The sequence below is a fragment of the Culex pipiens genome, chromosome 2 (assembly GCF_016801865.2).
Source record: "Culex pipiens pallens isolate TS chromosome 2, TS_CPP_V2, whole genome shotgun sequence".
Classification (NCBI taxonomy): Eukaryota; Metazoa; Arthropoda; class Insecta; order Diptera; family Culicidae; genus Culex; species Culex pipiens.
In genome coordinates, this window is record NC_068938.1 from 186,707,615 (window position 1) to 186,779,703 (window position 72,089).

The window sequence follows — 72,089 nt, forward strand, 5'->3', positions numbered from 1 at the left end:
CTTGATAGTATCAACAGCTTTGCCAAATTTGAGCAGGATCGGAGAGGGTAATTTTCAAATTTGCACTTTTTCGTGCACAGTTGAGATGGAATGACCCATAAATTAACTCAGAAATCTGAAACAGTTCAAAAGATTAACAAATATTTATAGTTAGGAGCGAGTGCTTATCCTGTCATACATATGAAATTTCCCCTGCCTCAAAAACGAAATAGTGAGATTAGAGTCCTTTAAAAATGTTTGGTCAACAATGTGAAACAAAAAAAAATTGAAATTTGTAGAGAGTTTTCTCGGCCATTTATTCATAAAAATTCCACAAAAGTGTTTTTCGATTGCAAATTTAATTTAACATCCAAAAATGTTGTTTTTGTTTAAATTTCATGTTTTTGATCGTAAAATTTTCAAAAGTGACTTTCTTTCAAAGAAGTCATAACTTGACTGAGATTTAAAAAAGTCCGTTATGCACTTAATTTGTAAAGTTGGCACTTTTGGCATTCTTAAAAATATTAAAATAAGCATAATTTAAACAAAATGTTTGAAAGTTTGTATATAAGAGTTTTTGTGATAAAAAGTTTACTAAATAAAAGTAAGGAATTTATTTTCCGTATTCAATTTTTTTTTAACGAAAGGGGTACTTAAATATTCGAAAGTCTGTATCTCTTGAAGGAATTTTCTGATCGGATTGGTGTCTTCGACAAAGTCGTAGGTATTGATGAGGACTATGTATTTAGAAAATAAAATGGTTTCACACAAATCCAATCCTTCCTTAAAAATCTATGTTTTTTTTCTTTAAATTTTTGGATATGTTTTAGAGCACAAAAACTGCAATTTTAGAGCCATAGAAAAATAAAGACAAAATTATTCCACCAAGTTATGTGATTTTTTTTCATTTGAAAAAAGAGCGGTACCGTCATCAGATGTGACATTTTGTCTGTGGGTGAGATTGGGTCATACAAAACGCTGAAATTTGTATGACCTAATCTCACCCGCCAGACCCAATGTCACCCCTAATGAAGGTATTTGGAAAAAAAAAACTAAATTCTGCTCGAAACATTTTTTTGACTTCAGATTTAATTTCAAATTTAATTTTCAGAACAAATTTTGATACAGTGCACCGTTTTCAACATATAGACACATAAAGTTTAATTTTAATTGAAAAAAAGTCAGCTATTTGATTATTTTGAATAGTTTTTGATTGTCCATCCCTGAAAATGTATTTTACGAAAAGTTCAGGAACGTCCAACATAAATGGACTTCTGGTTGTTAAAATACAGCAAATAAAAGAAAAAGAAAATTTAAGTTTTTAAAGTCTCACCCAAACAGCCTTTTTTTTCTCGTTATATTTTCAAAACATCAATCAATTAGTTCTTACCAAAAATATTGTAATTTTCCATGCAAATAAATCTTTTATCATAAATCAATTGTTTTTGAAAGTTAAAAAAATCATCTATTTCCGTATATTACGTGATTTATGAAAATTTCCTTAAACCAAACCCGTCATTAAAAAAATCATGGTAATATTTCATCTGGAAAGGAGTATATCTTTTATGTCAGAAAAAATGTGTAATTTTACCTCCGAAAATGCGTATTTTTACCACTTTTCTGATGTAATGTCACTTTTTCAGTCTAAATTGAGGTAAAATTACATCATAAAAGAGGTAATATTCAACCTTCCAAAATTAAATCTTCCAAATTTACGAAAAAAAATCTGTGTAACATTGGTTATTGATGGTTCTTACACAAATATTAGTATTTTTTTCTTAAAATTACATTTTTCAAGATCGTGTTGACAAAATGGGATGGCACTGTATCAATATCTCAGAAACCAAGGGTCTTATTTTCAATGTGAAAAAATGAAAAATAAGTTAAAATTTTCTGATCTTCTCGAATTTTTGCCTTCCTCACCTTACTGAGGAAAGTCTATAAAATCACTCGAAAAATGAACTTCTTAATTTGCCAACCTAAACCCACCTTCACGTATACATATCGACTCAGAATCATGTTCTGAGCAAATGTCTGTGTGGATTTTTGTAGGTGGGTGGACAAAAAATTGTCACTCGATTATCTCCGGATTGACTTCACGGATATTGACTGTTTTGGTCTCATTCGATCCGTCTTGGGGTCCCATATGTCTTTATTTAAAATCAGAGAGTTTAGTTAAGTACTTTAAAAGTTATGCTTAATAATCGATCTTGACTACATTTCAGAAGATTGTAAAAAGGGTGGTTTTTGTAAGAAAACCTTTCTTGATTCTGGGACTATAGTTTTAAACCATATAAAATGACAGTTTCATTATATTTCAAATTATGGTAATCTGTTTTCTTTTGGGCTTTGCAATAAAAGAATCTGTGCTTCGAAAATCATGTATCTGAACTCAATAATTCGTGATCAATAAAACTACTTGTTTGGTAAAATTGTTAAATTCCAAATACAATTTTGAATTTATTTGATAATAATTTTGGTAGATAAATGTACAACAACTACTAAAAACATCAACCACCCCGCTGCAGTTTTCCAATCAGCTTGCAGTCCCGACCCACACCTGCCCTGCTCCAATCTTCCAGCTCGTTCACCTGACCCCGCGCCGCCGCGTTGATACTCGTACTCGCTGATTGAGACCCCACGAATCAATTCACTTGCACACTTCCTAAGGCAAGAGGAGGGAAAGGTGAGGTGGGACGAGGTGGTTCAGCTCGAAGAGTGCGCGCGCGAATGCGCATAATTTTCCATTTCGTTTCGCGTGATTATCATAATTTCACAATTATCATGTTGTTTGATTGCGTTTAATGAATGCGCGAAGAATCGTGAGCTTTGGCGGGGTGGGGCCGGTGTTAGCGAGGGAGGGGGGGGACTGACAGTTGAGTGTGGGGCGATATCCGTCGGCTTGATGCCGCAGATAATTTGCAATGTTGGCGGGGTGCAGGCGAATCATGCGATCATCGCGTCACCGTTCACTGTTGAAGTCATGATCTTGCCTTTAGTAAGTTAGGGATTTTTGTAAAATTTATATATAAATATATTTTATTGAAATAAAATAACATTTTTAAAAACTTCAAAAAGATTTTCAAAACCTCCGCAACTGCTTCTGTGATACAAAACCCACGTCACCATGTGCCAATCGCAATGACAGAGACCAGTGTATCTGGCACACCACCAGGGATGGAATAATCGCAAAAAAATCATTTTCGCTTGCGAACTTTCTTCACCCGCGAAAGAGAGAGGAGGCAAATCACGCAAAAGAAAATCGCTCCCGAACTTCTCCAAGAAAATCAATCTGCTGATGATTTTTTGTGGATTTCCTTGCCAGCACCACTTAAAAATATTTATTTCATTTTGTTTACACACATTGCCCATCTACAAAATGTGACAGGTCATTTTTCGACGTGTGACGTTACACTTGCAAGTGTAGTAGTGAAAAAGATCTTCCGCCGAATAATCAAGATGATGATTTTTTTAGATTCCTTTTACCGATCTTTCGTGCGCGAGAGTGGAGTGGATGCTCTCTTCGGATTTTTTCTCTTGATGAACGTCCAATGATTTTCTTTTGATGATGATTATTCCATCGCTGCACACCACACGTCAAAACCCGTTGGCAGCTGTCCACCAGACCAGCAGTGTGTGTCTCTGTCCAGTCGTCACCGTGCCCTCTAGGCCCCCAGCAAAGGCCAAAACCAGGCCGCCGGGGCTTCGTGGAGAAGAACCCACACTAACGTCGTCACAAATCAACTCTATCTCATCAACGTCAAATCGCGCTGGACGCCCCAACATCCGCCGCCGACCCAGGACCCTGACGTCCCGCGATCTCCGTGAATTGAATCACAAGCAATTTTGCTCTCATGCTCTCATCATGTGCTGCTGTTTTTCATCATGATGCTGCTGGCATTCTGACGGTTATAATGATGAGACTGCTGCCGTTTTTGCCTATTAATATGCCGACGACGGTTTGTTTATTGTTGCCATTTTTTCACGTCATTTTTTTCGTATCGCTTATACACACTCTTCCTATCCATATCTTCTAATGGATCTGTATGAGATAGTATGTGAGTAGAATGATGATCGAAAATAATCTTCAATCGGATTTTTAAAGCATGCTTGACTGTTTCAAATAATTACATTGTATATCGTATCAGGAAAATCAAATAATATTAAAGGCAATAATAATTTTGTGTCTAAATCATTCAGAACTATCCGAGAAAATCTTTTTTTTTTTTGGGTTTGACGATAAATATTTTCAAAACTATTCTATTTTTTCACAAATCGACTTTTATTTATATTTTATTTCTTATTTGAATGAACTTTTGTTCATGCATTCCCTATGGCATAATCATTGGTATACAATATTCAATACATTGTGAATATTCGAAAATCCATGATCTCTGTAATCTGTAATCGATATAATGTTTGCAGTAACGTTGTATATTATGATTAGGACTCTTAAAAGAAATAGGTACGCGGAAAATAATCATTATTTTTAAATTGACTTTTTATCACTTATAGTTGAATTCCTAAAACACATATTTTTCGATTTTTGTTTAACAGTAAAAAAATATATGGTATTATAACATCTGGGAATGATGACATATTTGTTGTTAGAAAAAGTGTAGAATTTTAACCCCTGTAATGTTGAAATTTTCCTCTGGCACGCGCAAGATAGAACAAAAGTTTCATCCCAAAATAATATTAAACCGGCAATATTCATATTCAGCTTACTATACCCGCGCCCCAACCCCCACGGCTGATTCGCCGCTTTGTATAGTGGACGATTTACGCCGATGTAAATCAGTATTTTTCTGACAAATTGATTATTTTTAAACTTTATGAAGGAAAAGCAACCCTGCAAAAAATAAATAAGAGAGCTGAGAAAACTTCCTGCAATTTTCTTTTTTAACAGTGGTAACTGTTGACATTGTTTAAATTCTGTGAAAAATAATTTTCATCAGTGTCATCTAATTAGCCCTAGTTATTCAAATCACAATATCTCTGAAACCATTTGTTCGAATCTAAATTATTCAAAATGATTTTTTTTTAAATCAATCACAATATTTGAAAAAGTCCGAAAAATGTGCGACAACGAAAAATGAAAATTTTGGAAAATCTTCGAAGATACCTCTGGCTAAATTTCTAAGGTAAAATCAAGCATCTGTGCTTATTTTGGGCCAAATCAGTTAAGGTTTGGAGTCGCTTTACAACGTTGAAGTTTGCATGGAAATTTGAAATAAAATAAAAGCAAAAAATTAGTTTTTTCCCCGAAAGGTGAGGTGAGTTTCTAATTTAAAATTTATCGCACTACAATTTTGTCGAAGCGTGCAAAGCGATCTGAGTTGATCCTGAAAAGTCATTAGCAATTTAAAGAAGTTGTTTTTGAGGAAACGATTTTTTCACAAACTTTAACGATCTATAGCGACCCATAAAACTTAACTGATTTTGATCGGCACAGATGCTTAATTTTGCCTAAGGATTCGAATCAAGGGTATCACATAAAACTCAAGAGTATTTTTTGAATAGGTCCAATAAACATGTTTGGCCAGAGATGGAATAATTACAAAAAAAAACATTTTCGCTTGCGGACTTTCTTCACCCGCGAAACGTGCAAATGCTTCCGAACCTCTCAAATAAAATCAGTTGAAGATTTTTTGTGTTTTTCCTTGTAAGCACCACTTTAAGTTATCCATTTTGTTTTTTTTACACACATTGCCCATCTACAAAAAGTGAATGGTCATTTTTCGACGTGTGACGTTACACCTGCTAGAGATGTTCCGCTGAATAATCAAAATGATGATTTTTCGAGATGCGTGCGGGAGAGACGAGAGCCATGTTCCCTTTCGATTTGTTCTCTTAATGAGCGTCAAAAGATTTTCTTTTGGTGATGATTCTTCAATCGCTTGTAGAGGCAATGTTTTAAAAATAATTGCGCCATCCTAAATTGATTTATTTAAGCCTAAATCTTGCTATAACTTAAAAACGGTTTTGCATTTTGAGAAAAAAAAAATACGATTGCGTTTAAAATTTTATTTTGCAACATGTTCTTGCAAATTTTCATTGAGCATATTTTACACAGTCCAGACTCGAATATTAGAAAAAATCACTTCGGATAATCAAATCACGATGAAAAAACCCGTTCGTTGCTCGTGATTTTTTTGATTGTGGATGACCACTTATCAAAAACTAGATTGTTTTCCAAAATCACCTCAATTTTCAACCAAAAGATCAACGAATCGTTCTGAAATTTTGAATGTATTTTTTAAAAGTTTTTGATATAAGTTAAATACAGTCTAGACTCAATTATTCTAAGTTTCGATTATCTGATGTTTGATTATCCCAAGGTTTCTAGGAAATTTCAGATAATCGAATGACTGAAAAAAATCTCGCGTTTTATTAATTTTAATATTTTTGACACTAAATTATAGTTTTAGGACCCCATATTAGTCAAATTTGAATGGTTGAATGCCTATTACACTTACAACAGCATTTTCTTAATATTTCATTCTCGCGGCCATCTTGAACAAAAAAAACTCTATATCTCTTTAAAGCATTTCTTGAGGTCATATTTGAGCAAAACTCAAAACAAAACTTCATTTTGTTTCATGATCCAATTATCCGAACTGGCTTTTCCAAGGACTTTGAATAATCGAATCTGAATGTGAGTGAATTTTTTTCGAAAAACCCAATTACTAAATAAGGAAAGGAGGCAAAATTCCTAGAATATAGGAATCTGTATTTTTTTATTTATTTCAGTGAGCAATTCAGACTCGATTATCCATAGTCCTTGCAAAAATCTCAATATTGGATAATCGAATAACGATAAAAAGTATTTTTTTAGGTAGTTGAGCTCAAATATAAACACCAAAATATTTGAGGTGAAGCCGTCAATCACTTTGATAGAAATTAAGTTAGGTATATTGAGGATATTTATTAGTTTGGAAAAAAACAGGCATCAACCACTAAAATAATTGAGTGATTTGGGGTCGGAAACACGTAACAAATATTTTATTTCTTGATTTGAACATCAAAAGTTTCTAAGTAGAGCTTCGGATAATCCACCCTCGGATAATCGTTACTTTTAATAATCGAGGGCTTCTGATGGTAGAGTCTAGACTGCAGTATTTTCGAAAAAGTTTATTTTAAATGTCACATCGTCCAACCAACGGTACTTTCTTAATTAAACCCTAGCCTGCCCCGAGAACAATCATTGTTACATTTCATTAACTTGCTCGCGCCAATTTCATTTCAAGCTGCACTGTTTTTTTCCTTCGTTTCTGCTCCTTTCCCATTCACTTGGCGCCAACTTTGCGCACATTCAATTAGTGGCCGCGGTGGTGGGGGGAATCCATCATTCCCGCGCGGGGAGACCCCATTTGGCGCGCACATCTGGCGCACAAACCCCTGGCTGCCCCTCCGCCGGCCAACGTCCGGTTTCGCGCCCCGTACTCTCTTCCCACGTACCCATCATCATCATCATCAGCGCAATCCAGATCGAATCCGGCCATTTCACGCCACCCCTTTTTGGATTTCCCAGGGAGAATTGGAGAGGGGGTTCTGGGGGCGAAGCACCCACTTTAATTTAAAACCATAAGTGTAAATTATTCCAAGATAACACTTAAATACTCATCTAATATTCGATTCAAACCCGTACAACGAGTCTAGAGAGGTTGGGGAGGGGAGTCATGGGTAAAAAGCGAAGAGAAGAGGAAAAATGATAATTTATTATTAGAACCATTAAAAAAACGAGGAGATGGGCGCTCCAACCAAAAACTCGGGGCCTCACGAAACCAACGAACGGACACATTCCTCACCCGAAACGAAAAAGAACGCGCGCTGGTGCTGCCACCACAAGAAGACATAAAACAGCCAAAGTTGAAGAGCAGCAAGAAGAAAACGACGACACCGGGAAGAGGAGTGCCAAGAGCCACCACCACCAAGAAGAAGCAGCAGCGAAAAATACCCCGGTCGGCCCCTTGAGCGCATCGCAGCAAGCGGCGAACAGAACCCCAAACCTCGACGACGACGACCAAGAAGAAGAGCCACACACAATAACCCAACCGACCGAGCACCGACAACGACGACGACGGGCAAGGCAACGAACAGGCAGTCAAAGCAGGCCGAGAGCAAACGACGACGGGCAAGGCAACGAGCAGGGAGAGGTAACAAAAAATTTCAACCTCTTTACTCCACGTGGAGTCGGTTCGGTTCGGGCACGGCACGGACCAATCGGTGCGCCCCGTTCCGTCCAACGTATTATGGCGTGTAGATACAGCTGTATCGAGCCATGCATACACAGAGTGTACACGGGAGACATGATGGGTAAAACACAAAGAGGGTTTTTACGAACGACTACGGCAACGACTAAGAAGAGGAAGTCGGGTAGGGAAGGGCAGGCAACGCAGCAGGGCGGAATGGAAAATGAAAATGGAACCCCCTTAAGGGATGTGGTGCCGGGGACGGAACGGAGGATGGTGAGGAGCCCCTCCTCAACCCGCACCACGCTGCTAACAGCAATAACAACGTCGACGGCGGCGGCACCACCGAAGCATTTCGGTTGATAGAATCAGAGGAGGAGAACGTTGAGGGTATGGACGGTAGGAAAGCGGGAACGGTTCAGCGCAGTATAGAGTATATTAGCACGAGAGGATGAAGCAGAAGCAGAAGGGAGCAAAAAGAAGCAAACCGAAAGAGAACGAAAACCAGCGCGCTAGGGAATGACGACGACGACGACTACGGCAAGCAGACGGATGGAACACAGGGCAGTGGAACTGGGAAGACCAGGCTAGGGGGTATTATGAAAATACGAGCTGGGGTTCCGGGGAGGTTCGGGGAAGGCTAGGGGAACGAGACGTGCAGAAGGAAAAATTATATATGAGTTTGGCCCGAGTTGTGAGTGGCGAGAGAGAGGGACTGACGGAGAGATACAGACACCACACAAAAACTGGAAGTGGAGGGAATCAGAAGTAGAAGAAGGGGACAGGAATGCATATTTACGTGAAACCGCAAGGTTTTAGAATGATGATGACAGTGGAATTTGAGGCGAAAGATAGTCTTATCTGCACGCGCGCCTGCTTCGACGAACCGTGCACGGTGGTTGACGACGTTCGAAATTTGGCAGGGCTTCACCAGTTTTTAAAGGCAGCGTGTGTGAGTGTGAGATTGTTTGGTTATCGAAAAGGCAATGCACTGGCAATCGGGGGCTTAATAGGGTGCAATTTAGGGAGATTGCAAAATTGACGGTTTTTTTTAAGGTTGACAGATAAGATCGATTCGATACGTTGGGGAATAATAAACCAATAAAGTATTTCGGTTTATTTGCTTACTTTATAAAACGTTAATTGAATTTCGCCCCCTCCATGAAGAATGGCTGTGGAACAATATTTTTCAAAAATACCAGCATGATTAGGCATGGTTTTATCTCATTCCCAAGAATACTACTTACACGGAGAAAAAAGAGTTCCCAAAATCGTGAACAAGCGTTCATGAAAATGAACAAAGTGTTCAAATTTCATGGTACGTTTTTCAAGATCGTACCATGGGATTTGAACACTTTGTTCGAGGTTCCCATTTTCATGAACGCTTGTTCACGATTTTGGGAACTCTTTTTTCTCCGTGTACATTATCAGACTGCACGTAAATATGCATTCCTCAGACTGTCATCTGCCGTTACCCACAAATACATTCGCCAGAATGACCCATTCTCCACAATGAACCATTCTTTTGTTGTTTCACCAAAAGAAGATATATTTTCATGAGAATAATGAAATTCATAGAGACTTATGCTTATTTCTGATTTAAATTCTTCAAATCAACGCCGTCGTGCTAACTTGTCATACGTCGTCCCGAGTTATAACTGAAAATGTTAACGGTAGTCGAGCTCGTTCCTGTGTCAAACGCGTTCTGATCTGAAATCCCTTTGGCCAATTTATAGCACGACAAGATTGAAATTCTTTCATATGAAAAGTGACAAAAATGCACGAGGATTTTTCGGTTTTTATTGAATATCCCAGGATTGAAATCGAATTTTGGGGATCTGTGAAGGTCGAAAGGTGAGGCATTGTGAGCTACAAAGAATGGCGTTCTTACCTAAATTTGGCCCAAAATTGACATACGACATAGCACGACAGCGACGAAATCCTACATAAAAGAAAAATGAATTTCATGATTTTGGGATGGGATCGAATCACATCACATTGTAAGCCATTTGTGAATGTTTGTATTGAATTTGATATAGCTTATCAAAAAGGTAAAATATTATTTACTCATATTTATTTTTCGAAATGGAAATAACATGAATAATTATTGAGATATCCAGGACTGCGGAGTCGGGCGTACCCGAGTAGACGGAAATAACTTGGGAATAACATTTTTTGATATTTGAAAATACTAGGCCAATAACATTTTATGTTATTTATAACAATATTTGTTATTTGTCGTTATGATTTTTTGTTATTGAATTGTTATTGTAATAACAGACTAATAACACTATTAGTTATTCTTCGAACAGATCTCTGTTATTATTTTTTTGTTATTTTAACAACTAATCCGATCATCCCAATAACAGTTGGAGGTATTCTTCCTTAACAAAAAATGTTATTCCAAAGTTGTTTTGGCTTTCAACCAATATCAGACTAATTACAAATTTTGTTATGATGATGATAACATAAACTGTTATTAAACTCTTATGTTAAAATGGATTCATCAAGAAGATTCCAAAACACTTTCTGTTATTTTAACAATATTTGTTATTGAAATGGCATGAATTTTGTTATTACCGTCTGCCCGGGTAGCTTTTGTAGTGACTCTGCAAGGAGAAAAATAAATTCCCAAAATCGTGAACAAGCGTTCATGAAAATGAGAAACACGAAGGAAAAGTGAAATGTTTCCAAAATTTACAACATTTTTCAACGTTTCCGTTGTAAATGTTTGCAAAATTGACAACATTGTTCCCAAAGTCGGAAAAAATGTTGGCTATTTCCAAAAAATATCAATGTTGACAAATTCGACAACAAAAAGTAACTAGATTGGCTTACGGAATTTCTACCCGTTTAGTCGTTTATCCGTGTGTAGATTATTGAATCAGGTTAAACTGATAATTAAGTTTACAAAAAAAAACATCAAAAGTTTTTAATTTCTTATATAAATATTTATAAATATTTGCAAGGGCCTTATGTGATGCATTACTTAAATTTTCAAAAGGTCATATCTTGACTCACAGGTTGTTTTGAAAAATTACTCTAGACTTGTGATCTATTTTTATAAACAATATTGTTTTTTTTTATCTCGATCTTTTAGTTTGTCTATAATCGAGAGACTAACTTAGGCACATTCTGTGATTTTTTTCATTATTTGATTCTGTCATAATTTTTGGATCGAAGATATCGTAAATCCCTTTTATTCAATTGTTGTACACATCTTGGAAAATGTTTAGTGAAAATATGTACTCTTTTGGGGTCATACCTCTTTAATGTTGTAATTTTACCTCAATTTAGACTGAAAAAGTGACAAAGTGGTGAAATTATTTTTTTGTTTAGAAACTAGATAATACTTTAAAATTGAACTTACAAAAGTTACCTAAAATAAATTAAAAATTAATTATTTTGTTTGGTTTGCGGTTTAAATCTTTTTTCATTAAGTCAGAAAAAAAAATTTACTTAAATTTGTTTAACTTTGCTGAACAATTTTTGCTAAATGATAGTTAGTCGGTGAAACAGAAATTTTTTTTTTTCAAGAATTTAATCCATACTCGAAGTTAATGCAAATTTACAGTAAAATGGCCTACACTGGTCCGCGTTGATAATTTGCTTGACGATTTGTTGTTGTAATTCTTTTGCTTCTATTTTGGAAATGATCTTAATAGAAGGACAATCAATTAAGACAAAAATATGATCCAATTTTTAATTCACAAAATTTTATAAAGGAAAATTTATCGCTTTCTAACTTTCATAACATTCAATTGTTTACAAATTATTTATTTACAGAAATATGTAACTGATTTTGTAACAGATTGTTGAAAATTGTTGTTTTTAAGATGCCATTTGGCGCAACTACAGTCCAGACTAGATTATCCGAAGTTTTGATTATCCGAAGTTCGATTATCCGCACTTCGAATAATCCAATCATGAACAAAAAATTATTTTTTCCGCATTTTTTTATTTTCTTACTTTTATGATCAAATTCGAGTTCTTCGACCCCATTTTAGTCAAATTTGAACGAATGATCGCCTATAAAATTAAAAAATGCATTTTTTTTTTCAATATTTCATTACCGCCATTTTGGCTGCCATCTTGGATTTAAAAATTCTAAATAACTTTAGATTAGTTTTGAGGTCCGAAGTGAAATTTTGCCAAGGCCTTCGGATAATCGAGTCTGAAATGTATTGCTTTATTTTTTGTGTACTCTGCTTTCTTATTTATTTGTATTATGAATTAACATGTTCAGTTATTTTGTACCTTGTCCTAGTAAGATTATTCTAGAATCTTCGAGAATTGGAAATGGAAAACAAATTAAACCAATGAACCCATAATTTAAATTTAATGAGTTTTTTCCTAAATGTTTCAAATTTAAAAATAAGTTGAACGATTTATTATTTCATTGTTTCAACTTCGTTTGACGAGGTAGAGTTTGAGAGGGTTAAACGGTATTGATTCCGTTATATTTGAAAAATTCATATCGTTAACTAGAATATAACTACTCTTGATACTTTTCCTTTGATGATATCGTAACAACCTGTGTGTGAAAAAAATGAACTTTTTCATATCAGCATTTTAAATGTTTAATTACAACAACTTCCACACTGCTGGGAATTTCACAGTTTATGATTGAACTTCTGCCAAGCAAAGCTTCGAGAGTTTTTACAGGTCACGCCACAGAGTGTGTGTTCAGCAGAATTTGCCTGTGTTACATAATTAATCAATTACCTGACCAAATTATACCGGTCGATTCTCGTACCCTGCGGGATGACCCGACAAGAGCCGCAGTCAAACCACAACCCTCGAAGGGGTTGTATCAACGTGGTAAAGGCCAAGTCATGTGAAAACATCCGACAAACAAACGGAAAGTGGGAATTTCTCAAAAAGTTTTTTTTTTAAATTCTTGCAAAGTTCTAGAAAGAACACATCATTTCAATTTTGCAAAAAATGTAAAAATGTTCGATTTTTCTTTTCAGTGCCCTAAAATTCATTACAACTTTGTGGTTTCACCCCGGCACCGGTAGTGGTCAACCGATTAAGGTTTCCCTATCGAGGTGCCTACCATCAGTTACCCTCTCCTCCGCTTGGTTGACCAATCTGGAGCCCCTTTCCTCACTCCCCAAAGGGTGGCCTCCGTTTTTTCCTCGCTGAAAACTTTATGCCAGCGTAATTATGATAATTACTCACGCCCCCGCCCTCCATCCGGCTTGCGCCCTTTCCCGACTTGCGAACACGATTTTACGAAATCAGTTAAAATCTCCCCGCGAGACCCCCGCAAGGGCTAAGTAAGACATGGATTTCGGGGTTCCCCCTTGAAGACTCTTTTTTATTTCACTTCTCCACCCTTTTAGCAACTTTCCAAGTCCCAAAAGTCGTCGTCGGCCAAAACCGCCCCCCGTCCAGACTCCAAGCTGCGAGTGAGAATATTCAAATTATCTTGATTTCATTCTTCGCCGACGACGACGACGTCGGTCTTGGTCTTGGCCTCGACGACCCCCCGCAACTCCCCCTCCTCCTTTGGTTGATGTTAAGGGGAGAACCCCTGTGTGAATTTTACCCCGCACTTCCAACTTCTCCACCCATCCTGCCCGGGAGCGCTGACGATGGTTTGCTTTTGAAATTTTAATTTATGAAATTAAAAATTAAATAAGACGAGCGTTTTGCTGGAACAGGCAGCGAGGCAGAAAAAAAGAAAACTATGACGAACGCTTGTTTGAGAAGAAAACACTATGAGAAGCCGAAAAAAGAAGAAGCAAATTCGGAGAAGAAGAAGAAAGAGTGAAAAACTTATAAAATTACTAAACGAGGAGCGGAAAGGTTGAAAGATGAGCTGAAACTGAAAGAGAAAATTAATGGAAGAAGAAGTGGTCTGCACCTCACCCCACCCGTCTTTTAAGGGAGCCCCCGTTTTCTGGAGCAGCAGAGCGCCCCCAATCAACTTCACTGCTCATGGGTTTTTATTCACGTTTGAACGTGGTAGCGGTGGCGGCGGCGGTTGGAAATTTTCGCTTTATTATTTTTCTTCAAAAACTCAAAAAAAAAACAATTTAGGCTCAGCAAAGTTTTACATCTTGTTTTTGTTTTTTCAGCTTCTTGTTGTTGGTTTTCAGTTTTGATGTTGTTGCTGCTGTTGTTTTTTTGATTCTTGTTCTACAAAGACCAACGTGCCACCCAATTGACCCTCTTTTCCCCACCTTGTCATCAAAGGTTGTGGTTTATTTTCTCAGAAAGAGTTTAGAGCTTAACACATGTGTTCTGGTTTATGCTTGGGGAAAAAATGTGGTGAATTTCCGGATGAAATTTAGGGGAGATTGAAGTTGAATATTTTTAGAGTAGAGTTTTATATTGGGTTTAATTTATTTATTGATAAACAAATTTGAGTTTGTGTGTTTTTATTCTCCTTGTTAATTTTTTTTAATGTACCGTCATCAGGGGTGACAATGGGTCTGGGGGGTGAGATTGGGTCATAAAAAATGCAGAAAATTGTATGACCCAAGGATTAATTTAAAATTTTTTCTTCATTTTATTCATTTTATTCATTTTATTCATTTTATTCATTTTATTCATTTTATTCATTTTATTCATTTTATTCATTTTAATCATATTATTGATTTTATTCATTTTATTCATTTTATTCATTTTATTCATTTTATTCATTTTATTCATTTTATTCATTATATTCATTTTATTCATTTTATTCATTTTATTCATTTTATTCATTTTATTCATTTTATTCATTTTATTCATTTTATTCATTTTATTCATTTTATTCATTTTATTCATTTTATTCATTTTATTCATTTTATTCATTTTATTCATTTTATTCATTTTATTCATTTTATTCATTTTATTCATTTTATTCATTTTATTCATTTTATTCATTTTATTCATTTTATTCATTTTATTCATTTTATTCATTTTATTCATTTTATTCATTTTATTCATTTTATTCATTTTATTCATTTTATTCATTTTATTCATTTTATTCATTTTATTCATTTTATTCATTTTATTCATTTTATTCATTTTATTCATTTTATTCATTTTATTCATTTTATTCATTTTATTCATTTTATTCATTTTAGGCCGTTGCAAATATTTTTTGAAGTTTATGTCTCTCGGCTCTGACCAAAGTCGAGGGGGGGGGGGGGGCAAAAAAATAAAAAAATAGAAATTTAAATAACGAGCCATGGATTCAACATTTCAATTAAAAAAGTGTTTAAAAATGCATTATATACACCTGTCCAGTTGTTTTGTCATCATTAGTTTCCAAAAAATCTAAGTATTGACGAAAATTTTATTTTTTGCGAAAAATAAAATTTTTGCGGTGCTGTACATTGGAATTTCATAAAAATTCAAAACATTTTCAAACGAGTCCAAACATGTTAAATATGATTATCAATGCAGAAAAAGGCATTTTAGACTGTTCTCAGTTGATCAGACTTCTATTTCCATTGAAATTTTGATATTTTTTTGAAAAAATATTTTTTTGCCCCCTGATTTTTCGGACCAATTTTGAAGGGGTGGGCGACATAAACTTTGAAAAATATTTGCAACGGCCTTATTCATTTTATTAATTTTATTAATTTTATTAATTTTATTCCTTTTATTCATTTTATTCATTTTATTCATTTTATTCATTTTATTCATTTTATTAATTTTATTAATTTTATTCATTTTATTCATTTTATTCATTTTATTCATTTTATTCATTTTATTCATTTTATTCATTTTATTCATTTTATTCATTTTATTCATTTTATTCATTTTATTCATTTTATTCATTTTATTCATTTTATTCATTTTATTCATTTTATTCATTTTATTCATTTTATTCATTTTATTCATTTTATTCATTTTATTCATTTTATTCATTTTATTCATTTTATTCATTTTATTCATTTTATTCATTTTATTCATTTTATTCATTTTATTCATTTTATTCATTTTATTCATTTTATTCATTTTATTCATTTTATTCATTTTATTCATTTTATTCATTTTATTCATTTTATTCATTTTATTCATTTTATTCATTTTATTCATTTTATTCATTTTATTCATTTTATTCATTTTATTAAAAAAAAATAGGAGGGAAAAAAAATCTGAAATCGAAATTTTCGCAGGATAATCTATAAAAAATAGAATGAGAACTATTAAAAAATGTTTAATGTTAATTTGCTGGGTTGCCTTTTGTTGCCTAATACACATAAAAAAAAAAATGAATTTTGTAAGGTGAAAAATTTGGTTGGTTGAATATTACCTCTTTTTTGAGTAATTTTACCTAAGAAATGTGTTCAATATGATATTATAATTTTATATTTAGAATGTAGCTACTTAATTTTTAAAAATTTGATTAAATTGGTTTATTGAAAAACTTGAAAATATTGCTTGATTTGATATTTTTTTAAAAATAATTTAATTATTCAAATTAATGCTACTAAATTAATTAATGAAACTATTTTTAAATTTCCTTTCTATACCTTTTAATTACCTAATTCATTTAATTTTAATCATAATACTATCAATGCTTTACCATTAATTGAAAAATGACTATGTTGCTTCTTTTTAAAATTCCCTCCATTATTCCTACCTTACACCGCACACACCCCAACACACATATCCTGTGACATGTGTTTAGCTCAAATTACTGTGAAAAGTATCCGTTTGGAAAGGCTAGAAGGGAACAAGAAGCGAGAGAGCGGAGCCCACACATTTGCAGTCACCCCTGCGATGGCCCTTCTAGCTGGATCACCGTTTTGCTGGCCTGTTATCCCTCCAAGGACACCAACATACAGTGTTGCAATGAAATTAAGAAGGATAAAAACGAGAAAAAAAGTTAGGGTAGATTTAATACTGATGCTAAAAGAAGTATGAGAAAAGGGTAAGCTGATCTATATTGGATTTTTTAATTCTGATTGAAAAAAATTACAGAATAAAAAAAATTAAGTAAACATTTTTAAAGCTAAGTCCAATATGACTGACCCTACCATACAACTGAACTGTAACCTTCACACAAATTTTATTGATTATTTTTCCCCTCTGCCCTCAAACGAAGGGTGTGGGGTGGAACTCCTGCTGCTGTTTTGTTTCTATTTTACAAGCTTATCGAAAATCCTCTTTGGTATTTACGATTGTTTTATTCGTTTATGGTGGTCCTTTTTTCCCTCATTTTTGCCAGTGGGTTATTTTTCTGCCTGCCCTGAACCCACTTTAAAAACCATGCTGACTTTTAATGCCCCGGTGTATTTTTTTTTGTGTGGCTCTCTGCTCCCTTCTATAAAAACACAACAAAAAATTCGTCCTTTTGCATTCGGCGTCCAGGAACCCTGGGAGGGGGTAATTAGCGAAACATTGAACGGTCAGAAGGAGTAGGGAACGTGGAAGGGGGCGACTAATCCAAGTTCACGCATAATTGCATATTTTTATGGGCCCAAAAGTTATTTTGGCTGTGGGCAACGAGAGGACCTTTTTCAAGGATGTTTGGTCTTTTTTTTTGAGGCTGTTGCCGTTAAAAACGGCTCGTTTATTTCTGCTCGTGAAGGATCCGAGAAAAATGAAGTACTTGAAGAGTGTGGGCTGTTGGATGATTTTTTTCGAAGGAAAGGGTTGAGTTTCCGGGGGAAAACGTATAACCTTGGTACTTTTTAAATTATGATCTAAAGCAGTGAACTATGCCAAAATGTAATGTTGCTGTTATTTTTCTGCCAAATTTGTTTTGCCATATTAACACATTTTAGTACACTCAACCCCCGGTGGTTGCTCACCTTTTTTTGACACTTTTTTAGTTTGTACCCAGTTGGTTGGTCAAAGTCAAACTAAAAAGTGACGAACTGTCACTTTTTACACGGCGCTTACGCACACTATCAAACGTTTGGTAGTGCAAGTGAACACCGTGTAAAAGGGGTGTCAAACTAAAAAGTTTGACAACAGTTGGTGTCAAACCAATGGGGTTTGAGTGTATACTGTAACAATAAATTTACCAACGATTTTAATAAAAAAATAATTTTTAATAAAATGAGATAGAAGTGAGCACCGTTTGAAAATTATAGTATGAAAGTTTGAAAAATATGTATGAATTCTTCAATCCCGGGCAGACGGTAATAACAAAATTTATGCCATTTCAATAACAAATACTGTCAAAATAACAGAATGTGTTATGGAATCTTCTTGAAAAGTCCATTTTTATATAAGAGTTTAATAACAGTTTATGTTATCATAACAACTTTGGAATAACAACTTTGGAATAACATTTCTTGTTATGGAAGAATACCTCCAACTGTTATTCGGATGATCGGATTAGTTATTAAAATAACAAATAATAATAACAAAGATTTGTTCGAAGAATATCTTAACATGTTATTAGTCTGTCATTACAATAACAATCCATTAACATAAAACTCATGACGAAGAATAACAAATCTTGTTATAAATAACATAAGATGTTATTGGCTTAGTATTTTCAAATATCAAAAAATGTTATTCCCACGTTATTTCCGTCTGTTCGGGATGTATTTAGTTTGTCGTGATTTTTGTCTTTTTTCGATCTTTGACCTAAATTTTATTTCAAGTTCTTGCCCTCCCCAAAAAAATGATAGGAAAAATATAATAATCATTGATTTGAATTTAAAATTTCGTAGAAAAAACTTGTATAGTCGATGGTTAACTATTCAGAATATATTGAATTTTAGGATAACAAACGGTTCAAAGTTTTTAAAAAATTCATGAATTCATTAATATTTTTCATTTTTTATACTAGCGCATTGCTCTACCAAAGACGGAAATGAGTTTGACATATATTTTTTGATTTGGCTCAAACTTTGTGGGGCCAAAGAAGCCATTTTATGTCACTCATACAAGTCCCATACAAGTCTCCATGCAAGTTTGGCAGCTGTCCATACAAAGATGTTACGTACATATTCAAAAACCTGTAACTTTTGAAGGAATTTTCTGATCAATTTTGTGTCTTCGGTAAAGTTGTGAGTATTGATGAGGATTGTTCAAGGTTCACAGAAAAATAACTTAATTCCCCAAAATTGGTATTTTTTTTGATTTTCGAGATTTCGAGAACCAGCAACTTTTGAGCCGATTTGACTCAAAATAAGAACAGTTACTTAAAGAGTCAAAAGGCTTCTGTCTGATATTGAAATTATAAATTTATCATGATAATTTTTTTTTTCAAATATAAAACATAATAAAAGCAAAAATCATTCTCTTGAAAAATATGTTTTCTACAAATTTCGAAAAAAAATAATTGTTTTGTGAAAAATGAAAGACTATTCTTGTTCACAAAAAAACTACATTTTTTAAAGAAATATAAGTCTTTTTTTCTAAAAACAATTAGAAATGCATTTTCCTGCGTTGAAATTCAGATGGAACATGTTCAGGCTCATTAGAGAATAATTTGAATTTTTGTGAAAATCCATCACATAATTTTGTCAGACGTTATCACAGTGTTTCATATTGAGCAAACATTTGGAACGGATTTGTTATGAAAAGCTTAGAAAATATTTATTTCATACAGGTGAGAATAATATTGTTTATTTTTCACATTTAACACTGATGTTTGATAAAATCGTCAAATAACTGTGAAATTATTTTTTTAAGATCATTTAATTCTTTACTATTTTGTTAATTTTATAAAGTTAATTTTATTTTGTTAATTTCATATAGTCATGTATAACACAAATTTACTGGTTAAGTTTAAACCTTGAAAAATAATAAAATTCCGTGAAACCAAGCAATTGCAAAAATTTCCATCCAATATCAAATTCAACTTCTTTAAAATTTAGTTTATTATGAAAGCAAAAGGACTCCTTCCGCCAAAGAGGGGTCTCAGTTTTGTTAGGACTGTGTTGTTTTCCAATTTTCCCCCTGCCGATAGCAATCCTTGCCCCCGGTTGAAGTTGTTGCTATTCCTCCGTCCCTGTCCAAGTCGATAAAATCTAAAAGACTAACAAGAAAGCAAAAAGTGGACGGGTTTTTTTCTCTCTTCCCAGCTGCCACTGCCGCGCCTCTAGGAAGTCCTTCGCAGAGTTGAACGGCAAATTTCTGGAGGTAGAAAGGAGTTGTTGTTGTTCATTGGAGAAGAAGAAGCAGGGGACTACGCTGCTGAGTAAATAAATAATAAGGGTGCCTCTGAGCAAACTTTAAGCTGACTTTCCCATGTCGAAGCCAGAAGTGTGAAACGGAACGGAGAAACGGTGTGGAGCGGGTTCTCTCTAGGCTGGAAGGTAGTGAAGGGGACTGGCGGTGGAGTGTTTGCCTTTTTCCAAGGAACACAATTTTTTGAACCTCAATTTTCTTTAATGGCTTCTCTCTTTCTTTGCCGAAAAAAAAACAGAAAAAGTCGAAAAGACGATGACCCCGGGTACAGGGGAGGTGCGGTGGGGCGGGGACGAAGACTTTGGTGGACCTGCAAAATTGGCAGGGACAGATTCGATTTCTGGTAAGGAAAATCCAGGGCAAATCACGAAATCTATATTTTTGGATACATATTTGCTGAGAAAACAATTTTCGTATTCAAACAAGCCATTGTACTCATTTTTAGAAAGTGAAAAAAATATACTAAAAAAACAATTGAAAATTCAAATGATATAAATTTTTTACTAATATAATATAAATAATATATAATATAAAAAAAACGAGTAAGGTTGGTACCAAGAAAGATGAATATTGAAGATTTGGAGATTTGAAGATTTGAAGATTTAAAGATTTGAAGATTTGAAGATTTGAAGATTTGAAGATTTGAAGATTTGAAGATTTGAAGATTTGAAGATTTGAAGATTTGAAGATTTGAAGATTTGAAGATTTGAAGATTTGAAGATTTGAAGATTTGAAGATTTGAAGATTTAAAGATTTGAAGATTTGAAGATTTGAAGATTTAAAGATTTGAAGATTTGAAGATTTGAAGATTTGAAGATTTTGAATGGAGATTAAATCTCCAAATCTTCAAGCCATGCAATGTTGAAGATTTGACGTTTTCAAGATATTAAAGAAAAGTGTAAATCTCTATGAATATCTAAAATTAAATGTTTTAATAGAAGTTCTTACAAATTTACTCTTCTTTTAAATATTTTAAAAATATTTAAATAGATTTAGGAAGGACACTTTAAAAAATTCTGAGGATGCTGCATCACAAAATCTGTTTAAGATGATTACAATGCTCTGTGATTTCCCATGGAATCAGCATGTTTTGGTTTCTCGAGAGCCAACATAAGACGGTAAAATAAGCTAAAGAAAAAAAGAACTTCAAAACATGCTTACAAATGCTACCAAAAAAGGCCAGGGACACACAATCAAGGCAAAAACAGCCAAAGCCCAGGCAAGGGCGAATGGAAGGGAGAAAAATCATTTTACCTGAGGATATCTTGTTACGTTTTCTTTTTCGGTTGTCCTCGTCTCGTAATGTCGCTGAAGAGATTCCGAAGATCGTCGTGTCCTCAAACACAGCATCCTCCTGCCCTTCTCCTCCCCACTCCCCCTCCTCTGAATTCAATCGAAACGAATAATAGGAAATTGATGCTCCTTTCATTGGGTTTCCTGCGCGCTTCTTCAACGAAACTCAAATGTTTCATGCTCCCTTCCTGATTGCTTCCACGTGAGTGTCCCCTTATCGACCCCTCGAATTTCCCTTCGAAATAATAAAAAAAAAGAAGTAACACATTCAGTGGGCAATATGTTCCGCAGTTTATGCGTTCTGATGGTTCTGTCACCAGAAAAGAACTTCGCTCCCTTATCTACCAATTTCAAATGTAAAGGTTAGCGCGCGTGATGGGGGAAGATCAATTCATAGAAACCAATCAATTTTGGGATATCTTTATGGTACGAGCGTTCACATTTCTTCGAACTCGAAAGCTTTTTTTTCTGTCTCGAATGAAGAGGGGAAAACGAAAAAGATGTTATTGATTGCTGGTGAAGGTCGTTGAACAGCTCTTTCTCTCTCAATGTTTCTGGACGACGACCAAGGGACACTAATGCGGGCTTTGTTGTTGCAAAGTTGAACCGATTATGATTCCTACTCAATGAGGGACCGGGTGAGGACAATCTTGCTAATCAATTAAGGGATGTGTAACGGTGGAGTCGGTCGGTTGAGGAAGAAGGACCTTATTGAAATAATTATCGGGTCGTTTGTTACGATGTGGGCTCTTGTTCTGGTTCATTAAGGGGTTCGGACTGTAGTGGATTGTAGATTGTAATTTTTCGTCACACTTTCGTTAATACAAATTTTGATTTTATTTTGATGGATGGTCATAGTCACATTTTTTTCATGTAAGTGTTAGTTTTTCGCACGTGCATTTTGGACCAAATTGAGTTAAGAACGCTATTTTGTGCAACTCTCAATGCCTCGCCTTTTCACCTTCACAGATTCCCAATATTTGATTTCAATCCTGAGATATTCAATAAAAACCGATAAAAAAAACATTGCTGTAACTTTTCATATGAAAGATGTACCAGTATCGTCGTGCTATTTTGACACACCCTGACAATTGTTGAAAGTGCGACAACTTACCAAAGGGATTTCAGACTAAAGCGAGTTTGACACACGTTCAAGCTCAACTACCGTAAACATTTGTGATTATAACTCGGGACTCCGGCAACCAAATTCATCCAAACTTCGGGACAATGCACAAAACGTGTTTGTTATTGTTTACATTGTTTTTCTCGGAACGTTCGAAAAGATAGCACGAAGGTGTCAAATTGTATCTTGAGATGGGAATTCGAAAAAAAAATTTCTGCCGTTGGTAAAATAAACTTAATTTCCTAATACGTGTTTACAATAAAGAACATTCAGTTAATAAAATTGTGTTTGTTCAAGATAAAGGAGGAATTCTGATATTTTTGGCAGGTTTATGTTTCAGTCCTAACTCCATCCGATTCACCGATTTCGCTTATTTAAACTACTTTGCAAAACTTTCAAGAAAACTTGATTTTTAGAATCTGTAATTTAATGTCAATGTTTTTATATGACCAAATTAGGCGTCCATGGAAATAAATGCTGTTCCCCAATGTATTTGACTGAAAAATACGAAATTTTGATGTTTTTGAAAACAAGACAAACAAAAATGTAACTTTTTTAAAATGTAAAATCAAACTAGGAATAAAAAAAAATTAATTATCTCAGAAATTTAACAATTTCTTAAAATAAATCCAAAAAGTAAATTGTTTGTGAAAATTCGAAAATCTTTATCCAGAAAAATATTTTAAGAACGATTTTGTGTCTTCAGCAAAATTGTAGGTTATGATTACTAAAGTTTTGAAAAAAGAAATATTTTTTAAAAATACCTAGCTTTTTCACAAAAAGTGAGATTTACAAACACCATATATTTGTACGTTTTATGTTTTAGGATACCAAAAAAAATTAAGCCTAATTTTGGAATACATAGAAATTTATCTTTCTTTTTAAAAAGATATATGAAGATTTTAAGTTTTGATGATTTAAAGATTTTTTGAACATTTAAAGATATGCAGATTTTGTTGATTTAATGATTTGATGATTTGAAGGTTAAATTTTGGAAGATTTGATGATTTAAATATTTGAAAATATGATTATTCGAGGATTTGAAGAATTGAAAATTTGATGATTTAAAGACTATACAAATTGAAAAATTAGAGTTTTTAATACAAAAAATTATAAAACTTATATGTTTTGATGATTTAGAAGTTTAAAAATTTTAATACTTGAAGATTAGAAGATTTCTTGCAAGGTTAGGTTGCACCAGGCAATCTCAATCAGTTTACACATTTTTCACTTAAAAAATTCTTTACATTTCGGGAACCTTTCAAAATCGAAAAATTAGTTGCTGAGATAAAGGCTTGCAAATAGTTTAAATAGAGAAAAAAGAAAAATATTAAAATTGTAAGCGATTGTTGCTACATTCCAATACAAAAGGGTTGTAAAATGCATTATTAACTATTCAGTGCCCTGTTACGGCTAAGTGACGTAAGCGACATTTTACATAATATTGTTATGCCATTTTTCTCATGAACCGGCTCCGTGGCTTAATGGTTACGGCTTCTGTCTCCCAAGCAGAAGGTTCAGGGATCTAATCCCGGTCGGTACCTTTGAAATTTGGAATCAGGAATTTGAATATGAATAAAAACTAAAATGAATCAGGTGGGCGAACTCTTACCTTTGTATTGGTGGTCTGGGACGCTAAGCAGTCGGCCATCAGAAGGTTTACACTCTAGTAGTGAATTGATCCGTAGTGTTGAAACATGTTATCTTCTCATATTAAATACGCGCTGATCCCTGATTTGCCTGAGGGGATTGGAAGTCTAAATATAGATCGAATATCCTTCAGATGCTTGCTTCTATGTTTAGGCGGGGCCGAAAAATGCCCAGCGACCTCGGAATTGGACCGCAAGAAGCTCTGTCATTCTGAAACGGGTCGTTGGAAGCAGCGCGAGGGCTATCACCACCTAATACCCAAGTTGTATCAGCATTCGGCATATACAAAGTCTGGTACAAATTATACTTTCCCATAATTTCGCTACCGGTTAGCGGGTATTGGATTGGACCACACACACACACACATAGTGTTATGCCATTTTTCTCATATAGAGGATTATTTGAGGATTTTCCAAAAATGTACTTTTATCTCAATTTGCAAATAATGCATTTTGTTGTAATACTGTACATCAAGATTTCATTTGAATTCAAACATGCTGAAAATGCTTATTATCGCAGTAAATTGTATTTTATATAATAATAACAGAATTGAACTTATATTTAAATTGTTTATTTTTTAGTATTTGATGAAAAATCATCACTTGAATTGTTGGGAAATTTGAAAGGAGGGAGAGGGGCGACATATATTTTGAGAAATATTTTCAATGACCTAAAATAAAGTATTTAAATTTCGAACCATATTTGAAAGAAATATTTTGTAAATAAATTTTGTAAATAAATTTCTTTTTTATAATTTATGTATAAAATATAAAATAGTAGTTTATGCAACAAGTTGCAAAAAGAGGATTTTTTCAGCACGAGTCGTACATTTATCCAACGAGGTTCACCGAGTTGGATAAATACGACGAGTGCTGAAAAAATCAAGTTTTGCAACGAGTTCCATACAACATTTTTTGCAATTTCGAAAAACACCCATTGAGTGAAATTTTAAGTCGAATTTTCATGTATTTTGTCAATAAATCGTTTAAATCAAAAAAATGTTGAAAAGTGTTACTTTTCGAAACAAGTGCTGAAAAGTTCAACTTTTCAGCACCCATTTCAGTGCTGAAAAGTAGAACTTTTCAGCATTTATTTTGAAAAGTGTTGCTATTCGATTCTGTTATTTTTGGTACAGAAAAGTAGGCTATTTCGTCGTTCAAGAATGACAGGAAAAGTAAGTAGTTTCACGATGGAATTGCAAAAATCATATTTTTATTCATTTTAGATTGCACTAAAATAATGATCTCCTATTTTTTTTCATAAAAAATACTTAAACTCAAATTGGCCGTTTTGTTTAATCCCTGTTTTTAATTTCAATACACTAATCAAAATTTTGATGGAAGCAGTATTTCACTTTTAGTTTTGTTTTAAATCCATAGTTTTTTTTAAAATAAATGTATTCTACGAAATCGCTCTAACGATTGATAATAAAAACAAAAACAAATGTTGGCAAATGTACCACTACTTCTTTCAAGTCTTTAGGCATAATCAAGTCTTTGCGACAAAAACACGGAAAAAGTCAATTCCCAAAATCGTGCATTGCGTTCATACTCATGAATAAGTTTCGTAGTTCTCATATTCATAAAGCAAATCACGATGACGGGAATTGATATTTTTCAATGTATGAGCTAAAATGGTTAATTTTTAAAGGTAATTTTCAATCGTTGTCAAGACTCGAGCATGGAATTTAACTTTAACGAAGACTCTAAATTGATCCGATTTAGTCCGACAAGTTTTTAGCTTTTTTTCCTGCAAAAATATTTTTCCGTTTCACCCTTATGATCAGGCCTGCAAAAAGTTTCCAACCCAGCGTACACATGAAGCAAACAAAAATGTCAGTTCACTGCTAGCATGTGACTGTAAGCCTACTGTGTCCGTTCAACCACTGCCGCCTGACTCGTGCCGGTCGGCTGCTGGAGAATGCGAGACGTGAAAAAATGAGCTACACTCACTCAATTCGTGTCATATGACAGACTCGTAAAATCCTCTTTAAACACTATTTTGACTATTTTTAAACAATTGAATGGTTCAAGACTGTGCAAAACACTTCAAACAACCATAACTTATATTCAAAAATATATTTCCACGCATAAATACAAACTTTTTGTGTAAAAACTTGTTTCTTTATGTGTGTGCGTGCAACGTCGAATGAGCGTTGGTCGACTACTGCCTCGCATTGCAGCTGCTCAATGAGCTAGGGCACTCACGACTGCGCCGGGTTTGTTTATGTCATGGTTTTGCGGTTCAGTGACTGGATCTTAAAAATTCGTGTCGCCGATTTTCGCGTCATGACCCCTGACATTTTCAGCACTGCTTATGATCTCTCCACAACAAAATTTCATATTTTTTAAATACATACCGTAAACTGGGGTCAATCGGGACACATGGGGCGAATTGGGACAGCAGTTTTAACCATGTTGGAGCACAATATTATGATTTTTCTGGTTGGTTTCGGTTAGAACAGACTCAGACCAACAAAATGTGTACATCCATTTCCAAATTTAAAAGCTTTAAGTGGTCTAAAAACTGCTGTCCCCATTCAGACTGTAGTCCCGATTCACCCCAGATTTCGGTAATCTAAAATACTGTTGCCCAAGTTATTCAGTTCAGTTCAGAGATTTGTATTCAAATAGCTCTATGTACGAAATCCTACTTTGATGGTCCTACCACTGTCAATCCATTTCTGTGGTGGATACTTTCTATAGACTTGCAAGAAAGAAACACTCTTCTCCTACAGTAAAACCCTTTCAAAAGTGAAATCTGCAGTTTCTGCACTGCCCACCATTGAAAAAACGGCTAATATCCACTTTTGGCAAAAACGAGATATTAGCACCAGGTGGTAGAGGATGTTCCAACGCATCTCCTGGAACTTGAATTTCACTGAAATAGTGTTTAGACTTGGCTGCCGATGCGAAAAACCAAACGGCTAATATGCCACTCTTATGGGAAATTGCCTTGACGGAGATTTTGTGACAAACACTAAAACGCGTTTTTCTCGGAATACTTGATTTGGCATAATAGCCGAATTTTCAATTATGGGCAGTGCAAGAGATGGGGTTTCCCCTGGTTGAAAAATTTACTCTCGTTTCAATTAGGGAAAGATAGCGTCTACCAAAGTAAAGCCCCTTCTTCAAGCCTGGTTTCTTCTTCTTTTTGAGATTTCAGTTCTTTTAGAATTGTTTGTTGAAAGAATTATTCGTTAAATTAAAATTTGTAGTTAATTTTTTGAGCAGCATCATAATTTCAATTCTCTTACGTAAAATGTAGTGTTTGTAATTTTTTCAGAACTGTTAACATTAAATCAGTGTAGCTCAATGCAACCAAGTGCCTCAAGGAATTGCATGACAAAAAATGTAAGAAAAATCTTGAATAGTCCTTGGACCTCCATCCCCCATCCCCCCGTTACTATCTGCAACATAGTTTATCCTTCTAAGGGAAAGGAACCTCCGCTAGTGCTGCATCACGCTACACAGTCTGCTACGGGAATCCTCCAGCTTCGTCGTTTTTACGCCCCAGCGAGTTCGAATGGGTTCGACCCAGAACGGCTTCATGCTCCAAAGCTCCAACTACTAGCTACTACTGCTGCCGCTGGGGTAGAGTCTATACTTTTGCTATAGTTGGTAGTAACGCTGAAAAAACAGCTTCAAGATATAGCCTTCCCTGGCAAGGACATCAGCAAATATTGGAGGAAAGTCGCTTTTGTGATGAGGACTCTGGGTTGGAAAAAAGATGCAGAAGCGATTCTTTCCTGTCTTATCGGATTCAAGATATTTTTTGTGTAAGGACTTTGGTTCTTGGAGGAAGGACGATGGCTTTGTTAGTAAGCTTCCACATCCAGCTGGTGTGGGAGGTCTTTGCTAAATGTTTAACGTTGTATCGATGTGGAAAGACATGGGGAATTGAGTTGCCATCCAATTTTTTAAAGAAATATGAAAAAATGTCTAGTCTAGTTGAAAATTTCAAATTAAATTTTTAACATTTCTTCAAACCCCCCGCAAACTATTCCAGCTGGCAACACTCCCCAACATAGTTTTCATTCATCAACCGCCTTACCCTCCAGGGCCCGTCAGGGAAAATTCCATTCGACGTTTCCCTCCAACAACACACCGCACAAAGCATTTCACCGGAAGTGATAGATATTAAATTGTGTACATTTTCCTTTACTTCGAAGGGAGACGGAATTGAGGAATCTTCTTTCAGTCAAGCTTCTTTTCCGCTCGAGGGAAAAAAGTAGATTTTCCCGGCTCAAGGAAAACCCCCAGTGGGATTCCATCTATATTTTTGTCCCCCTTCTCCCTATCCCATTTCCCAGATAACACTTGCCACGTGGGAAGAAGAAGAAGAGGGGTAGGTGGGCGAAAAAATGTTGGAAAAGTCGAGGCAAAAAAATCCATCAGTTTTGTGAAGCTTCAACCCTCCTCTCCCCCTCGGGGCCACCCACCCACGTGCAGCTCTTATCCCTTGGATGGTTATTTGCGGAATGCTTCGGGTCTGGTTGTGTGGAAAATGTGCCCCAGGATACAGAGTCGGGAGAGTTGGGTAAAGGACCGGATTAGGCGCGGAAACGACGTGGTTAGGGTTTGGTGAGGGGGGATGACTTTTTTTTTCTTTGGATCAGTTTTTGGGTAAGTTGGAAATTGATGTAAGAAATATCTAAAACGTCTGAAGTTTTCTGAAGCATCTCAGTCATTGTAACTGAAGTTACTTGTTTATCTTGAAATAGAATAAGTTTATCATTACAAAAAATCAGAATTTCATACAATGACCAAGAGTCAAAAAAAAATTATTTAACTTTTGATACACATTTGATTTAGGGACTTCAGAGTCTTCAAGAAGAGTACATTCGGCATTTTGGTGCAACAATCTGTAAAAATGAACAAATTATAGAGCGTTTTAGAGTGATGAAAAATTTTCTTTGAAAATGATTGACGGTTTTACCTGAATACACCAATGCGAATTTTATTTGACCAATATTTTTTAAAGGTATAAAAAAGCTGCATTCCAATACTTTCAAAATTGATTTTCATATGGATTTTGGTGAATTTTAGATCTAAGTTCGTCCATTTTTTTCAGACAGAAAAATCAGTATTATCTGATGCAGCTCTTTCAAAAACAATATTTACATTAATTCATTGAAATTTGGCAAATTTTTTTTTTCTTCAAACAGTAAAGTATTTCAATCATTTTGATTTTAATAACTTTTGAGTGTAATTTTGGATGATTTTGCTCAAAATTTGTATTATATTATTATAAACCCTCCCACTCAACTTCGACCAATGCTGAGGGACATTTTTACTAGCCTTATCTTCAATCCAAATTTCTGGCAAACTAAGTCAATTTTAATCATAATTGAATTTCTAAATAATGGAGAAAGAATTTTATCAAACTTTTAACTAAAATCACAAAAACTATATTATGGAAGTAAAATGACAAAACAAAATTTATATAAAAAAAACAAAAATAAATTGTAAAATTCATGTAAAAGCAGAGCAAAAAAAAAGCAAAGTAATCCACTTTAACGACCCCCGGGTCTTTTGTGGTCTCTGTTGCAAGTTTCTGCTCATTTCTAGGCGTCCGAAGGTTATGTGTGGTGAGTAGCGTGGCTCACGGATATATGAAAAAGACAAAAGTGTTCAATTCCAAACGCCTCGACCGGATTTTTGTAGCAATATGGCCCCAGAACATAGCCTGAAATTTTGAGCGCATTTGGTTAAGGTTTAGTACTTCCACCATTGACCTGAAGTTAGTATGGAACTTTTAAAGATTTACTATGGGAAATTTTCACTTTTAACCTCTTCTTAGATAAAGTTTCCCAAAACCCAATCAAATTTTCTTATTCTCAAGTTTCTTATAGGTTTTGATCCGGGGAACAACTTTGTAGAACATCGCAAAGCGCTAGGAATAGATCCTGAAAAGATACAGGATATTTTTTGAAGCTAGGAATTTTTTTTTAACGTGCTCTAAAAATTTGCCTGTATCTTTCCGGGATTAATTCCTAGCGCTTTGTGATGTTCTACAAAGTTGTTCCCCGGATCGAAACCTATAAGAAACCACTACTTTGAGAAAAATTCATAGGGCATAGGAAAATATACTCGAAGAAGAGTTAAAAAGTTGAAAATAAATAAATTAAATTTATTGAAATTTCTTTATAATTCCGGTTGAGGCGTTCGAAATTGAACACTTTTGTCTTTTTCATATATCCGTGAGCCACGCTAGTGGTGAGTCACTCAAAACCTCTTTTACGCAAATGGACCGACGTTTTACTTCCCCATCCGATAGAAGGCGTGGTCAGGCAAATCTCGTCTCGAAAAATGCCACCGGGTCCGTCTGGGATTGAACCCAAGCCATACTGGGATTCAGAGGCTACCACGCTAACCACTAAACCACCGGACCCGACTTAAGCAGAGCAGAATTTCGCAAAAAAAAACGGTTGATATTTTTTTTAAATTTTTCATTTGGATCAAAATTTTTCCATTGATTTCATTTGCATAGAAAGTTTTAAATATTTGAAAAATTTGAAGATTTGAAATATTTGGGATTTCCATGCGCTTTTATGCTAAATGGATAGAAATCCTAGCAACAGGGGAAAAAAACTGTTTAATATTGAAAGTGAAACACGTGTATAATTTTCAATGCCTTAAGAAACAAATATTCTAAAATTTTGAATATCACGACTTATATTTCACAAAAAAAAATCGTAAATCACGACTTATATTTCACAAATCGTAACTTGGAGAAAACAAATGCAGTCAAACCCCATAACTAAAAAGTTTGTACTTTTTGTCCACTAAAACATATTTATAAAAAACAACAAAAATACGAAGGGAGGAAGTTTGTGAACACCGATTTTCCGTGATTAACAGTCAAGTTACTGAGCCCCGTTTTAGCGCTACATGGATTTTCAACAAGCTGTAACTTGGTGAAAATTACATTAAATATCAACTTTTTATATACCCCCGGGGGAGGGGCCAAAGGAAAAAAAACTGCGTTACATGGAATTCTGGGCCCTTTAGAATGACCCAAAATACCAACTTATATAGGTTTTTGGAAAGGGGAGAACCTCTACTTTAAGGGAAAATTATTTAAAACGTGTTAAAAATTTCAACAATTTTTGAAAAATAGTTATCGTAACTATTTTTGCAATAGCAATATTTATTTGAACTATATTTATTTGAAATTTTGAAGAAATATGGTCATGCGACATATCAAAATTCATTAAATTATCCCAGGAATCGATATATGAGCAATTTAACCTGATTCGGTTGGACCGGTAAAATTACCGGTACCGGTTGAACCGATTCCGGGTTTGTATCACTAACCATGTCATGCGGCGTGTCAAAACTCTTCAAATTATCTCAATAAATAGTTCACAGCAAAATATGACCGATTCAGCTGAACCGGTTCAAATAATCGGTACCGGTTTGATCCGATTCAGTGTTTTCACTGCAAATCATGTCATGTGACGTGTCAAACTTCTTCAAATAATCTCAAAAATCTATTTGTGATAAATTTGAACCGATTCAGTTGAACCGGTTCAAATAACCAGTACCGTTTGCACCGATTCCATGTTTTTACAGCAAACCATGTAGTGCGACGTGTCAACATATTTCAAATAATCTCAACAATATATTGGTAATGAATATGAACCGATTCGGTTGAACCGGTTCAAACAACCAGTACCGGTTTGAACCGATTCAGTGTTTTCACTGCAAATCAGGTTGCTTATTCTTATTCATAACCTACAACTTTGCCGAAGATGCATATCGATAAAAAAGTGAAAGAATGAAAAAAGTGTTTTAGAATGCATTATACATCTGCGCAGTTGCTTTGTAATCATTAGTTTCCAAAATATCTAAGTATTGACGAATTTATCTTTTTTTTTTTTTGCGATGCTGTACATTGGAGTTTCATAACAAATCTTAATATTTTTTTCATTGCAGTAAAATGCATATTAGATTGTTTTCAGTAGATCTGACTTCTATTTTCATTCAATTGTTTAAAAGTTTTATAAAAAAAAGTTTTTCGCCCTTTGATTTCTCGGACTTATTTTGAAAGGGGGCGACATGACATGATTTTTTTTTTGGCAGCGGCCTAGACTATTTCAAATATTTTTTTTTTTTTTGCAATTCCGCTGTGAAACTGTCAACTTTTCCTGTCCTTCTGGAGAGACGAAACGGCCTACTTTTCCCTACCAAAAATAACTAAATGGAAAATTAATACCTTTCAAGATCTTTTCAGCACTGAAATGTTTGCTGAAAAGTTGAAGTTTTCAGCACTGGTTTCGAAACTTAACATTTTTCAATATTTTATTTTGTTTTGAACGGTGAATTTACTAAACACATGAATGTTTGACATAAAATTCCATTCAAGAAGCGTTTTTCGGAATGGCAAAAATGTTGTAAGAAACTCGTTGCAAAACTTGAATTTTTCAGCACTTGTCGTATTTATCCAACTCGGTACACCTCGTTGGATAAATGTACAACTCGTGCTGAAAAAATCTTCTTTTTGCAACTTGTTGCATAAAACACTATTACAACGTTTGTTTTTGTATATTTTTAACCAAACAGGGCACTTTAAGACTATTTGTAAATTTAGAATTTTGGGATCACAAGTTGTTAATAGACATAAAATATTAGTCAACTTTTCCTGTCCTTCTAGAGAAACGAAACGGCCTACTTTTCCCTACCAAAAAATACCAGAATGGAAAGTTAATACCTTTCAATACCAGTGCTGAAAAAATCTACTTTTCAGCACTGATATGGGCGCTAAAAAGTTGAACTTTTCAACACTAGTATTGAAAAGTAACATTTTTCAATATTTTTTGTTTTGAACGGTTAATTTACTAAACAAATGAATGTTTGACATTAAATTCAATTGAAGAAGCGTTTTTCGGAAATGCAAAAAATGTTGTAAGCAACTCATTGCAAAAGTTGATTTTTTCAGCACTCATCGTATTTATCCATCTCGGTAAACTTCGTTGGATAAATGTACGACTCGTGCTGAAAAAACCTTCTTTTTGCAAACTACTATTCAATTAATTCATGGATATTTCGAGAAAAAATCGTAAAAATGTATAATGGAGCGTTCTTTTATTACGTAACTCAGTTGGGAGGTAAGGGGTGAGGTCGAAGGCTGTGTTACGCTTCAAACATAATGGAAATTTGGTTACGAGTGATGGAGAGGGAGTGGTCTAAAATCATATTTTTGCGTTACGTATTAGAAGAACGCGTATTATGATACTTCTTAGATTACAATTTTGAATGTTGGGCTTGAAATTTGCAATTGTTCTCGTGATTTTGCAAGTTCGGTTCCCCCGTTTGTTTTCAATTTTTGGAAACATGTGAAAATGTTGAAACCGTGAAAAATCTTAAAAACGTAAAAATTTGAAAAAAAAATCTAAAAAATCTGAACACGGTATCGAAACTTTCAGAAACATCAAAGACATCTGAACATTTCTAAAACATATAAAGTATCTGAACCATCTAAAACGTTCTTAATACATATTTGGAGCATCTGATTTACCTGAAAATCCTAAAACATTTAGTTCATCTGAGACTTTTGACACCTTCATGAACACTCCCAGCAATTGCCAAACATCTCCCATCCTGAGAGGATTGAAAATTGTGATAGCACAAGCAGAAGTTCTTCGGAGGGGCGGTGTGGGTTGCTGCAGTCTTGGAAATCTTGGGGCCGTGTTCAAAGCTGAAAGATAAAGTTCAGCCAGAGGAGGAGGGTGGGTGGAAAAGCAAATCCCACTGCTCGGGGTTAGATTAATGTGCGAGAAATTGGAGCGGAAGAAAAAAATATATTCAACACAAGCTTCGGATTTCGATCGGTTTAGCAGACGGACGGAGGGGGATTCAAATTGAGTTTGGGTGGAGGGAGGCATGAGCTCGACAAATGGAAAAAGGATCAATGAAAATGATGGCAAAATTCGAAGGATAATACGAGCGGAAGGATGCTGCGATGATGAGAGTGTGGAGAAATGAGGGGGGGTGGGGGCATCCCTGCCTCTTCCCTCCCACGGGAGACCGGATTTCTATTTCGACCGTGTTTATCCTTTTTCCTGAACGTTTTCTGTTTTCTTTTTTTCGGTGGCAGTGGAGTTTTTTTTTAGGTCAATGGAATTTTTATGAAGTTTAATCTTCAAATGCAGCCCCAGCCCTCCCACTGGGATTTGATTTGTGTCGAGTTTTTCGACGACCGTTATGAATGGAAAAGAGTGTTAGTTGAGGGGTTTGGGATACGGACAACAACTTCGATAAAGAAATGGGCTGACTTTGTGCAAAATTGAGAGATTAAAGGCTTGACTTGGAAAATATGTTTTGATATTTCGTTGGGATCGAGTTGAAAAAGTGGTTAAGGCATAATTGGAGATTTAATCTTAACTTGAATTATTTCCCTTCTAGAAAAGCGTTTTTTTCTAAACTTTTTATTTTGTCAGTCTTCAAACAATCTACAATTGTCGTCAATTTGTGGCTCAAATATTGTTTCAATTTGTTTCGGTCATACGAAATCCAACAGTCAACCAACTGTGCAAACAATATGGTTTCAAAAATACTTTATTTCGATTGATTTTAAGCTCTCGTAGAACATGGTCATGGTCATGCGAAATAAATGTGTACTCGCCTACTTGTTCTTTTATTTACCAAGTCTGTTAAAGGGTTGAAAATGGAAGCACTGTGGGAATTTTATGGGCAAAATTGGGCTAATTTTGATACTTATTTATTTTCTATTATTTTTAAAAAGCGATAAGAAATTTGATCCTGTTTTTTTTTAGAAATTAACACATTTTAAACCTACCTTCAATCTCTCAACAACACGCAAAAGCCTTCAATTTCCGATAAACAAGCATGTTTTGTGTGCACGGCACCTATTTTTATCGACCAAATTTGATCAGCTTGTACTACCAGCACTCAACCAGCGCGCTTGTTCTGGAAGCCCCAGATATCGACACCGAATCTCTCCCACACTCCACCCACAATCGTCAATTCAATTTACACCCTCGTTGGAGACGTCGTCGTGGCTGAATCAAGATAGCAGCCGCACAAAACACCATTTCCACCTCCCCTATGAGAGAGGGAACGGGTTGGGGTTTGGGTTTTTCGAGGGAGAACAAATGACAGACCCAATTTTCACCCCCTTCTGGTAGAAGGGAAGAAGGTTCGAGGTGTTGTTGGTATCAATCGTCATCAGGCGGGAATCCCCCACTCGTGCTTTTGGGGTGGTTTCGATCGGTTGGTGAAGCGGTGGAGTTCGTTTTAACTTGTTGTTTTTTATTGACAGATATTAACTCCACGATTGGACAGCAAAATAACAATCGTAATTGAAGGTGGGTGAATGAAATAGAGAAGTGGAACGGGTTATTCATTTTCTATAAATTCAAGTCATTTGATGGCAATGGATCAATAAAAATAAATAACCCCAAATTCAAGTACAATTCAATACAATACATTGGAATTTAAAATGAAATTGTTTTTTTATTGTTTATGCAGCGCTGCCGAAGTACCCTTCATTTTTAAAATTTTGTTTCCAAATTTCATTAAAAAAATAAGTGAGTCAGCATGATTTTAAATTTTTCAAGTCTCACAAAAAAGAAGGGTGAATCTCTATAAATATCGCAGGACTTGTAATACTTCAATTCTTAAATTTAAGAACTATCGTAAAAATTTACAAAGGCAAAAGCAAAAGCAAAAGCAAAAGCAAAAGCAAAAGCAAAAGCAAAAGCAAAAGCAAAAGCAAAAGCAAAAGCAAAAGCAAAAGCAAAAGCAAAAGCAAAAGCAAAAGCAAAACGCAAAAGCAAAACGCAAAAGCAAAACGCAAAAGCAAAACGCAAAAGCAAAACACAAAAGCAAAACGCAAAAGCAAAACGCAAAAGCAAAACGCAAAAGCAAAACGCAAAAGCAAAACGCAAAAGCAAAACGCAAAAGCAAAACGCAAAAGCAAAAGCAAAAGCAAAAGCAAAACGCAAAAGCAAAACGCAAAAGCAAAACGCAAAAGCAAAACGCAAAAGCAAAACGCAAAAGCAAAACGCAAAAGCAAAACGCAAAAGCAAAACGCAAAAGCAAAACGCAAAAGCAAAACGCAAAAGCAAAACGCAAAAGCAAAACGCAAAAGCAAAACGCAAAAGCAAAACGCAAAAGCAAAACGCAAAAGCAAAAGCAAAAGCAAAAGCAAAAGCAAAAGCAAAAGCAAAAGCAAAAGCAAAAGCAAAAGCAAAAGCAAAAGCAAAAGCAAAAGCAAAAGCAAAAGCAAAAGCAAAAGCAAAAGCAAAAGCAAAAGCAAAAGCAAAAGCAAAAGCAAAAGCAAAAGCAAAAGCAAAAGCAAAAGCAAAAGCAAAAGCAAAAGCAAAAGCAAAAGCAAAAGCAAAAGCAAAAGCAAAAGCAAAAGCAAAAGCAAAAGCAAAAGCAAAAGCAAAAGCAAAAGCAAAAGCAAAAGCAAAACGCAAAAGCAAAACGCAAAAGCAAAACGCAAAAGCAAAACGCAAAAGCAAAACGCAAAAGCAAAACGCAAAAGCAAAACGCAAAAGCAAAACGCAAAAACCAAACGCAAAAGCAAAACGCAAAAACCAAACCCAGAAGCAAAACGCAAAAGCAAAACCATAACCAAACTTACCTTTTGAGACGCCTCAGACCTTCAGTTCTCCAAGCCTTATTTCTTTACTCTGCTCAATACTTTTCAGTTATTCAACCACTCCCAATCCTATTTGCCCAACTCTAAACTAAAGCTAGTCTAAACATTATCAGATGCAAAGTCATTCGTCCAAACACATCAATGAGCATCGAAGATGTGCATTGCTATATGCCAGAGCGAAGATGCAGCTCATGATCTCATGATATGACCACGTGGATGCTGCTGTAGCATCCGCCATCAGAAATCATGACAAATTGTAAAACACCATTCGTAACAACAGCAATCACCGTTCCTTGCCCGGTTGTCTCCTCGCACCTGGATTGAGGATGAAACCTGTCTGTGTGTGAGGATCGGTGGATACTCTTGTACATGTGTCCTATTCTACATTTACATGCTCTGTACTTGGATGACTGTCCTTACTACGGGTTGAATTATTTGTAAGGTTAAAAGATTTTTTTTTACCTCGATTTTAAATATTTTTCTTAAGTTAAGTTTCTCACGAGGTCTTGAATGAAATTGTTTATTTATTGCGAAAATTATTTTAATATAGTCACACAATTGACATCAACCTTATGAATCAAATACCTTGCCTCAACCGTTCCGATATTTCCCCGTTGATGAGAACACGTAAAGCACATTTGCATAGACCTGTAGTATTCGTACCGGTTCGTATCAACGGCGAGCAGCTACATCCTCAACATCCAGCACCATCCCCCCGATATCCTCAAGCCAGCGAACCCGGTCCGATATGGAGTGACGATGAGCATCGAATGGACGGACCCGGTAGCAAAACCATAAACTAAATCCGATCTACCTCCAAAACAACTACCTCGTCCCGTGGTCATGCCCCGTGTGTGTCGTTGGTCGTCGTTTGTGGGTTGGATGCTGTGGTCCAACCATTCAGGCCATGCCCACTCGGGACTCCACGTGGGGGTGGGTAGTTGGTGTGCGGTGTGTGCGGATTTGGGAATGTTTTACCCAGTCCTGCGACAACGGTGTGCCGGTTATGGTGGCTGCATAAGTTAAATAAAGTTTGATCAGAATATTTGCAATTTTTTTGTATTTTTGTATTTTTGTATTTTTGTATTTTTGTATTTTTGTATTTTTGTATTTTTGTATTTTTGTATTTTTGTATTTTTGTATTTTTGTATTTTTGTATTTTTGTATTTTTGTATTTTTGTATTTTTGTATTTTTGTATTTTTGTATTTTTGTATTTTTGTATTTTTGTATTTTTGTATTTTTGTATTTTTGTATTTTTGTATTTTTGTATTTTTGTATTTTTGTATTTTTGTATTTTTGTATTTTTGTATTTTTGTATTTTTGTATTTTTGTATTTTTGTATTTTTGTATTTTTGTATTTTTGTATTTTTGTATTTTTGTATTTTTGTATTTTTGTATTTTTGTATTTTTGTATTTTTGTATTTTTGTATTTGTGTGGCCACCCTGTCCTTATTCAAATGATGCGCTACTGCTGAACCCTCGTCGCCGTCATCGTTCTACATCATCGTTGGTCGTCGTGACCATCGGGTACTACTATTGCTGCTACTCCAACTCCAGCATCATGCTCCAGCCAGCCAACGCATCGTGGTCAGTCGTTTCGATGTTGGACATTCCTGCCCGTCCCACCACCCTCAGCACCCCCTTTTGAGGTTAAATAAGGCCAGAGGGGGAGGACCATGGACCACAGCAGCAGCAGCAGCCGTACAACACATTTATTATTAGAGATAGCCCGAGATAGATCCCGTCCCCGATAAACACAACCCACAGCCACAGCAGCCGCACCCCAAAAACCAGAACCAGAGCGCAACCCGATGCCCAGGACGAATTACCAACCAAATCTCTGGTCTGGTCCCGGGGTTGGTCAGAGACACGGAGAGAGAGAGAGAGATGGGAGTTGATTAGTACCTCCCTTCCCTGCTCTGCGTTTGTTGAACGAAACGATGATCAGATCATGGTGATGTCCGTCCGTCGGTGAAGTTGCTGCTGGAATTGCGGTTTTCAGAATCACACACACACACACCAGATACGATAAACCGCAGACGCAAAATTTTCAATGAAATATATTTTGATTGATGGTTGACCTCGGGGTTGGGGATTTTTGGTGGGGGCGGTGGAGAGTGCAGGGGACAGAATTGGTTGTGGGTAGGTCACCGGGATGGGTTGAACGATGCTTGGCTTTGTTGAGTGGCTTGTTGGAGTCATGAAAATAGGAGGAAAAATGTGTAGCTGTTCAAATAAATGATATTCTTATTCGAACATTTGAAAGTAGCAATAAATCAATTACATTTAATTTAACATTTTAATTGACCACCCTAATAAATGAAGCTGCCATAAAAAGAAGCAATTACAGATGTGTAAATCTTTGTGAGTCCCTTTCAGCTGAGTTCTATTGTCTACACGTCGTTGCCAATTCCCCTTCTCAACAAGTTGGACACTGTACCGTTGTAAAGATGTTCTCGTTCGCGCACTTTGCAGTGATAATAATCCTCCTACCAACTATCCAGCAGATCGTGGCCACCCAAGTGCCAATCTTCCAGTTCGATGATCCGTACCAGTGCCGGGCCAGTTCGGGGACGTACTGCTTCGTCAGCACGCTCCGCCGCACCCCGGAGAATGTCCGCACCAACCCACGGCGGCTGTCGGTGCACTTCCGGCGGGAGCTGCTCGAGTGGGGCCTCTGCACGAAGCAGTGCGGTGGCGACGTTGCCCATTTGACTAAGGCCGACCGGGCGCTGCTGAAGCGGCCACACTTTTCCACGTCCAACTACTCGGTGAGTTTGGGGGAGAGGTTGCGAAGGTTGATTTGATCACCTTTCAGGTTTTGTTTCTTTTGAAAGTATCCCGATCATTACTTCCCGGAGCGGATCTACATGGAGAAGTTATTCGGGGATCTGATGCAGGTCTGCGTCAACTATAGATTGCTGGCGCTGTACAACGTGACGGGTTATCCGGACTTGGAGAATTGCATCACCGGTACCCACGTGCCGTGGCAGTTCTTCGGTAAAATCTGTTAATACTCGTCGAATGAGTTTTGTTTTGATCTTGAGTTGTGTTGTTCTAGACTGGTACGGCTGCTTCTTCTACATGATTTTGTTTACCTCGATCATCAGCTTCTCGATGTGCAACGTACTGGACCTTTGCGGTCCACGACTGTTTCGCAGTAAGTGTTATCACATTTTTTCCTGACACTTATTACAACACGATCTTTCCCCGCAGGATACAAGATCGTCCAAGCTGCTTCGATCCGCCTAAACTGGATCCGCTTGACCAAGTACGACATCGAGGACAAGCTCTCGGAGATTCGCTGCATCGAAGGGCTGCGCTTCTTGCTGATCCTAGCCACGATCGCGTTCAACTGTTTTATGCTGATGATCACCTTTCCGGTGGATAATCCGGAGAAGGTCGAGCAACTGCTGAATCACCCCTTGGTGATCAACATCCTTAGCTGTATGTTCTGGATCATTCCGGCCTTTCTCACGATCGATGGATTTCTGTTGATGTGCCATTTTTTGAACTTTCGCGAGAAGCGCGACGATTTTTGTGCACGCTACTTCTGGTACGAATTTTTGAATCGTCTCGTGGATAGCTATCCACTTTACACGATGGTTTTGCTGTACACCTCGATCATGGACACGGTCTGGGGTGCCGCTCCGAGTGTTGGGCGGTATCTGATGATGACGAGAGAGGCTCGCTTCTGTCGGAAGAACGTTTGGAGCAACCTGCTGCTGGTGAACAACTACCCCTCGACGTCGCTGGAAATGTGCTACGCCCCGGGCTGGTACTTTGCCGCAAGTACGCACATGTTCGTGCTAGGATCGGCACTGTTGTGCCTCACTTGGGTGTGAGTTTGATCGCTACCAGTACTCAACTTAATACTACAAGATATTCTTTGTTCCAGATTTCCAAAAACCATCAAGTACATCAAGTGGACAGTTCCAACGATCGCGATCATTCTACCAGGAGTTGGAGCTTACCTGTTTCCAAGTGCCCCACTTCCTCCACTTCAGCTCAAGTATGTGGTAACGATCACTCTTCAGCACAAATTACTTGACTCAAAACAACCTTTTCAGTGACATACAATCCGGATTCATGTACCAAACATGGTACCGGATGATGTATCTGCCAACTCACATGAACGCCGGATGCTACCTCGTAGGAATGCTGTCCGGCTACTACACCCACAAGTCCAAGATCGTCGAGGTTTGCCTGTTTCGGAACAAGGTCTACAAGTGGATCAGACGACTCTCATTCCCAGCGGTACTCTTCACAGCCTGCACGCCGTTCCTGTTCTACAGGCTCAACATTGTTCGACCTGGTCTGCTTACATCGGTCTACGCGATCCTCTTCAACAACTCCTCTTCCATCTTCCTGGCCGTGTGTCTGCTGGAGAATTTCCGGAACATCCCGCGCATCCTCATCCGATGTATCGAGACCCCGCTCTTCGTCATCCCAACCCGGCTTAGCTTCTGTCTGTACGTGATCCATCCGATCGTGCTGCGTTGGTTCCTTTCGCTGGGCGATCCTCGCGATGGGTTTGAGATGGTCAAATACCCGTTACTGTTTGTGAAGGTGTTTGTGATCACGTTTCTACTGGCCGTTGCAATGTACCTGTTTGTAGAGGAACCTGCACGGAAATTTTTGGGTTCGATACTACTCAAAAAACAGGTCCGTGGTGATTTCTCGAGAAATGTCCGCATTGCACCGCTGGAGATGTCCCGTAGATATTAAGATTGCTACAATACTTGAATTTTTCCTTCAAAATAAATAATTGAATAAAAATATGAATTTCAACCCCAAGAAACCTACCCATTAGTCACTCACTCGCCCATATCCAACAGGGCAGTAAATCAAACAAGTACAAGTACTTCAATGCAATATGCACGGTTGCTGGAAAGTGCACTTTGGTCACCCCTCTGGTCCTGTTTGCGCTGCTGTCCCGAGATTGCAAAATCTCAATTACTGGGCCCGTGATGGGTGCACGCTGACTGGGGCTTTAAGTTAAGTGATTGGTGAGTAGTGCTGCAGTTGGTACTTTTAAAAAAAACTTTGCAAGAAGTGGTCTGTGGGGCTTGAGTGGGGGGACTTTTGCGAGGGCACGATTCGCGACAAGTAAGGCAAGGTAAGTGGCAATGTACTTGAATTATAAGAGTGGACAGTGTGAATAGAAGCAGTGAACTAAATCGAGACTGAATAAAGCCTTAATTTGAATATTAAAATCAAATTCAAATCAAAGTATTCGCTCTACTGCATTGCATTGGCGTTCTCGATTGCGAGATTCCTACTCGAAACTAAATGTCCGAAGTCTTGATTGTTGAGACAATTGCAAACCTCTTTTTACACCATCCATCCACCCCGGGATTCGAACTGACGACATTTGGATTGTTAGTCCAACTGCCTACCAGCGACTCCACCGAGACAGGACCCAGGAAGACGACTCCTACACCTGGACTGACCTAACGACCTAACCCTCTAGGTTAGACCGGAGGCAACATTTACTTCCCCATCCGACGGAAGGCGTGGTCAGACAAATCTCGTCTCGAAAAATGCCACCGGAACGTTCTGGGATCGAATCCAGGCCGACTGGGTAAATTTTGAAACTGAGATGGAAAAATCAATCTGCTTGAAATATGTTTTAACCACGGTAGATAATTTCAAACCTCAAATCAAAAATCTTGATTCAATATGTATAATTTTTCAATTATGATACTGCAAACGATTCTGTCAAGCAAAAAAGTAATAAAAGAAAAGAAAGTTTTAAAGAAAAAATAAATTTAAAAAAACTATTTCTAATACTTCATAGAGGAAATTATGTTTAGCAGGTTAAGGATCTATCCAATTTAAAGTTTTTAACAATTTAAACGAATTACTATACAATTTTTTTCATGTTAACTTGCAAAAACTTCTTATTGAGTTATTTATTACTCGATTTCAGTTGAAAACGTCACTTAAAAGCTGTCAATGAACATAAAAGTACTATGCCAACATAAGCTGTTATAAAAATTATAATGATACAAGCTTTTCCCGGCAAACTTCGTCCTGCCCTTTTTTTGGTTTGTTGTTTGAAATGTGTGTACTTTGAACTACGAACATCTGTTGTTCAATTTCTTTGTGATTTTGTTTTGCAGCAATACATTGGTCTATCTATTTTATCTTTTTCTCATTCCAAATTAAGTCTTTTTTCACACTTTCCATCTATGTTTACATGATCTTTTTTTCTTTTTTATTGAGATTCTCATGCTTGTCTTTATTTTTTGTGCTTTTCTCTGCTCGTTTGAGTTCTGGTTCCATATCTTTGTTTTTTTTCTTACAAAAGCAGTTTGGCATTTTCTGACCTTTTTTTGAAGGTTAGTTTGTTATTTGTTCTCTTTTTTTATTTTTCTACACTTCTTTTGTATTGTTTTTGTTTGTTTATCATATTTGGTAACCTGTTGTTTTCTACGTGATTTTCCTTAAATAAGCAACTAAATGAGTTCAGTCTATGGAAAAGCTCTTTTTTGCTATTCCGTCGTGAAACTATTTACTTTTCCTGTCATTCTTAAACGACGAAATAGCCTACTTTTCTGTTCCAAAAATAACAGAATCAAATAGCAACACTTTTCAAAATAAATGCTGAAAAGTTCTACTTTTAAGCACAGACAAACAGACATGAAAGTCGGGATCCCAACTTGTCCCAAAAATGTGTAACGGTTTTATTTAAAATTTGTAAAGCATGGTCATTACTTTTCGGATTCGCCACTAGAGGCGCCCTTGTGCACTGACATTTCTTTCCGATGACAGCTTGAAATTTGTTGTTTGGGTTTGAGTTGACCTTGCCGCGTGCAACGTTTGTGGCGAGGTTTTTAGTCAGAAATGGAAAAAAAAACTTTTCATGTCCAAATAGAGCTGTTGAAAGAATACTTTATGGAGGTGGAATGCGATGCTGGTAACATCAGCCGGCCGCCGGTGGGTGTGCCTCCGTTGGGCTAACAGGAAGTTGAGCAATGCAATGGGTGAAGCTGGAGTATAGGATTTCTTTCGTTGAGGATGTTACATCGGAAGTACGCTGGCCACAACAGCAAGTTGGCAACAGCAGTTCGTCATCATTGGTGGTGAGCCAAGATCAAGAAAATTTTGATTACATGGAGGTGGAGTTTCTCGATTATGTTCCCCAGGAGGAAAGGTCGCAGGTTGAACTTGCCGAGATCCTTTCCTTCTTTGTTAGGGTTCCCCCAGAAAGTCAACCGCAAACCGAGCTCGGAATGAGGCCGCTGGAGTTGAAAGACAGCCGTTCCTTCTTCGATGGTGTTCTCTAGGCCGCAGGTCGACCTAGGTGAGATCAACTCGTCGGTAGAGTGGGAGGACAACCTTTCTGTCTATGATGGTGTTGCTCACGAAGGACGATAGCCGCTGGTGGAAACAAGCGAGAGCAATCCTTCCCTGGAGTGGGGGGACAGTCGTTTCTTCTACGATTTCGTTCTTCCGGGAAAACGGCGGCTGCAGGTGAGAGCAATTCATCGCTCGAATGGGAGGACAGCCTTTTGATCCACGATGTTGTTTCTCCGGAAGAACGGCGGTCTCAGGTTAAACTCGGTGAACCTCGTTGGATAAATGTACGACTCGTGCTGAAAAAATCCTCTTTTTGCAACTTGTTGCATAAACTACTATTTTATTGTCTGCTTTTTGCTATTTTTTCGTTTTCTTTTGAAGATATTTTTTTTTTATTCATTTTCCGAACCGATTTTATAATACTTTTTTTCATACCATTTTTTTGGTATTGTTTCAAAAACTACATTGATGTTTCCGAAGTTTTAATGGTACAAACTTGTGTGTTACAAAAATCACGGAGTACCTTTCTTAGTTTGTTTTGCTGCACTGATCAGTGTATTCTAAGGCACTTCTTCTGCATTTTTTTTACTGTTTTATTTTAAAAAAGTAATTGTTTGGGGCCAGGGTGCTCTGGAAAATGTAGTTTAATTTAATGTCCTTGGCAATCATGTTCTTTTTATTCCAGTGGTCAATCGTTCATTGAATTCATTTTGATCTTGTCTTTTTCTTTATTATCTCTGACAGACTGGGTTTTGTTTTCTAAAATCTAAAATATGAATTGGTCAATTAAAAATGATTTATCCCACCTGCCAAATGTAATGAAATTCACGGCTGACCAAGCGTAATTTTTTTTTAATTTTGAATACAGTCGACTCTCTGGTTGTCAATATCCAAGGGACCGTTGAGGAAGAGAATCATCAGTTTACAGAACGATGCAAAATGAAGACTCGATTGAAAATATTTTTTTCTTGGTACCCAGCTATGGGAGAGAATCATGGCAACGTCCATCAAACAAAAACAAACTAATGTCAAACACCCTTCAAAGCTTCGTTTCGCCAAGAAAAATGTCTATGCAAGCCATGAGAAATTGAAATTATTGGCAACCGGAAGAGATTTTTAAAGCAAACAGAATCCAAGGGACCGTCGAGGAAGAGATCCTTCAAGCAAGAGAAAATATCGAGGAATAAAGTCAATCGAAGTATGCAGTTTGAAGGGACTGAAGAATTCATCGATAGATGGAGCAATATTGATATCGAGAAGATCGACAGCCAGAGAGTCGACTGTATTTGTCCTTCTCAAAACAGTATTTTCTTCCACGTTCTATCTTAAACTTTTCGTTGACATTTCTGGAGTTTTTTTTTTAAAAAAAAAGGTCCTATAAACCCAATTTCCAGTTTTTGCTTTTTGGGTGTTTTGAAACCGCTTTGAGTCAGGGGTATTAAAAACACCTAAATAGCAAAAACTGAAAATTTGAAAACTCCAGATTTAGTTTTTTTGTTTGCTTGAATATATCTTGACGCCTCCTATGATTAAAATTTAGTTTTTCGTTTCATTTCCCATACAAACGGTAGATGCTCCGGAATCACTCCCAGAGTGGCCAAAGTGGCGATTTTTTAGCATAAGAACCTTCCTTGGACTTAAACGAACCCAACGCAACAAAGAGCACCTTGATCCGACGCTCCGTATCGAACTGATTCGCGTACAAACAAAACCGTCAAAATTTTATATATATATAGAAGAAGAAGATTATTTTTTGTCAATATAATTTAAAAAAATGTTTTGTTTGTACTGTAATCGGGGGTGAATCGGGAAACATGGGGTAAATTGAGACAGCTATTTAAGCATTGTTAATGCACAATATTTTAATATTTTTTTCGGTAGAAAAAAAAACAGAGCAGCAAAAATAGTGCATCATTTTTCATATTTCAATCTTTTAAGGCTTTATCCATAAAGTAAGTCACGCTGAAATCAGCTAAAATTTACCCCCTCCCCCTCTCCCCCTTTTGTCACGTTTTTCCTATACTTATAACATGCAACGGCACGCTTTCTCAGACCCCCCCCCTAGAGCGTGACATACTTTATGGATGACGCCTAAGTGCTCTAAAATCTACTGTCCCAATTCAGACTGTAGTTCCAATTCACCCCAGTTTTCAGTGAATCAGTTTATTGTGATGTTTAGTATCATTCTAAAAAGTTTTCTCTTTCTAATTTTGGATTTTCTAACCTTTACCTACCCAAGTAACATTTTTTTCCAGGAGTTCTACAAGAGCTCTTCAAGATAGCTACAGCATAGCAGTTTGGACCGCGGTAGGATAAAATTTTCTTCAAAACTTCTTCAGGAGTTTGGAAGAGTACTTGAGGATAGTTTTATCCTACCGCAGTCCAATCTGCTATGCTGTAGCTATCTTGAAGAGCTCTTGTAGAACTCCTGGAAAAAAAAGTTACTTGGGTAACCTTGGGTAATTCTCTACCAACTCAAAAAATCGAGAAAATATGGTTACAAAGTAATCCCCATTTTATGTAATTGTCTGTTCTACAACTTTGTGGAACATTGTTACACCCTTTAAAATAACCTTGCTAAGTTAAAAAAAACACGCAATTTTAAAATAAAAAAAATGCTAAAAATTGCAGAGTTATTAGAACTTTTTAGTGATTTTTTATACGATGAAAAATACTTCTTTTCGGAATTTTGAGAACGCCATCAAATCGGGCGTACAATTTAACATAAAGTCCTTTTGATCTCCGATTCAGGCTGCAAATTATTGAAAAATACATCTTTTTTCGCACGTTCAAAAATGAAAGGGGTCGTACCGCCCCTCCGTCTCGAGATATCAAAAAATGGATCAGGGACAAAGTTACCACGCAAATCGAAGTTTCACGCAAATCGAAGAGGGTTCGGGGCAACTTTTCCCGGTTTGGCGTGAGTTGGTAGAGAATTACCCAATGACCATAGTGAATTATTTGAAAATCATTGATTCTAAGATTTATTATGAATTTAAATCATCTTAGCGATCGTGATATGGTTCTTTTCAACTGATTTGATGAGCAAGGAATAAAAAATCGAATTGATTACAAAATTCAATTTTGTTTCTGTCCAAAAGAAAACTGATTGACTGATACAGTTATAAACATGCTTTCCAATATCTGATTTTTCCATGTTGTATTTCAGTAACAAAAATTAACAATCTCCCCTGCCGATTCAACCGTCGCACCATAAATCAAAACAAATAAAAAAGTGTGTATCACAGCAGAAAAAAAAATCAATTACTTTTTGTACATGCAAATCTAGCGTGCAGCACAACACGTGTGAACAATCGGTTGATCTGTGGCGTTTTTCCATACCCCAAACCACCCTAGCCTGCCCCAACTTAGTCACAGTAACTAGCGCGCGCCCCCTCACCAATCGCTCGTGCAATGATAATCATGATGGGGTGGCCAACAGCAGCAAAAGTGGGAAAGAGTGATGGAGAAACCATTCACACAAACAGCTCTCTCGCGTGAACCGTCGAATCGAACGAGGACTAACCTGGGTGGAGAGTGAGTCAGTCAGACAGGTAAATGATTGCCATGAAGGGGGTGAGAAGGTGGTGCTGGCAGTGGGGGGGATGTACGTGTACAGGTAATTAATTAAACACGGCAATTATCAAACAAGTGTTCAGATGCGAAACAGTGATTTCATGTTTGACTATGTGAGTGTGTGTGTGGTGGAATGAGCTTGTTGTACGGCCGAGGTTTGAACAGGTGAACGACAACACTTTTAGATTTTGGTGCGGTGTGGAGTGGGAGGAAATGTTTAACAACAGCAGAAAAAATGGGGAGACAAGGCGAAAAAAATAGAGCGAGGTAAATTGAAAATGTCGCGCTGTTCGATTGAAAAGCAAATAAATAAAACATATATCGATTCCGGTCCAGCGTGTTATCGATGGTGCTTTGACAAGAGGTGGGTACATTTCAACCGTGCAATCATTTCAGGTGTTTTTTTTTTGTAACCAGACGTTGAAATGTAACTAGTTTGTAAGGTTTCAATAAATTCATTAAAATTCATTAAAAAAAAACTTTTCCATGGTTTCCTTTCTGTAAATCGCTTTTATTCGAAGATCTTTTCGTACAAAATTTAACCTTAACAGAAAGTATTCAATTGGGTCCTAAAATTTGGTTTGAACTGCCTATGTTGAACTGTTAAACCATCGTGATAACCTTACCTAGCTGAGCAATTCTCTCAGATTTCAGTCATTCATTTTTTTTTGTATTATAAAAATCCGGCTGAAACTTTTTTGGTGCCTTTGGTATCCCCAAAGAAGCAAATTTGCATCATTAGTTTGTCCATATAATTTTCCATACAATTTTGGCAGCTTTCCATACAAAAATGATGTATGAAAATTCAAAAATCTGTATCCATTGAAGGATTTTTTTGATCGATTTGGTGTCTTGGCAAAGTTGTAGGTATGGATAAGGACTACACTTAAAAATAATGATGCATGGTAAAAAAACTTTGGTGATTTTTAATTAAACTTTTTGTCAATAAAATTTGAATTGCAAAAAAAAACAATTATTATTTTTTTATTTTCTGATATGTTTTAAAGGACATCAAATGTCAACTTTTCAGAAATCCAGAATGTGCAAAAAATCTTTGACTGAGTTATGAATTTTTGAATCAATACTAATTTTTCATCTTTATCTCTAGTTGCTGAGATATTGCCATGCAAATATTAACAAAACAGGAAAATTGATGTTTTCTAAGTTTCACCCAAACAACCCACCATTTTCTAATGAGAGCAATTCACTACCAAAACCGGAAATGGATTTTATTTGTAATTTTTGATTAGGTCAATCTTTGTGGGGGCCTTCCCTATCACCAAATAAGCTATTTTGCGTCATTGGTTCACCCATACAAGTCTACATACAATTTTGGCTGTTGTCCTTTCAAAAATTGTATGTAAATATTCAAACATCTGTAACTTTTGAGTGAATTTTCTGATCAATTTGGTGTCTTCAGCAAATTTGTAGGTATTGTTGAGGACTTTTGAGAAAAAATAGGTACACGGAAAAAAAATTGCAGATTTTTTTATCAACTTTTTTACTAAAACTCAATTTTCCAAAATAAATATTTTTTGATTTTCGAGATTTTTTGATATGTTTTAAGGGACAAAAATCCGCAACTTTTGAGCCATAGAGAAACATGGTCAAAAAATCTGCCGCCGAGTTATGAATTTTTGATAAAATAGTGTTTTTTGGAAAAAAAAATTGAAGTTTCATGCAAAAACAAATTTGACATTATTTTTTTATGCAAAATTGAATTTGCAATCCAAAAGTACTCGCCAGATTTTTTGATAAAGGGTTCCGTTTTCAAGATAAAGCCACCGAAAGTTGGATTTTAGCGAAATATTTGCAGTTTTTCGATTTTTAAAAATAGTGACCATGAGTGACCATTTCTAAAAATATTGTTTTTAAAGTTCAGAAAATTTGCTATAAAATTGTCTAAGAGACATTGAAGATTGGACCTCTGGTTGCTGAGATAGAGCCTCTTTAAGAAAAAGAAACACGAAAATTGAACTTTTCTAAATCTCACCAAAACAAGCCACCATTTTCTAATGACGATATCTCAGAAACTAATGGTCCCATTTTCAATGTTAATACATGAAACATTCGTAAAATGATCTTTTGAAAAAATATTTTCAATTTTTTAAATCAAGTCTAGCATTTTAAATGAACGTAATATTCAATGTTTGGCCCTTTTAAAATGCTAGTCTTGATTTAAAAAAAATAATATTTTTTTCGAAAAGATCGGAACATTTCACAAATGTTTCATGTATTAACATTGAAAATCGGACCATTAGTTGCTGAGATATCGTCATTAGAAAATGGTGGGTTGTTTTGGTGAGATTAAGAAAACTTCAATTTTCGTGTTTCTTTTTCTTAAAGCGGCTCTATCTCAACAACCCGAGGTCCAATGTTCAATGTCTCTTAGACAATTTTATAGCAAACTTTTTGAACTCTTTAAATAACAATATTTTTGAAGTGGTCACTGATGGTACTTTTCAAATTCAATTTTGCATTAAAACGGAACGGAATCGACGTAACACCTTATAATGTGGCCCTCTTAAACCTTGCGGTTTCGTCAACGGATCCACAGGTGTGTATCGTTCTTTTTGCGACAAGACACCGCCTCCCGGGTCTCCTAAGTGTGAAGGTATGGCACGGGGAGAGGGCACCGAATACCTATATTTTACACTTAGAATTTTTTTGCGTCCGCATTTTGCATTAAAAAATAATTTCAAATTTGTTTTTGCATAAAACTTTGATTAATTCCAAAAATCACTTTTTTTTCAAAAATTCATAACTCGGCGGCAGATTTTTTTACCATGTTTCTCTATGGTTCAAATGTTACGGATTTTTGTCCCCTAAAATATATCAAAAAATCTCGAAAATCAAAAAATACGTATTTTGGGAAATTAAGTTTTAGTGAATAAAGTTGATAAAAAAAATCTGCAATTTTTTTTCCGTGTGCCTATTTTTTTCTCAAAAGTCCTCAACAATACCTACAACAGGCCTGCCCAACGTCCGGCCCGCAGGCCGGTACCGGCCCGTGAAGCCATTTCATCCGGCCCGCGACGGCTTTTCAAAATAGTTCTATGACCGGCCCTTAAGGCTGTTCAGGAAATATTAAATAAATATGTTGATTGTCTGAAATAAACAAAATAAGCTTGAGATAAAATTTCAAAATATTTATAAAACATTATTTATGTTTGAATTTAATTCTTATAATTTCTTTATTGATATTTCTATACTGGAACCTTGTTCATTTCGTAAAATTGTGAAATTTATGAAAAAACTTGGATTGTTGTTTAAAAATGTACAAAAAGAAACTCAATTTAAATATTTTTCAGTTTGAACTGTGTTTTTTTTAAAATTAAAGATGTTTTCTTTTTTTTATTTTTTAAATTAATATGTAAGCAAAAACTAATGTATTTTCCAGAACAACTTTTCAGTTTGAGAAAAGCTTTAAAATGCAAATTATTCATACTGAATATTAAAAATGTCTCAAAACGAGTCAAGCAATTAGGGATCAAAAAATATATTTTTAATAAGCTTAGAATTTCGAAGAATAGCGAATTTTTTTTAAATTATTAAAAAAACACAAATTAAAAAAAGTAAACAAATGTCTCAAAACGAGTCAAGCAATTAGGGATCAAAAAATATATTTTTAATAAGCTTAGAATTTCGAAGAATAGCGAATTTTTTTTAAATTATTAAAAAAAACACAAATTAAAAAAAGTAAACAAACTATAAAATCATTTTTTTTTTTTAATTTGTGTCTCATTATTTTTTTTATATTGTAGTGTTGACGAAATTAAACTAACAAAAATTGCAACGACCTTAAAAATTAGAATGTTTTTTTTTTTAATATTATATCAAGGTATTTAATTGTACTATACAATTTTAAACAGACAAAAATTGAAATAAATCAAATAACCACATTTTTGAAAGTTATCTTTGTTTTTCATTCTTTAAATCATTTATTTACTTAAAAAAATTACTATTCTATTTATTTACTTTAAAAAACCTAATCATAGAAAAGCTTATTTTTTCAACTTTTATCAAATATTAATTCCGGCCCGCCACTGTTTTAATAAAATCAGATCTGGCCCGCAAGGCTAAAAGGTTGGGCACCTCTGACCTACAACCAACCAATTGATCAGAAAATTCACTCAAAAGTTACAGCTGTTTGAATATTTACATACCATTTTTGTATGGACAGTAGCCAAAATTGTATGGAGACTTGTATGGGTGAACCAATGACGCAAAATATGTAGCTTATTTGGTCATAGGGAAGGCCCCCCCAAAGTTTAAGTCAAATCAAAAAATACAAAAAATAAAAATGGTCGAAATCAGCCGATTTCGTAGAGAGTTGCTCGATAAAGAAATGAGCAGTTCTATTAAAAAATTATTATAACACAATTTCTAAATTTAGTCCTTATTTTTATTTTATCAGCAAAAACATCCTTGTTTACGGCTCGGTCGGTGACATTCGCGGTTCCGGATCCCGGTTCCACATGCGCGAGCACAGGTGCACTGGAGGTCGACCTCCGCGCGCGCCCCCTGATGTTCGTCTGTGGTCACCATGGCCATAGGCGGTGTTACCGCCGGTGTGTGTGTTCTTGCGGTTTTACGGAGCTGTTGCGGTTTTTGCTATAATTTCGTGTTTGGCTTACACTCGACCACTCTATCTGGGTGTGGGTACTAGCTCGATGACGACGAACAACAATGCATTTTTATGGCTTTCACACTGGAGACCCGAAGAGACTGTTAGGGGAGGTTTAGGTATTGGAGTTGATAAAAATTGTTGAACATTTTTTCATTTATTTTCTTGAAACATGATTTGTTTACTAAATTTTTGTTACTAAATCTTAAAATGTGCATTTACAAAACAAACAAATACCCACTTTCCAAAATTGCAAATGTTATTTCAAGCTCTAAATTTCAGCAACAATCCCAATAACGTGTACCTTCCGAACCGAAAGAACCACTCATTATCGTGTTATAACTGCTGCAACACATATTCCCCGTGTAGAACCCCGGGACCAGCCTGGTTGGGGTTTGCTGGCTGGCAACCACAACCGGCCCCCCCCTCAGCAGTGTCAGTGTTGCCGGTAATCGGAGTCGAAGCGGTGATGAGTGGACTTCCCTTCCCGGTGGTCGGGCGGTGGTTATTGAGGGTAAAACCAAACTAAAACCGCAACACTACTGAACTCTGTGTAGAGATGTGTGTGTGTGTCTGTGTGTTGATTGACGCGAACGTTAAAGTTTTGCGGTTTTCTGGTCATTTTTAGAGTAAAGTGTAGGTTATGTAACAGGAGAGTTGCGGTTTTGCTAAACAACTAATGATAGTAAGGGGAAAAATCTATACCATGCGTTTTTTTGCAAACCACAGGAAATGAGTCCAATAATGGTGTTTCTTGATGAGACTAACGATAGTTCGTTACAAATTCTGTGGACTGTTTGTTGTTAGCGAAATCATTATTAATTTGTTATGATATTGACGGCGGTAAAAATGGTTACTACAATAGTGACAACATAATTTGTGAGAATTTATTATTTTTCTTTTAATTCTCTTCGACCCAAAGGAATCGATTATTGTATAGTACAAAGTTGATTTTTCCAAGGACTCATGAAGAGTATCGGGGCCGCGTTTACAAAGCGGATTCAGTGGCTTTTTATTTACTCAAAGTTAACATGACATGAAGGTTATTGTGAACTCAATAAAACCGATAAAACTCCGTGCATTGTTGTCACTTGTGTCTGAAAGAAGTTTCAATCTTGTCGTTTTACTTTGACACACCCTGAAAATTGATGTAAGTGCGACAATTGACCAAAGGGGTTTCAGGTCAGAACGCGTTTGACACACGTACTTGCCAGACTACCGAATACATTTGTAATTATAACTCGGAACTCCAGCAACCAAATTCAACAAACTTCGAAACAATGCACAGAATGGTCAGCCATATGAAACGTGTCTGTTATTGTTGATTCACGTTATCTTTGTGATTCATCTGCAAAATCAATGTTAAGATTAATAAATAAATGTTAATTCAATTAAACTGAGCCAAAGTTAATCAAAAGTTTAAACAAAAAAAATATTTTATTTACTTGTTGTTGAAAATATGTTGAGTTCTCATAATGATTCATCATAATTCAACATTTATTCGAAAAAAAGTCAAAAATCATTCAATTTCTGAGAAAATTGAAGTAAAAACTGAAAAACACAAAACATTGAATATGGGTACCCACACCTGGAAAATTTTCAACGATTTTAAGAATAATTAACAATTTAAAAATCTACCAAAAATATTTGATTTCAACGACCTTGTCAAAATGGTCAAAAATTTCTATAGTTTCAAATTACTTTTAATTCCTAAGAAGACGTTGGAATGTGAAAGAATTAAAGAAGTTTGAGTTATGACTAGAAACGTACAAAAGAATATTAATAATTGTAAAAGTTGTCAATGCGTATACACAATGAAAGGCCATCTTTTTCAAGTAATATGAATTATTTTAATAATTGATACAACATCGAAATATTTACTTAAAAAGTGGAGCAGAAATATTTTTTAAATAGGTTTCAAAAATGTACAAAATTTAAAAATTTATGAGCCGAAACTTTCTAAACTATATTTTCTTGAAGTAATTACTAACAAATTCAATTTAAAATCATTTAAAATACTTTGTAATTTTTTTTTGAATTTGAAGAAAAATCAAAATGTCTCATTGTTACCCATGGGCTGGAAAGAAAGGGGAGCAATTTGACAGCCCTGGATTCTAGGTATATTCCAAGCTTCCCTGCACCGTGTGGTACACGCGGTTCGCTTGTACCTCGGGTTTGCTTTGCGCCTGCTTTGTTCGGTTTACACCCGTACCCGACTCAAACGAACCGAGGGTATTTTGGTTCATCGTACCAGCGCACCACGACACTCTCGGTTCGCCGCGTCGGTTTTGTGTCTGGCACTCACCCATGGCATGAACCCGGTATATGAGCCAAGGTGCTTCACTCGTTACGAGCCGAGGTACGTGCCGTGGTACGCGCTGGCGGTACAAAACGGGTTCAATACCACGACACGTACCACGGCACGCTGGGTTCATGCCATGGGTTAGTGCCAGACACAAAACCGATGGGGCGAGCCGAGAGTGTCGTGGTGCGCTGGTACGATGTACCAAGATACCAATACACAAATGGGTTCAGGCACGTACCGAAGCTAGAAAACCAAACCCGCGGTGTGCGTTGGCACTGGCGCATGGGAAGCTTATATTCCAAAATTTAGTGAAAAACAAATTTCAAGCCCAACTTCTAAAAATTTTAAGCAAAAAGTATCACAAAATGCTCTGCACATTATTTCAGAGATGCTATTACCAAGAATTTGCAAAATATAAATGAAATTATGATAATATTTCTTGATGTGTTTCTGTGATCTGTGTTCTCAAAATGTAAATTTTGCAAAAAGTCTAAAAGTGCCATGTTTGATAAAAAAAACAAAAATTCAAAAGTTTAGAATTCATTGTACCAAATCTTTCAAAAAAGATTATTTTCAGTTATAATTATTTTTTGGGGCAAAAACTTGAATCAAAATAAGCAATAGCCTGTAGAATTTCAAATTAATTCACGAGGTTTTTATTGCAATCGTCAGGAAGCCCTTAACAAGATTATGTTGTTTGGAAATTAATAGAAATTTTATTAAAATTTGCATCATAATATTTTAAGATAAGATTTTTCTGGCAAAGATATAGTTTCTGAAAAAAAAAAATCTGTAGGATAAGTTAATCTTATTAAAGTCTAGACTCGTTCATACGAAGTTTTGATTATCCGAAGTTCGATTATCCGGAGGTTTGTATGGGACTTTGAATAATCGAATCTTTTTTTCATGTTTTTTTTTAATTTTATTGCTTTAAGCATCAGAGTTCTGCGACCCCAATTTAGTCAAATTTGAATATTTGATTGCCTTTGAAATTGAAATATGTTATCGCCGCCATTTTGGCTGCCATCTTGGAATTTAAAATTCTAAATCCTTTTGGAGAAGTTTACAAGTCATACTTAAGCTCAACCATCAAAAGTTGATTCGATTATCCGAAGTGAAATTTTTGCGAGGCCTTCAGATAATCAAGTCTGGACTGTATTTAAAAAAAATACTGCCAAATATTTGAATAACGATATCTCAATAAATCGATGCCGGTGTACTCTCTTGCACTAATCTTGCTGGAATTCCTATCTAGATGGTACAAAAGAGCTCAAGGGTATCGAAATATCAAACTGTTTTTAGGTGCAAAACATACTTTCGTGATATTCTAAGATATATAAATAAAAACGTTACTTAATCCACCCTTAGGTGGTTGGCGCCTTCCTCCCATTTAAAGGGTGCTATCCAAAAAGCAAAAAGTGCGTAAATAACACTTAAGTGCTTATAACTTTTGATAGGGTTGTCAGATCTTCAATGTTTTGGACGCATTGAAAAGCTCTTTTGAATACCTATCCAACGATAGGCCGCATGAGAGATCCGGACAACGTTTTCATCAACATATCTGAGATCCGGTCTCCAAAAAGCGTATAAATAACACTTAAGTGCTCATAACTTTTGATGGATTTGTCAGATCTTCAATGTCTTGGACGCGTTGGAAAGATCTTTTAAATCTTTCTGAAAATGTATAGCATGACGGGTTTTCTTACAAAAACCACCCTTTTTACAATCTTCCGGACTATTGTTAAAATCGTTTTTTTAGCATAACTTTTTAAGTACTAAACTAAACTGCATAATTTTTAATAGCGACTCGCGTTGGAAAGATCTTTTAAATACCTTTCTGAAAATGTATAGCATGACGGGTTTTCTTACAAAAACCACCCTTTTTACAATCTTCCGGACTATTGTTAAAATCGTTTTTTTAGCATAACTTTTTAAGTACTAAACTAAACTGCATAATTTTTAATAGCGACTCATGGGACCCCAAGACGGATCGAATGACGCCAAAACGGACAAAATCGGTTAAGCCAATGTCGAGATAATCGAGTGACAATTTTTTGATCAACATCCCACCACACACACAGACATTTGCTCAGAATTTGATTCTGAGTCGATAGGTATACATGAAGGTGGGTCTAGGAGGTTTAATTGAGAAGTTCATTTTTCGAGTGATTTTATAGCCTTTCCTCAGTAACGTGAGGAAGGCAAAAAGAGTAATTTCAAATCATACCTGTCAGGACGGATTTGAATGTAACTTTTAGTGTGTCAATACTGGCTGGATCTTTGGAAAAATATCGTTATGTCTATAGTGATGAGTATGCATTGTTTTTTGTATACTTTCACTGTGTTTGTTTAGACGCAATTTATTGCAAAATGAAACAAAATGTCATAGCTTGAAAATGAAAAAAATGAAAGACCTGGAAAATATTAAAAAGGCAAAAAAAAATCAAATAACATAAGAGTCCAAATGTATCCAAACTCATTTCACGCAACCTTCAAGTTAAATTGAAAAACAATTCTCCTGCTCATAAACTCGCCAGCAAACATTACAAAGTGCCACAATTTTTTTTTTTTTTTTTATTTATTCAAATTTCTTTTCCATGTACATTCATTCAGTTAAAATATTATTGAGTGTCCAATCACAAACGATGACTTTTCACCTCAATTTTAAATACTAGCAACTTTCATTTATTCATGAAATATTGTAGCTTTCGCTATTCAGTGATTTCAAATGTAGGAGGTCCTACATGTACAAAAGGGAAAAGGGATACCTTAAAACTAACTTATAAACTATATAAAGAGCGGATCAATGCAGCTGAAGACTGCAATGATTTTTGTCGAAATGCATCAATTATCTTATTGGACATAACATCCAAAGTGTCAACTTCGGCTAATTGATGAAGTTCACTGGTGCTGAACCAGGGAGGAAGTTTCAGAATCATTTTCAGAATTTTGTTCTGAATCCTCTGAAGTTTTTTCTTCCTGGTTAAGCAACAGCTTGTCCAGATCGGCACAGCATAAAGCATGGCAGGTCTGAAAATTTGTTTATAAATTAACAGTTTATTCTTGAGACAAAGTCTAGAATTCCTGCTTATAAGTGGATACAAACATTTAATATATTTGTTACATTTAACCTGGATACTTTCAATGTGATCCTTGTAAGTAAGGTTTTTGTCAAAAGCAAGTCCAAGATATTTCACTTGATCCTCCCACTTTAAATTTTCCTCATTCATCTTTATAATGTGATGACTTTTTGGTTTAAGAAAATCAGCCCTTGGTTTGTGAGGGAAAATAATAAGTTGAGTTTTTGCAGCATTTGGAGTAATTTTCCATTCTTTCAAATAAGAATTGAAAATATCCAAGCTTTTTTGTAATCTTCTTGTGATGACACGAAGGCTTCTGCCTTTGGCGGAGATGCTTGTGTCATCAGCAAAAAGTGATTTCTGACATCCTGGGGGCAAATCAGGCAAGTCAGAAGTAAAAATATTGTATAAAATTGGACCCAAAATGCTTCCTTGAGGGACGCCAGCACGTACAGGTAGTTGATCAGATTTGCTATTCTGATAACATACCTGCAGAGTACGATCCGTCAAATAATTTTGAATAATTTTCACGATATAAATCGGAAAATTAAACCTTTTCAATTTCGCAATCAAACCTTTATGCCAAACACTGTCAAATGCTTTTTCTATGTCTAGAAGAGCAGCGCCAGTAGAATAGCCCTCAGATTTGTTGCTTCGAATTAAATTTGAAACTCTCAACAACTGATGAGTAGTTGAATGCCCAAGGCGAAATCCAAACTGCTCATCAGCGAAAATTGAATTTTCATTAATGTGCGTCATCATTCTATTAAGAATTATTCTTTCGAATAATTTACTAATAGATGAAAGCAAACTAATGGGCCGATAGCTTGAGGCTTCGGCAGGATTTTTATCCGGTTTCAAAATCGGAATTACTTTGGCATTTTTCCAACTACTGGGAAAATATGCCAAATCAAAACATTTGTTGAAAATTTTGACCAAGCAACTTAAAGTTGCTTCTGGTAATTTTTTAATTAAAATGTAAAAAATGCCATCCTCACCAGGGGCTTTCATATTTTTAATTTTTTTGATAATAGTTTTTATTTCATTCAGATCCGTATTAAAAACTTCATCTGATGAAAATTCTTGTTCAACAATATTCTGAAATTCTATTGAAATTTGATTTTCAATAGGACTCAAAACATTCAAGTTGAAATTATGAGCACTCTCAAACTGCTGAGCAAGTTTTTGAGCTTTTTCCCCATTAGTTAATAGAATATTATCACCATCTTTTAAAGAAGGGATAGGTTTTTGAGGTTTCTTAAGAACCTTTGAAAGTTTCCAAAAAGGTTTGGAATAAGGTTTAATTTGTTCGACATCTCTTGCGAACTTTTCATTTCGCAGGAGAGTGAATCTGTGGTCAATAACCTTTTGCAAATCTTTTTGAATTCGCTTCAGTGCAGGATCACGAGAACGTTGATACTGTCTTCGGCGAACATTTTTCAGACGAATCAGAAGCTGAAGATCGTCATCAATAATGGGAGAATCAAATTTGACTTGGACTTTAGGAATAGCAATATTCCTAGCATCCAAAATTGCATTAGTTAAAGATTCCAAGGCTGAATCAATATCAGCTTTGGTTTCTAAAACAAAATCATGATTTAAATTATTCTCAATATGATGCTGATACCTGTCCCAATTAGCTTTGTGGTAATTAAACACAGAACTATTGGGTCTGGTAACTGCTTCATGAGAAAGTGAAAAAGTTACTGGAAGGTGATCAGAATCAAAATCAGCATGAGTCACTAAAGGACCACAATACTGACTTTGATTTGTCAAAACCAAATCAATTGTTGATGGATTTCTAACAGAAGAAAAGCAAGTTGGCCCATTCGGGTATAAAACCGAATAAAGACCAGAAGTGCAATCTCTGAACAGAATTTTACCATTGGAAATTACTTTTGAACTATTCCAAGATTGGTGTTTGGCATTAAAATCACCGATGATCAAAAATCGAGATCTATGCCGAGTAAGTTTATTCAAATCCCCTTTGAAATAATTTATATTTTCCCCAGTGCATTGGAATGGCAAATATGCAGCTGCAATCATAATTTTCCCAAAAGAAGTTTCAAGTTCAATGCCCAAACTTTCAATAACTTTTAACTTAAAGTCACGTAACGTGCTATAAGTCATACTACGGTGGATAACTATTGCAACTCCACCGCCATTTCGATTCATTCGGTTATTAGTTATAACTTTATAATCTGGATCACTTTTCAAATAAGTGCCAGTTTTTAAAAATGTTTCGGTTATAACAGCAACATGCACGTTATGAACTCGTAAAAAGTTGAAAAATTCATTTTCTTTCGCTTTTAAAGAGCGAGCATTAAAATTCATAATATTGATGGAATTACTTAGATCCATGATTAAACTTCAGGGTAAGAACAACATCATTCGCAAATTTTAATCCAATCTGGATTGCTTCCATCATGGATGTAGCATTACTCATTGTTTGAATCAAACCAAACAGTGAGTTTTGCAAAAAAGTCATTTTTTCAAACGTAACATCGCCGAGATCAGAAGATCCCAAAGCGTTGCCAGCAGAAAAATTTTCAAATGAGATTTGAGGTACCTGCCCAATTTCAGAAAGATTGGTAGAGGATTTAAAATTCGTGGATGAACCCGAACCCGAAACGACGTTAGCATAAGAAATGCCATTGTTGTTACCTAACTTTTCCACGGTAGGGGTATTTCTAGAATTGTTCGAGTGAGACAGCACGAACGTTCGATTTAAAGATGCAGGTACAACCTGACTTTGAGAAAATTTCGGTTTGGATTTCGGCTGATGCTTAGCACGAGAATCCAAAACCTTTTTCTGATGGGGCAATCCCAGAAATTTGATTTGTGATTTTCACCACAATTTGCACATTTAAATTGGGTGACTTCTTTCACGGGACAATTGTCCTTGTCGTGAGAAGAATCCCCGCAAACCATGCATTTTGGAACCATGGCGCAATGATCAGTACCGTGACCGAATGCCTGGCAACGCCGGCACTGGGTCAGATTCTGGCCATTACCGCCATGTTTCTTAAAATGCTCCCACTTTACCCGTACATGGAACAAAAACTGAACTTTGTCCAAAAGTTTCAAATTGTTGATTTCATTTCTGTTGAAATGAATCAGATAAAATTGTGAAGTCGAACCAAAGCGAGAAATATTCCCGTTTGATTTTTTCTTCATTGGTATTACTTGGGATGGGGCAAAGCCAAGCAACACCTTAAGTTCGTTTTTGATCTCATCCACCGACAAGTCGTTGGAGAGACCTTTCAAGACCGCCTTGAATGGCCGAGCATTCTTGGTCTCATACGTGTAGAAATTGTGTTTGTGGTTTTTCAAATAACCAACAAAAGTTTGGTGATCTTGTAAAGATTCCGCCAACAAGCGACATTCTCCTCTTCGACCAAGCTGGAACGAAACCTTCAAATTGCAAGTTTCCTTGCAATTCTTCAGTTGCGTTCGAAAGCTGGCCAAATCGGAGACGGAAGTCAGTACAATTGGCGGAGCCTTTACTCGTTTCTCGACGGCAGAAGGCTCAGTACGAGGAGAAGGATCATTGTCTACAGTTTCGGATAAAACACCGAAACTGTTTGCCAATGGAATTGGAGGATTGACCTCACATTCAGAATCAGAATCAGACCTCAGAAGAGGCTGTTTTCTTTTTCTGTTTCCGTTAGCCGGTTTAGCGTTCAAACGCTTCACCGACGTAACGACCAAATCTTCAGAAGATTTGCGTTTACCTTTGTTTTGACGCATTTTGCAAGCAAAGTTCTCTTAAAAAGATGGCTTCGTTTGTAAAATACAACAAAATTTCAGGTGGGGTTAGTCTTGAAAAGACTGTTTAGAATTTTGGAAAATAACTCAGGTAGTCTTTAAAAAGACTGTGAATTTTGTTTTGAAATAACTCTGAGCTTAGGTAGTAAAAAATACCGCAGCTCTAGTGTCCGTTCACCACGAAGGTTCGCAAGACACTGTGACAAAGTGCCACAATTGTAATGAGATCAACAACACCGACTTACAGCTGGTGTGCCTTTCAAGTTGTGTGTGCCTACTTGGTACGATACGATAAGCCTAAGGGTCCAGCTCGTCATAGCCTGTACTGGTCAGTGCGACGCGTCACCAGCACATGCTTGAGGTGTGCCTCCAGCCATCATCGAACTAATCACACAGTCACCACAGCAGGTAGATTATAAGGTAGTCTACCTCGACGACGACAACGACTACCGTGTAGACACACTTCAAGACAAGACACTGCCAACAGTCGGTGCCTGGAAAAGCGTGACGGAAGTGGAGCCTAACAAAGAAGGGGGGGGGGTCATGTGGGGGGACACCTTCGAAGCTCAATTGAAAATGGAATATTATGTGTGATTATCGTTATAAAATGAAATTACTGTAATTAAAGATAGCGAACACGTTCCTCTGGCTGCTCACCACGGAGTCGGAGCCACTTCAGCTGGGATGGCAGTGTTGCCAGTTGGTGGTTTTGTGTTTGAGGCATATGTAAACTGTGAGTCTTGGCAAAACCACTAAGCTGGCAACACTGACCCACTAGAGAGATGTAGGTTGACTTATGGGTTTGCCCGAGGAGCAGCTATTGACTCAACCGGATTGGCGTACGTTGCGTTGTTGTTGGAGGAGGGTTCCATGGTGAGGGCTTGAGGCCGTCCCAGGCAAGGGAGCAGGTGAGCCCAACCGCGGTAAATATACAAATAATCACCGACGGCGACGACGACGACTTCGTTTACTAAGACGACGACTCGCTGAACCAATATGGCCACAGAAGGAGAGACGGGAGTTGACTTTAATGGAAGGCACGACCCCTCACAACCGGTAGCAAAGTGTCCCCCAACTTGCAACCCACCCACCGGCCCTAATCTACCCTCCCAGTGCTACTAACAAGTGCTACTGCCACTTACTATTATTATTATTAATACTGGCTTTAAGGGGGAGAGCACAAGACGGGAATGTTAATTGAGGTAAGTTGCTTAGGCCAAGCCTGGTCAACCGGTGGCAACTCCGGGGGAGTCGGTTCGCCGGGGGAGATGTCTATCGGAATTGAGTAACAAGTTCTCGAGAATTGAGCGATTTGAGCGTGGAGTGGAGGTTGGCGATCGAGCGATGTGAGGTGGTCAGCGATTGTGGGGAGTTCCTGGTTATAATTGATCAATAAAGCTGCCCGCAGGGGGCTTGGGGTCACTAATGCTAATTGTTTGTTTGAGGGCACGGTTATATGTGGGAGGTTTTTACCGGAATAGCTATTCGGAGAAGTGGGGTACGCTGAATCAAGCGATTAATAACAGATTTAAATGTGTATCTAAGTTAATTCAATTTGTGCCATCATTAGGTTTAATTTTTAAAACATTGCATAGGAACAATTGAAAAGCGAATTTTTAGTCAACAAAAATACAAATGGTCGTTTTTGTATGAAATTAGAAATTTTTGCCAGCATGACATTTCCATACGTTTTTAATGTTTTAGTTATTGATTTAGTTATTTTTTTTTAATTCACTAAAATAACATAATTTCAACAATATTTTAGATTTTTATTGCTTCGAATCGACTGCACAGAATAGATTTCTTTCTTTATATCAAATTGACCTTAAATTTCAATCAATTTACATTCTGGATTTTTTTTTTTGAAAAGGTTCAATTAACCAAATTTTCAGTTTTTGCTTTTTGGGTGTTTTTAATACCCCTGACTCAAGGCGGTTTCAAAAACACCCTAAAAGCAAAAACTGGAACTTTGGTTTATTGGACCTCTTAAAAAAAACTCCAGAAATGTGTTATTTAGAACTTGTTAAAGAATGTAAATAAAATAATTAGGAAAATCTGTATGATAAGTATTTACTTTGAAATCCACATTGCTCGATTTACAATTTTTTGATTGAATTTTGCAAGCATGCATTATTTTTATTTTATTTTTTTATGAAACAAAATAATCAATAAATAATAATACCCCTGACTCAAGGCGGTTTCAAAAACACCCTAAAAGCAAAAACTGGAAATTTGGTTTATTGGACCTATTAAAAAAAAACTCCAGAAATGTGTTATTTAAAACTTATTAAAGAATGTAAGACTTATTAAACTTATTAAAGAATGTAAACTTATTAAAGAATGTAAATAAAATAATTAGGAAAATCTGTATGATAAGTATTTACTTTGAAATCCACATTGCTCGATTTACAATTTTTTGATTGAATTTTGCAAGCATGCATTATTTTTATTTTATTTTTTTATGAAACAAAATAATCAATAAATATGTTTAAAAATATAAATTAGGTTGCAGGTAAATTTTTTAAAAATAAAATCAACAAATGAAACATGTTTTTTTTAATATTAACAGAAAATGTTTGGATTCAAATTCCTACGCAAAACACAATTTTCTAAGTTAAATGGCTGTAGATAGGTCATAACATGCAAATCTCTGCAACTGCTATGATTGTTTTGATCTAGTTGTTAGTTTGCCTTGAATTTATGAGCACTTTTTCCGCAACTGAAGAATCCTCTATAAATGTTGTACCATTAGATCTATAAAAAAAATCTCAATTTTTAAAGTTTTTTTTTTCAAATAGATGGAAAAAAGCAGAGTTAGATCCATCTAAAAAAAGATCCATTTGGGGGTTTTATAAATCCCTATTGAAAATTAAGAACATAAAAAGTTATGCTAAAAATATGATGGGGAATGTCCTGAAGATTTCAAAAACGTAGTTTTTTTTGTAAGAAAAGCCTTCATGTTACATATTTTTGATTTTTAGAGATTTGCAAGACCTTTCTAAAGCGTGACTGAAGGTCTGATAACCCCATCAATAAATATGAGCACCTCAGTCTTATTTATACCCTTTCATGAAGCCTGATCAGAGATATTTTGATGCAATAAAAAGACCTTTTTATTTTTCAATATATAAAATTTATATTATTTGTATAGCTGAAGGTAACATTTTCTTAAAAATAAAATTATCAGTCAAAAATTAATACAATGTTTAAACATAACAAAAACAAAAAAAATGAATCATTAATTTATTAGTTTGTTTTTTTTTATAATTTAATAAGGCCGTTGAAAATATCCCAAACCCCCCCCCCCCCTTGAAACAAAAAAATAAGGGGAACAAAAAACATATTTTTCCCAAAAACTTCAAAATTTCCATAAAAATAGAATCCTAATCAACTGAAAACAATCGAAAATTCATTTTTTCTGCATTGATAATCATATTTAGCATGTTTGGGCTTGTCTTAAAATGTTTCGAATTTTTATAAAATTCCAATGTACAGCTCCCGAAAAATTTTATTTTTTGCAAAAAAATAAAATTTTCGCCAATACCTAAATATTTTGGAAACTAATGATGGCAAAACAACTGATAATGCATTTTAGAACACTTTTTTCATTGAAATGTTGAAACCATGACTCGTAATTTCAATTTTAAAACATTTTTGCCCCCTCCCCCACTTTGACTTTGGTCAGAGTCGAGGCACAGAAACTTCAACAAATATTTGCAACGGCCTAAATACAAAATATTAGGTTGCATGTCAAATGTTGATAAAATGAAACAATTTTTTTAACAGTATTTCATGGAGCAATTCCATGTCAAATAGGGATTCGGTTGTACCGGACCCTCTCAGATGTCAATGAAACTTTGAAGACATGTTATCCTACCCTTATGTAAGCCACTTATGTGTATATGGAGCCAGTTCCACTCGATAATGACAGTTGAGGAGGGCGTAAGTGTTTTCAATATTTTTGTTTTTCGTAATTTAAATATCACAAAGCCGTTGCATGAGGGACTTTCCGAAAAATGGGACTTTCCACTGAATGAAAACAACACGCCACTTTTATGAGTTTCTTGATTTTTAAGTTTAAAAATCAAAGTTGAAGGTGAGTCCATAATTTTTTTTCGTTCAAAATATTTGTGAAAATAGCCTAAGATGTTACAAAAAGACTCACAAAAAATGCAGAATGATGCAATTCACCTTAAAAAAATATAAAAATCATTTACTGAAACTGGATATCTCGAGTTTAAAAAAAAATGCCACCGGGGATTTTTTCAGCGTTTGTAGATCTACCCTTTCGAATGCAATGTGGCGCTTTAAATTTGGCCTGCGCCTTTCCGAACTTTTAACTTAAGGGTTCCAAGTTGACTTGTCAAAAAATCAAAATGTTCTTTTTTTAGAGCTCTTAAAATGCCTCCAACATCACTTTTCCCTAAAACTCATCCCTGAATTGCTACGTTCAAAAAACTGATTTTTGAAGGTTTGCTCAGACGCTTTCTCTAAATTTGGTCGTAGAAGGCGTAGATTGCTAGATAAAATTTTGGTGTCTTCGACAAAGTTGCTTGGATTGGCAAGCCCAACAATTTTCTAGAAGACGAAAAAAAATCCCTGAAATATTCCGGAAAAGTTGGATTTTCAATATCACCCTAATCGTGAACTACCCTAATTTTGAACCAAACCAAAATTTGCCCTGTTCTATTTGCAACAACTCTTATGAAGACACCAAAGCTTCAAAAAAAAAAAAAAAAAAATCACTACTTAATTGTGCAATGTGCTGATAGGGCGGTAATAGAAATGGACTGAGTAAGGGTATGTTCCCCTATTTTATGTCAAATATGTGCCTTTTTTAAAACATGTTTAGCAAAGTAATTATCAACACATCAAGCACGATCCACTTTAAATCAAAGTCAACCAATTTCGCAGCGCAGCGAGCAATCACAAATTCGTTGATGAAGTTACAGCCTCGGTTACAGCTGACATTTTTCTGCTTCCAGTATGTTGGCCTTCTGTCAAGATTGCTCACTGCGTACAGGTATCCAAACGCTCTGGTATCATTCGTCAGTTGCTTACAGCCTTTAAGACTGATCCAATCTGTGACTTGGAGCAGTGCAAAGTTTCCCTCGCTCCATTCGTTCGGTTCCCCCCGTTGTCGTCCAGTCCAGACACTTAGCGGAGGTAGCTGGCCAGTCGATGGATCCGGCTGTTGACAGCGCAGGGTTACATTGAGGACGATTGATTCCGACGAGGACACGATAATTTCTACGACGGGTTCGGGCTGGAGGTGCGACTCGTTGAACGCGTTGAACGGGCTGTGTCCGAAGTTGTCCGAAGTCCATTTGGTTACCCGGCCGTAGAATGGTTTAGCTTGAAAGGGTTCAAATGTTGAACAGATTCCGTTTTCAACTACACTGGCCACGCGATGAATTAGCAGCAGAAGGTTGATTAGGGTGAAGAAATCCATTTCGACTGAGAAGAGGAAATTTAAGAGATTTCTTTTATAGTGGACAGGGACAAAAGGCTTTTCAGAGCATTCATTCTAGTGAAAAGAAATTGTTACAATGAGTCGTCAAAATGTGAATTTTCGTTAATGGATTCATTTTCATCAATTAGCATTTAGGAATAATATCCTATTCGGTATCATTTTCCATCCAATTATTTAGTATTTTCTCGATTAATCTCTTCTACCGTCATCTGGGGCGAATTTGGATTTAATTTACTCTGACATATTTACAACCCAATAAAGGCAAACCACGTCAATCTTACTATAAAAGTGGTAGGGGTTTCCTCTCAGTCGTTTGCTGTGAGTTGTTAACTGCCTGCTTATCTAATGATGGTTTGGTGGGGGGCGTGAACATTAGTGATTAGTGATACTATTAGTGACGTGATGGGAGCAAGGACGTCTACACGAAGTGTCTTTACACCCGCTACAAATTTGTTTTCAAAAACTTTTGGTACGTTCGTTTGAGGGCTAGTTCCGCACTGAGTGCCAGTGTCAAACTGTTTTTTTTTTCTTTTAAGAATCTCGCGCTAGTTCCGCACGAGTTTCACCGCCATCTTAAAACTGAAACTCTAGCGCCGAACTGGATATCTGGAGTTTTTTTTGAAAAGGTCCAATAAACCAAATTTTCAGTTTTTGCTTTTTGGGTGTTTTTTAATACCCCTGACTCAAGGCGGTTTCAAATACACCCAAAATGCAAAAACTGAAAATTTGGTTTATTGGACCTTTTCAAAAAAAACTCCAGATATGTTTCCAGCTTCATGCGAGTTCCACGCACACTGACAAATGACGTTCGATTGAATTAAAACTGGCACTAACGAGTGCGGCCTCGTCTAACGTGTCGTACGTCGCTTTTTGACGTTCCGAGAAAAACGCGTTTTTATGTTTGACCTTGAATAAACAAAAACGAGAGCACGCAATGTAAACAATAACAAACACGTTTTGTGTGGTTGATCATTCTGTGCATTGTCCTGTAGATTGGTTGAATTTGGTTGTTTATACAAATGTTTACGGTAGTCGAGCTTGTCCCTGTGTCAACAGCGTTCTGACCTGAAATCCCTTTTGACAATTGTCGCACTTACATCAATTTTGAGGCTGTGTTAAGATAGCACGACAAGATTGAAACTTCTTTCATAAATGCACGGAGTTTTTTCGGTTTTTATTGAACATCTCAGGATTGAAATCGATTTTTAGGAACTCAATTTGGCCCAAAATCGACATACGTTAAGTCGGCACGACAGCGACGATTTGCTCAGCTTAAAAAAACTCTCTTTTCAAGTGCGCTCCCTGATTGATTTCTTCAAATTAATAACCGCAAGCGTTTCAGTTCCGTTTCTCCAACTCAATCTGTGCTCGCTGCTGCTACTGATAAGTCATTTCCCTTCACCAAACGACAAACGACGCGGGCAGGTGTGCCACGTGGAATGTGTCTCCGACCTCCTTCTCCGGCGGGAAAGCTCGGTCTTGGCTTGGTTAATTACTCTGCAAAGCTTGATTGGTTTTCTTCCTCCGAGTGGAATGTTTAAGCGAAAATTATTGATTTTGCTTCAGGGTGAAATCATTGTTTTTGCCTTCCTCACCTTACTGAGGAAAGGCTATAAAATCACTTGGAAATTAAACTTCTTAATTTTACGTCCTAGACCCACCTTCATGTATACCTATCGACTCAGAATCAAATTCTGAGCAAATGTCTGTGTGTGTGGTGGGATGTGATCAAAAAATTGTAACTCGATTATCTCGACATTGGCTGAACCGATTTTGTCCGTTTTGGCGTCATTCAATCCGTCTTGGGGTCCCATAAGTCGCTATTAAAAACTATGCAGTTTAGTTAAGTACTTCAAAAGTTATGCTAAAAAAACGATTTTAACAAAAGTTCGGAAGATTGTAAAAAGGGTGGTTTTTGTCAGAAAACCCGTCATGCTATACATTTTCAGAAAGGTATTTAAAAAACCTTTCCAACGCGTCCAAGACATTGAATATCTGACAAATCTATCAAAAGTTATAAGCGCTTAAGTGTTATTTATACGCTTTTTGGAGGCCGGATCTCAGATATGTTGATGAAAACGTTGTCCGGATCTCTCATGCGACCTATCGTTGGATAGGTATTCAAAAGTGCTTTCCAACGCTTACAAAACATTGAAGATCTGACAACCCTATCAAAAGTTATAAACACTTCAGAGTTATTTATGTACTTTTTGTAGGCCGGATCTCAGATATTTTGATGGAAACGTTGTCCAGATCTCTCATGCGACCTATCGTAGGATGGGTATTCAAAAGACCTTTCTAATGCGTCCAAAACATTGAAGATCTGACAACCTTATCAAAAGTTATAAGCACTTAAGTGTTATTTACGCACTTTTTGCATTTTGGATAGCACCCTATAAATGTGAGGAAGGCGCTAACCACCTAAGGGTGGATTAAGAAACGTTTTTGTTTTGCTTTTACTTAGACATGGAACCGATCGATGGAATGCAATTAAGAAATGAGTTGACTCGTTTTTTAAGGGTCAGGTGAAATTATTTCAACTATTAAAAGATTGCAAAATTATTTTGAATATTGCATTTAAAATTCAATAAAACCTTCCTTCACTCAATTCCCTCATTAATCACAATAAAAAAAATCAGCTGCTGATACCGTGTAAAGCTGACTCATTACTCGTCCAAGATAATGACAGGCCAGGCAATCCAGGAGGGGTGTACTGCAATTGACCATTTACGGGAACCGGTTCCAGAGTGCCAGGTAGGCGCCACAAAGTGTCCCGAGGACCGCACCTTCTTTACGACCTCTCCTGTAGGTCTGCGGAACACGGCTTGCCCCCAAGGAAAGCCGCCTATAATCAGCGCGCGCGGGAATTAAGCCACTGCTAATACGCGTCATAGTAGGCCGTTGGGCTTGTTGGACCCAGGGTGGCAATTTTGCGCCGCGGCAGGCTCCTTTGGTGGCCGCCCCTAGGTGACTGCTGGTTGGTCCATGGGTGCTACCGGTTTTGGAGTGGGTTGCGTAGGGAGTTTGGATTATTGTTATTAGAGTGGGACCCCACCGTAGACACTGGTGACCGGGGGGCAATTGTCTTTTAATGATGGTCATTTGGAAACGCAGAAGAAAAAGAGGTGGGACGTTTCTACATTGTGCATTGAATTTTATGATATTTTTTAAATATTAATAATTTCAAGAAAAATTAGAATCCTGCGCTTCAATTAATCGCCGCAGAAAGATACCGTCGCAATGGGAAAACCTATGGAGAAGCCAAGAGAGTAGGCTTAGACAAAAAAATAAAAACATTTTGATTGTCAATCTTAAAAAAATCGTAGGGACTTTGGTGCTGGCTGTCGATTGCTTATTGGTTTTAGCTGACTGATATGTGGTGACGGAAGATGCGGTTCTGCGATCTTCTAGGCCGGCTCGATGGCATCCGTACTGGTGCCGGAATCTGCGACCTTCCCGATAAGCTGTACCGTACCGTCGAATGGAGGCACTTTGGGCGTTATTGGCTTAGTCGGGCAGGCTCCCCCCTCGTTGGCGAACCTGTTGCCCAGGCATACGCTTATCGGGGCATGCCCTGAGGTTAAGCCGCCTGATTATGTTAGCACTAAAAGACGCAAGACGACGGGGAAAATGGACCCGAACAGTTTAGTTTTAGTTTCCAAAAGCTTGATTTTTCACTAAGAAACCGAATGTAATGAAAAATCATACCGCACGAATCAGAGTACGGGCCACCGGAAGATCCAAATTTGTTGAAATTTCATCAAGTTTATTCATTCATTCATTTATTTAAAATAATCTTGGAATAAAAAAATCCGTAAGAATTGAACTTTAAAACGGGTTTCAAGATCTCCGGTGGCCACATCCAGAACCGTACAGTATAAACTGGTCATGCAAAGTACAGAACTTCTTGAATATAGAGTGTCTGTAGTGTTATTTCGTCTTCTGGACAAGTTCTGGACATGTTCCCCGGTGGCCACATCCGGTTTCTCGAGTGTAATAAAGTCTTCGAACCCCGAACCCCACTCCCTTACTGTGTTACATTATAAAAGAACGCCTGCGGTTGGCCGGTCGTTTGGGCTGGATGCATCGGTTCTATGGCCTTCGCGACGGGCTTGGTGGTTTTTTTAGCTTCGCTCCTGGCTAGATAAACGCACTGCGTTCCTGGCTTCTTCGGGCAGATATCTTCGGAGTTGAATCGGCAGCCCTAACATCGCGTGATCTAATTGTGGGCTCGAATAGCGGATGCAGGTGCCGCCGATTCATCAACGAGGAACAATTCGGCCCGACAAAGCCATCACCACCCCCAGTGCGTCCATCCGACCCGATACGGAGACCGAGGATCGCCATGCCTTCCGCGAAGGCCACGGAACCGTTGCACCCGGCGGAATTCATGATCATAATTTTCTTAACCTTTGTAAATTGACAGCAATGAAAAATTAAAATCAACACGGTTGCTGCGATGAATTTGAAAAACGCTTACGCTCGTATCTTTGGGACCCCTACAAGAAAATCACCAAAACTGTTTTATCTCAATACGCGCAATATGACGTCACCTTCAAAATTAAATGCCACTTGCTAAACCCACGTGGTGCCTAAAGGGTTAATCGAAGCAACCCATTTCAACTCTATTCGCAGCAACCTTTGCAAGTTTTTCAGCACAACCACCCGTCAAATTGCCACGAAAAGTTAACGGAAAGTTCTCCGAAAATGCTGTCCCGAATTTCCACCGGATTCCGTGGCTTCCGCCACTCGGTCCGCCAGATGTCCTACCATCAACGAAACGGCAGTTACATTACCTTTCCCTCAACGAGTGGAGTTCCCAGAACGGTAAATTGAGCACGAAAAAAATACGGATGCTTCACGAACCTAACCTCAAAATCTGCTCTCTTATTTCTCGACAGCACATCTACGCGATGGCCGGCGGAATGTTCCTGGTTTGGACGGTCATGCCGCACGTCTTCTTCTATTACATCAACAAG

The 72,089-nt window shown here is 36.3% G+C and overlaps 1 protein-coding gene across 1 annotated transcript; it reads left to right on the forward strand.

The window, feature by feature from the left end:
* The first annotated feature begins 39,408 nt into the window (after window positions 1–39,408).
* Window positions 39,409–41,943, forward strand: LOC120419313 (nose resistant to fluoxetine protein 6-like). Its single transcript, XM_039581982.2, has 6 exons — window positions 39,409–39,747; window positions 39,814–39,976; window positions 40,038–40,136; window positions 40,193–40,817; window positions 40,875–40,988; window positions 41,047–41,943. The coding sequence occupies exons 1-6, from the start codon at window positions 39,427–39,429 to the stop codon at window positions 41,702–41,704; spliced, it is 1,980 nt and encodes a 659-aa protein (XP_039437916.1). The 5' UTR covers window positions 39,409–39,426; the 3' UTR covers window positions 41,705–41,943.
* Window positions 41,944–72,089: the final 30,146 nt, after the last annotated feature.

Bases quoted from the DNA above. Each gene is read 5' to 3' on its own strand.
- LOC120419313 (XM_039581982.2), top strand. From the start codon at position 39,427: ATGTTCTCGTTCGCGCACTTTGCAGTGATAATAATCCTCCTACCAACT. The intron at 40,137-40,192 runs GTAAGTGTTATC...CTTTCCCCGCAG, and splicing joins CGGTCCACGACTGTTTCGCA to GATACAAGATCGTCCAAGCT. The intron at 40,989-41,046 runs GTATGTGGTAAC...CAACCTTTTCAG, and splicing joins CTTCCTCCACTTCAGCTCAA to TGACATACAATCCGGATTCA.